Source organism: Ambystoma mexicanum, chromosome 11, assembly GCF_040938575.1.
Source record: "Ambystoma mexicanum isolate Mex_15411 chromosome 11, UKY_AmexF1_1, whole genome shotgun sequence".
NCBI lineage: Eukaryota > Metazoa > Chordata > Amphibia > Caudata > Ambystomatidae > Ambystoma > Ambystoma mexicanum.
In genome coordinates this window covers 664,441,907-664,513,995 of record NC_090934.1, presented here as the reverse complement: position 1 = coordinate 664,513,995, position 72,089 = coordinate 664,441,907, and positions in this window count along the sequence as shown.

Sequence of the window (72,089 nt, the reverse complement as noted above, 5' to 3'; positions counted from 1 at the left end):
CCATGCACATGTGTGCCATGTGTTTCACGCTGAAAGTGTTCTGTATTTTTATGTTTGGGTTAGCAGTATATCTAGGATGTAATTGTATATGGTCCGAATATATAAAAGGGGGGATACCCAAAGGAGGTGTGCCTGGGGAGTGTGTATATATCAGAATGTAGACAAGAACACAATATTGGGAATTCACACTAATGCACCACTAAATGGGAATATGGTGACACAGAAAATGAATATAAACGTATTATCAGATGCAAAATCAAATGTGCCATATGCAAGAATATTAAAGCATTTTAAAAGACAAGCTAAGAAAAAGTATGATTAGTATACGTTTAGATTTTGATATGATGGAGCAGTGAACCATCCAGCAATGAGTAACAGTTTGTATGAAGACATAAGCGCGGTGGGGAAACAGAAAGTAAATGGGAGCTGTTATTTTTGCTCCTTAACCACATGCACCAGGAATCCTCAAGGTATTAATACAGCAAGAGGTTCCACTTTTGGATGCTCAATGTCTTGTCCGTCTAGCACTATGTAAGTTGCATAGTATGTTCCAAGCCCACAACATACGCCTTATGATGATGGACCCAGATGAACAACAGTGTGCCAGAAGCCCATAGTGCTTGCAAAGGTCGAACATGCAGCCAGAAGGAGTGAGGTTCATGGCCAATTGGTGGGAAGAAACTGTGACAAGCTGCACGTCAGGATATAGGCCAAAGAAAAGAAGTAATGCAGAGGGTAAACTAAGCATTCCAATAGTACTGGGGGTAGCACATGGCAAAGCTAACATGGATTGAAGTAAAGGAGAAGCCAGTGAAGGTACAGAAACAAGGATATCAGCTGTGCTTCTACAATGCAGGAAATGTCTCTGTGGGTACTAATGATACGTGGAATGTGACAATAAACATGCCAGACCACAAGAAAGGGACATCAACAGTGATGGCTATGCACTGGGTCTGTGTCCAGCAGGCATTTCTTCATCTCCCACCGTCATGCAGGGGTGTATGTCTGCTGACCACGCTGCACTCTGCTCTTCTCATTCTCCCTGAAGCACATCTAATCATGAGACCAGGGAGCTTGTTTACCCCCACCCAATCGCGAGGGACAATAGCCTCCGTATCACCACAACAGACCCCTGTCTTCCAGGTCTTGCCAGAGAAAAAGGAGAACATACTTTTAAAAAGTAGAAAGAGGCCCATCTATCTGTCAAAAAACTCAGCAGAATTGCTTAAAGAAATACCTGATCAATATAGACTGTACAATAAAGAAGAGAAAAGTTTCACTTCTCTTTTACTGCCCAGAGAACAAACAGCAGCCACTGCTAAATGGCTGCAAATTGTGAGATGGGAGCTGATACATCTGGCGAATGACACAGAAGAAGGCTTCAATACGATGACGGTCGAATTGAGAGCCATCCGGTTGATGATGCTGCAGAACCGGTATGTGCTTGATCTGCTTAAAGCCATGGAAGCGGGCATTTGTAAAGAAATTGGAGAATCTTGCTGCACTTATGTACGGTGCAGTGAATGGGTCTCTTACCCAGATAATAGAGGCTGTGCACACCCTCAGAGAACATATGCAGACAGAAGCGCGGATTCATAAAAGTGAGTAGTTCGATGATCTCTTCTCGTGGGCACCATCATGGGTGGGAGCAGTTTTGAAGATGCTAGTGCCAGTGGTGGTGTTTGTGCAGGTAATCTTATGCACATGCCAGTTGCGACTTCAATGCTGTGTTAAAGCAATCCCTAATAGTGCAGTGATGATGGTTTCAATTGGGCTAAGCATTGCACCTCACAGTACAAAAGATGGGCAGGTACAAAGAGAAGACCCAAATAATACCTGCATGGTGGGGATAGAGCAAAGTATTGATTCTCCTGGAACAGTTACCACAGCCCCACCAAATAATTACAAATATGTGGAACACTGGGTTGACTTAGAAGTTGATGGGGGCTGTATATATCTTACGTGCACCCCAGAGCAATATGTCCAAGCGGAAGACGTTTGCATTCAGTATGTTGAGTATGGGTGCCCAAGAAAGGAACATGGAGGTATGAGGAGGCTGAGAAGATGGCAAGGGAATTTGTTAATATAGAATTAACAAAAGGGGGAAGTCCTAGGCCGCTCTGGGATTCAGGGAGAGGTGATTGTAGGAGGAGATATAGTGGGGAAGTTCAGAGAATTGAGTGGGCCCACCTATAGAAGCTGGATTGTAGTGGAGTTATAGTGGATTTCGATATTCGTATCACATGTGTAATGAAACTCCATTTTAAAAGTTAGATGCCATTTTGAAATTGAGGTCTAGTGCCATGGCTATTATAGTACACCTCCATTCAGTCACAAGGGCTAGAAGGGTCTGCATGCGTTCTTTGCTCGCAGCCCTGGTAGCTTCGTAGAAGGTTAATTTCTTGAATACACACACACAGTTCTTTATTATGTCTTATCATTAGTGCATCCAACCCAGAAAGAATGTGCCCTGCAAGGCCAACAGAGGGGCGGAATGGATCTTTGAAGAGTTATCCTACGAGAAATGGGGGGGTGAGGTTTTAGGCCATCACCGTCCAGATCTATAAGTTATAGCGGTTCAAGACCCAGACACAATTTATATACACTGGCCATAAAACTGTGAAGTGACCCATCGATAAAGAAGAACAGAGAGAAGGGGTGGGCTGCCCCCACCATTAGTTCTTGTGATTTGTACTGCAAGGTGCCAGGGGAGAATGTAACAATTGTATGCCGTGGGTGGGAGAGTTGTGGAGGTGCCGACTTGTCTGGGATTGGAGCGACTGTTGGATTGGGGTTAGAAGCCCATGACAGAAATGTTTGAAGGAGAAAAGATTGAATGTTATGTTTCTGAAAATAACTTTTTGTTTTTCTCCCCTGAACATTTCCCACTTGGCCCCCATTCCCCTGCGTTCCTTGCGGCGGCAAACTTTGCTGTGTGCCGGTGACTTGTGGTGTCCCTGCAACGCCTGTTCCCTTTCATTTTCGTGATCAGGAACTGACGCCGCAGGGTGCTTTCCTTTTTAGTAATTTTTTTCTATTTTTGTTTCAGTTTTTATGGTATCGGCTGTGGAGGACACCCCAACTCACAATATAGTGAACAAGGACACCCCTGTAGCCCATCCCACCAAATGGGGATTTGGTTAAACTTTTTGGGCATTCGGAATTTTTCGAACAGCCGAAATTAGGCCAAATCTCCCATTCACGCTTTTTTGGGAGGGCTTTTTGGACATCTCTGTTGGGGTTCACAAAGTTCTGAGAAAGTTATCACAAAATCTATAGTATCTGCCTCCCTCATGTCCCGGGTACCAGGCACACCGGAGAAGCTAAGAAATCCTGACTTGTATAGCTGAAATTGCCAATTAGAAGATGGACAGCGGATGCTGGGACAATCGCCTGGCATCCTGTAGGGAGTAGGCTGTATGTGTATAGGGTTGCACCAACCAGCCATCTGGATTTGTAGCCTATGTAATGTACATCACTTATGATGCTGCATAATTTTAAAACCTATTACTCATGCTGTTTTTGTCAGAGCGCTCCATTGCAGCAGAGTTCTTTGCTGGAGCGTATTTGTATTATTTGCGAGATTAAACCTTGTTCTCCTTGCAAGAGGTGTGCTGGGCCTTTTTCTCTAGCGGGTTGTATTGTGAGCGTTTGGGGTTTACTCTACAATGCCTTAGGCTTTTTTTTCTCCAATTTTACTAACTTGTCATGCACACTTTCTTTTCTGCTGTTGGGAGAAAAGTGGAGGCATGTTGCGTTGAAATACTATCACAGATTTTCTCTGGGTATTCTTGGAAGGCTGGTCCTAGCTTGTTACCCTGGTTAACAGTTGTGGTGTGATTGTGTTTATTTTGAGGGGGATTGCATAATTATTTATATTTGTATTGCACAGATGATATTCGCTTCAGTAATAAAGACTTTTCTTAATTTCATATTTAACACTAAATGCAATTACCTAAAAAAGCTTGCTTTAACATTGGTTTAATACAATTCATTTCAAAGGCATTACTATATATGATTTTAATGTTATGAATTATATTGAAATCGGAAAGAAGAAGGGCCAAATCAACCCTGCTGGGATACCAAGCTGTGCCTATGGGGCATAAGACCAGTGCTTAATTTGGGGTGTTTGCCAGGGCTCAGATTGATTTAGAAGTAATGATAGCCAGAGCATCCATCAGACCCAATGGGCAGGTGTGAGCTGTAGTTTAACCCCAAATGTGTCGACACTGTGGGGAGCAGCTTTGGGTTGTGGCAGCAATGGTGTAGAACTGCCCGCCCGCAGTGTCACAAGCATGCTCGAACATATTTGGCCATGGCACTTTACAAATTTAGCACTGCTTAAGACTGATTGCACTTGCATTATCTCAGCACACTATCACTGAAATCGATTTTTTGGAGGGTCCCATGGGGAGGAGGGGTTGACGAAAAATATAACAAGCTGATTCGTTTTGTTGCCTACTATGAAGAAATACAAGGTGAATTGACGACACACATCTAAAGATCATAGCAAAGAATCTGATTACAAAACTGATCAACTATACCGGTTTAAGCAGTTTGTCAACATAATCTTTATTTAGGTTATTCACATTATTTTCCATACGAAACTTGGAGGAAAATTCAATATTGTAAGGTGCACTCTGTCAATATCTCTAACGTAGCATGGTAATTCAGGGGCAGAGACAATGGTTTCACACAATAAAGACACATTCTTAGCCCTATGCTACCATTTCTGACCAGGTAAATATAGTTCCACGCTTCTTCACCGTGGAATGGTGTATTTGACAAGCTGCAGTGTTTGCTCTGCCAAGTATTTCATTTACTTTTTATTTTTAGCTCACTCCAGAGAATTTCCTGTGCAGCCTGAAAACAAATCACTAGAGAAGACAAATGTTTAATATTTAAACTTTAGCACATCTATAAGCACTATAGGCATTTCACATGACTGCAATATTAGTGGACATGATAGAATAAGACACTCATTATGGGGAATGCATTATTGAGATGTCTCTTAGTGAGTGCTAACATTCATTGACAGCCTCCAAATAGTGCAATCTGTCTCCATGTCACAAAGCAGCACTTGGGACTAGGAGTTCAATTTGTTCTGCGGAACAACAACATATATTTGCAAAGTAATTTACAATGGCTATTATGCTTAAAGGAGAGGTGCTGGGAGATGTCCCCAAGATACCTTTCCAATACAACTGCTTACAATAATAAACACAGAACGGAAGAAAAACTGTTGTAGAAAAAACGGTGAGAGGACTACGATAGTGAACCCTTTAAGTGCTGGGCTATAATACATGTGTGTGTAAATTAAATGGACATACTTACCCTTAGTATGTAGCATTAAACTGCAGCTATTTGGTGCGACACATCAAAAAACGGTGAGAGGACTACGATAGTGAACCCTTTAAGTGCTGGGCTATAATACATGTGTGTGTAAATTAAATGGACATACTTACCCTTAGTATGTAGCATTAAACTGCAGCTATTTGGTGCGACACATCAATATCTGTGTTTGACACCATTATGACGTATTCTGCTACAGATACCAATGTTTCTTCATTTTTCAATAAAAATGCTATGACTTAATCTAAAATAAAACACATTTCTCAGTTCCCAATTTGCCAATCGATGATGCTGGTGAGGGGCCAGGAAGCTGCAGGTAAAGTGGTGTGTTGATGTAATTAAACCTTTCACACCTAAGAGGTACCAGTGTATCAACATACATGTGCAATTTAAAATACAAAAATATTTAGCAATAGTATTCACATATTATTTCAATCTACAATTAAAACCAATGACAACTATACAAATTATTTTCAATTATCAATATTGTGTTCAATTATTCCTTATATGAATTAATTTCCTAGAAATAGTACTTATTAACGAATTAGCCACCTCACACGTGTACAGTAAAGCAATTATTAGAGGTGTAGTTCCATGTATGCTGGCCCAAATATCTGAGGTTTCTAAGGGTTGGAGGTTATGTGTAAAAGTCTTAGGAATTGGGCACGGTCCTCCCTGTGGCGTGGACGCTGTGTCAATATGTGTCTTAAAGTTTCTATTTTGCACTCATCCCAGCATGATACTTTATTAATAAGAGTACCCACTGGATTAATACAAATATCAGAGGCCATATGATTAAAACCCAGTTAGGGAAACTGGATGCTAGAGTCAATTCTGATGGGACCTAGTGAAAAATTAAGAACAAAGGATTGTGTTGTATTCTGATTTTGTAATTATGAAGTAGTGAAAAACCATGTACATTTAAATCTGAATCGTAACTCTGAGGTTTGCAGTATATCTCTACTACCTCAGCCCCTATAAAACATGAATGGGCATGTATGTTTCCACTATGTATGGCGCCAAATAAATTCGAAATAATCTAGTGCATTTTCCAATCTTGCTTTAGATAATTACTTTGCACCATAGACTGTTCTTGGGGATGCAAAGTGATTAAGCTACCATGCCTGTCCTCTGTTGAAGTGACTTTGCCTCAATGTATGGTTCTTTTCCATTTGCAAACTCATCAGATATTTGAACACTTTTGGAAATGGTATCATATAAAGTTGCTGGGGTGTGAAATTAGTTTGAGATTGATGAAATGCTGCCTTTAAAAAAAGAAAATGCTACATGAGTTTTTACAAATAACCTGGCATTTAGATGCACCTTTTATTGATGGGTATGTGTCCATTAGTGCCCTAGCCAAAATAAATCCTTGAGGAAGGAACTGAGGATGACTCTGAATATTTGCTGCATTTGAACAACTGTTAGTCTGCCTGCAGCCGCCAGGGATCCACAAGAAGCATCCAGCATCTAGGGACTGCCCCAATGACCTTTGACACAGTTACTTTCCGGTTATTTTTAGTATATAAGCACTGTCCTTTGGGCATCCATTTTAAGCATCCAGAGGAAAGGGATGACAGTGCTCAGGGTTGCTACTATATGCTTCTGTGTCATTCTGTGTTCCCTGTTAGCACCTGTTTGCCACAGGTTGTCACAAAAAGCCTTGCATACAGCGCACAAGCAACATTCAGATCAAACTCGAAAACAACACTCTACTAAAACAACTAATTGCATACACCTGCACCTGTGAGTACCCCTAGCTTCCTAATTATTGTATCATATCTCAACACTGTGCTACTCACCTATAATGCATTCACTCCTGATCTTTCTGCTGCTCCTCCTACTCACCTCTCCCGATGCTTTTTCCAGTCACGCTACAAAGTCCTCCTTTGCAATCCTTATAATAAAACTCACAACTTGAAACTCCCACTACTCCATCTGTCTTCCCCCTTCCAACAAACAAAGCCAATGAGCTAACCATACCTCTTCTAACACCTATCCGCCTCACCTTTCTTCCTCTGAGACTCAACTTCTCTACTCTTCCTTACTGCATCAACTGAGCATTGCACCCTGGAATGCTCAGTCTGTATGCAACAAAACTTCCTTTATCACTGACTACTTTCACTCCATCTCTCCTCCCCTGGACCTTCTTGCTATCACTGAAGCCTGGATTTCTCCATCAGTCACTGCCACTCTGACAGCCCTACATAAATCCAAACGATCCTTCATTCACTCTCCTCGACTGACTGACAGAGTCATCGAACTCCTACTCTCTTCCCACTGCTTCACAAATCTCCAATGCTACATCCTCTCCTACCTCTTTTTAATTCACTATCTCTACAATTTCTCTGCCTCACTTGGTTCACATCATCTCCATCTATCGCCGTTCTGGGTCCACTGGACTATTCTTTGATGACCTTCGGCAACTCTTTGATTCTCTTTCCACTAAACATCACCTCATTCTCATATGTGATTTTAACCTTCCCTCTCCACTTCTCAGAAATCTGAACTTCAATCTTTGTTTGTGACCAGACTACCCACTCTATCTATAACCCAGCTACCCACACATGGGGTAACTCTTTGGATCTCTTATTCATCTTCAACTCTCTCTAAGCCACTAATACTACTGTCACACCATCCAAATCTGAAAACCCAATTGTTTCCAAAACCATCTCCTTTCCCCCTCTCATCTTTCCTCGCCACTTGCTTCACCCATTGCTAAAAGGACATTTAAACCTTCTGCCAATCCCCCTTTCTCTCTGAACTACAGTGCTCACTCTGCTCCTTCACACCGATGCCTCTTCCACTAACACTGCCTTCTCCACCTACCTTTCAATCCCTACTATATGACTCATGTTCCTCTCAAATCCCACTGCTAACTTTCACCCCTAAGTTTCAGCATCCTTAGTCATGGGTCACCCCATTCATATGCTCTTTCCGAACAGAAATGCATCGGCTGCTGCGCAAATGAAGGCATACCCACTCATATGAGGACCAGCAACTCTAACTCTCTGCCCTGAACTCTCTCACGTCCACTCTTGATAGAGCAATAAAGGAATTCTACCTAACCTTCATTGACTAAATCCAACCAGAGCAAGCCCGAAGTCTCACTGTGTTGCTGTGGCAAGTGTTGAGTGTCTCAAGGAGCAGAGACTGTTACCTTGACTGCGCCTTTAAGGATCTGTAAACCCGCAACCAGCTGACTATTAAAGGCCACCCCCTGCGCCCTTGTGGCATAAGCCCAGTGGAGCAAGTCTGAGGTCTCACTGTTTTGCTGTGGCGCGTGTCGAGTGACTCAAGGAGCGGAGATTGTTACCTCAACTGCACCTTTAAGGAGCTGTTAACCCGCAATCAGCTGACTATTAAAGGCCACCGCCTGCGCCCTTGTGGCGTAAGCCCGGTGGAGCAGGTCTGAGGTCTCACTGTTTTGCTGTGGCGCGTGTCGAGTGACTCAAGGAGTCAAGGTGCCTTACCTACTTCTGGGCAAACGCTGCAGACGCGGGTCACGAAACACGTATTTTTAACAACAATTTACCTCACGACGATGTCGTCCAAAATGCAAATTATAGTACATCAAAAATGACACAGTGTCCAGCAGTCAAGCGAGGTACTTCATTTATGAAGCAAGTAGTCCTAAAATGGTATCGACCTCTAGTGGTACTCAGGTGACTTATGCAAGCATTAACTCTTTTGACATAGAGTTCTGTGAGGAAGTTTACGGAACATTGCCTTTACCTGAAACACACGAAGTAAACGGCTCTGATCTGGGTGAGGTGCGACCTGACAAGAGAAACTCATTAGAGGTTGTGAACAATGTTCTAAAAAACATTCTCAATTAATAAAGCTCGCTTTACAAAACAGTTTCAAGTGTTAAACACAGAAGGCGAGTTAAATGGAAAAGCGTCCCTAAAGAGAAACAGCAAACAATTTACAGACACAAATGAAGACATTTGGGCGAGCGTGAAATATAAACGCTTGAGACTAATAGAAGGAACATCCAACGGCAGCGAGCTAATACAAGGCTCTCCATGTATACTGCCTAATTCTCAAAAAAGAACCAGCAACAAAGTGAGTTAAGGCTGACACCACAAGGAACCAACGATATTCCAAAGAACAATACAATGTCACAAGAACTTGTATGGTCACATGTGACCACGTGCCCATAAATGAGTTGCAAGCCATCCTAATCTCATCAATGGCGATCTCGCTTGCGCCCTTTACTAAACTATATGAGACCATCAATGAAAATACAAAGGACCTGACCACCATAGTGGCACTAATAAACTCGAAACTCATACACCTAGAAGAGCTTCAGGGCCAGCATAACAACAAACAGGACGAAGTGTCAGAAAAGTTGGTGGCATCACTCAAACTCGCAAGTGAACAAAAGCGTAGTGATAGTCTGGATAAAAAATTGCTTGCGGAAGTAGCTAAAGAGGCACTGGCCCTATTCAGATTAAACCACACAGAGGCACCATTGAACACACAAACACAAAATCGGAGTGAACTGTGTGTGTTAGTAAATTCAACTGCACTGCACAAAACGGGTGTCGAGGATGTCAACAATTGCAACCCAGTTAAACATATTGCTGTTAAATACCAGAAGTCAAACAACACAGTGGCATATTCATGAGTTGCCATATCGACACTCAGTGTAGAGTGTGGAGTAGAAAACTTGAAACCGACTGGAGACCACCAGATACCTATAATCGATGATGGTCTTGCACTTGACGATTTACCAACTGAAAACATTGCTGAGATCTCATTTAATACTGCTTTTCACCAAGCCATAATTCTCATTATTCCGGCACATTTAAATGAACAAGAAGCTGGATCTTCATGAGCTGTAATTCATGTTCGGATAACAGCATTGATGAACCATCGGTGACTGACCCCACAGTCAAAACAACAGGGGTCTCCGCCATTTTCAACGGACTAGCTCACAACCCTCAGGAAACTGGGAAGCCAAAACGGCAAATACAGATCCAACCAAAGAAAACGAAAAACTTGCCAGGGCTCAAAAAAACACACGCAACTGGCAGAAGAAAATTCTTGAGGAACATCAAAGTGGTACATGTGTTGGCAAAGTCTGATGCCACAAACACATGTCCGCACTTGCAGACCATTAAGAACAAGTAAAAAAAAGATGGCTTGCCTGAAAAAATCCATGAGGATGTGGTGTTACACATTAAAGACCACTCAGAAGACATCTCAGAGGAGCTTTTAAACTTTTCCACCTACGAAAACCCAGAATACGTTGATATTGAGAAGACGATATTAGCAACTGAGCCGACCATCGGACCGGATGAGTCCAATTCTTCGGAAATCGATGGTGACATCATGATTAAGGCAACTTGTAAGAATGTAATTCGTCAAGTTCTACCAAAGCCTCAGATGAGCATGCTTCATCCTGTGATAGGTTCGATGAGTATTCCAGCCGAACTTAACAGTGGAAGATCATGTATAATAATCTCAGAACCCGACGATCCGACGTTGACTGAACAGGCCCTTCTAAGTCCTCTGTTTGTCACGTTACTAGAAAAAAGACAATTGATAAGCATAAACACACAAAAGCAAGTCACTGGCATTCTAAAGGTAACACAAATGCCGTCAAACATCGCTCGTGATGGTGTAATGAGTGCTCAGACTAACCGACAAACGGCATCAAAAGGAAAGTCACTCCAAACAACCAAGGAAAGACAAACAGTGAATCCAAATGAACACAACTTTAAGACTACTAAAGGGTCTGAAGCGGCGAGTCGTTTAGAGCGTTACCTGGTGTATAAGATCATGCTAGAGAGGGTCCACTCAGGTGACAAGTTGATTCTTAATCAAACGTGATAAAACTACTACATCATGTCCCTCGCCTATGCGCTATAAACTCAAACGACGTAACAATCGTAGAGTTTCCAGATGAAAGGCACAACAACAAGGTGGTGCTGCATCTGGCATCAAACATAATCACATCAACGATTCTAGAGGCAACAGATGCCTTATTGTCACTGGGCTTCGACACATACAAATTGAAAGAAATAACAGATACAAAATCCGAAAACTCTTCAAACTCCTTTACAATTGTACAATCGGATAAGGATGTGCAGTTGCCCTTTGACTCTAAGAACTCGTCCGACACTTCTGTAGATGTAGCGAGAGAATTAATCTCTCTGAAAAATGATGCACAGATACCTAATCGAACACTAAAGCCTGGGACTCATAATTTATCGTTCGCTGGACTGGAACACAACCTTAATGACCGTCACATGGACAAAATCAGAATAACCATAAAAGGTACCAACAACGTCGATGACAGGGAGGAATCTGCCACAAGAAATTCTGACAACACGGATCAAAAAGATGAATGCCAATGGCTCACAAAGTCTCTGAATAGCAAACGTCAGAGATAATGCCAGAGAGAGGGAAACGCTCATGTATGCACATTTGCTTCATGGAACACTAGGGGCTTTATACATCTGCTCAATTCAAACTGGCTGCAGGATCTACAGATTATTTGTTTACAAGAGACCTGGATGTCCCAGTTACCAGTTGTGTTGGCGTTTGAGCTTGCACTTAATCCAGCCATTAGGACAGAGAAGGGGCGCCCAATGACTGGACTATTAACGCTCAGTAAGCGTTCACCTGGTTAACGCATCATAAACTCCACAAACTATTTGCCTTACATCCAAGTGTCTACGATAGGAAAGATTGATTCATGGATGAACTTCACTGATCACATAACTGTAATACATCTGTATTGGAATCACGCCAAAGCAGGAACTTACTTGTTTGTAGACCAAGTATCAACAATTCTTGACAGTTTATTAGAAACTATAAACTGTGCAAGAATACTAATTTGTGGAGATTTATACTTAGACTACTTTAAGCAATGAAACCTGAAAAAACACTCTTAGCAAATGAATGGCTTGAGGAATTGAACGCTCATAAAATACAGATGCTAAATGGATGCACGATTGGTGACATACCACCTGGCCAACTTGGCCTTGCGACGGCCAGACGTCCACCATTGATTACATCTTTAAATCTGACGCCCTTCACTTGAGAGCCAAATCCTTGAAGGTTACTAAAATGTGTAACAGCAACCACGAAATGTTGAAGATGGAGCTCTTAACTGCTGACATCCAGCTAGGCCCCACATGGTCAACGAAAGTCAACGTACAGGCAGGTAGACTAAGATTGAGGCTGGACAAAACTGAGGTTTCCAACTTTTCAAAACAATTTCGGTTGAGGAGTTTGTCCCTTGAATACGAACCATTGCTTATGTAATTTAAACCTAAAAAGACTGGTCTCAGTCACTTGAACTTTGTACGTACACATTGTTTCAACATGGAAGTACTGAGACAAAAGTGCCTGATTTGAAGTGCGATTCGCAAGAACAAACATTTAATTACACATCTAAGAACACCAAGAAATCACACTGTGAAACAAAATTACAAAAACTGGTTAAGGGGACATAAACACCTAATGTTACAACATGACGCTGAGGAAATGCTGAGGGTCTTGAAAAACAAAAACTGTGGAGAATTTTGGCGCTTCATTAATAACACAGAGGCGCCTCAAACGGCATTGCAGACCTATCTGGTAACTGAGACAGAGTAGACGGCACATTTTGCGGAGCTATATGGCAAAGAGAAAGACATCATAATACCACCTGCCTTAAATGAAACACCTTGGGCATTAACCTTTTCAAAAGACCATATTGCGGAGATAATAGTAAAGGCAAAATGTTCCAGGGCGCCAGGCACTGATGGACAAACTTCACTATTAAACAACAACCAGAACTTTGGGCTGAAGTGTGTCTGGAACTATTCGCAAGTATAACCATACAGCGTAAGACACCAAAGTCATGGAAATCTGCAGTTATTGTACCAATCTTCAAAAAAGGCAACAGAGCATGTCCTAAAAACTACTGCCCAGTAGCTTTACTAGATGTTCTTGGTAAGATAAACGCAACGGTGCTACAAAAGAAATTGGTCGAGTGGTCTATAAAAACTAATTACGTTGACGTAAGACAAGCCGGTTTCGTCAAAAACTTAGGATGCTCATTAAATCTCTTGATCCTTAACCTGATTAAAATGGAGGCCCTACGTACAAATACAAAAGTCTATCTTCCATTTATTGACTTCTTTTATGCCTTTAACATAACCAATCGCAAAATCTTATGGCAATAGCTGCGATCTTGGGGTTGTCTCAAAGGCTTGTTAAACGTGATCAGAGAATTACACACAGAGACCTCGATCAGAATCCGTGTCGACCAGACTGGCACTCTGTCTGCAGAAATCAAAATCTACAAAGGATCACTTGAAGATCAATACCACAAAATCTGAGATTCTGCTGCTAAAGAATATAAGAACTGTAAGAAGCAATGTAGACAAAAAGGCTGGCTGGAAGTTGGGACAAGAATCTCTGCGCACATCGAGCAGTGTAAAATATTTGGGTATTCTGATAAGTGCCAGCCTACATGATGGTCCATGGACACTAGAAACTAAGAGGAAGTGTCGACAACTCGCTAGCCAAGCGTTTGTCCTAAATAAAAGATTTGGAAAGTTCTCCTTGAAGCCGGTGTTACATTTTTACCAACAAAAGGTGTCTCTGATTCTTTTATACAGATCCGAAAATGCACTAGGTTGTTCATATGCGCTCTGGCCAACACTAGAAAACATGCATTGGTCAAAAGTAATGGGTCTTCCAAAAGGTGTGTCAACGGCATGTATAAGATATGAGTTAGCACTAATATCGCTACACGCCAGAATTAGCTGGAACTTGCTCTCTCTATATCGTAAAACTAGAGCTTGCGCAATAATTCTGCAATTCCAAATTTTTCATGACATCACTCCAGACAGAAACAATATTTTTTTGATGTGGGTGAACCGATGTGAAAACTTGCTGGTGGAATTTGACATCAAGTGGGAAATGCTAATTGAAAACCCAAATGCTGCTAAGTTAAAAATCTGGCGGCCGGACTGGGAAGAGACCTGTACGAAGAGAGGTGCAAATAAACTGATGGTCAATACACCGGTCGATGCTAGGCTAGGCGCTTTAATGAACTCCAAAGATACGTACATTTGTTTCCGGATTCCAACGCAAGGAGACTGTTTATGATTTTTCGTCTGAATGCTTTTAAGACCAAAGAGCGTCAAGCAATGCAAGCAATGCAGGCATAAACACATCTTGTAGATTCTGTATATTAGAACACGAGACTCTTAAATATCTGGTGTTGTTTTGTGGCAAATTGCGGCCCTTGAGAACAACCCATTTAAGATCATGGTGTGAAAAGCATCCCTCCTTATGTGCTGACGAATGGTGGCAGAAAATACTTAATGGCACGGACATGAAACTGTTAATCTCTCTAACGTTCTTGTTAGCGCAGATTAAAAGTTTGTTGAAATCACACCCAATACTGTCTAAATGAACTATGTGTTCATAGTGACTCTGCATGAGTTTGAAGGGGGAGGAAGGAGTTTGTCAAGGATTGGTTTGTTTTGTGTTTTGTCACTTTTTAGAGGTTTGGTAAAAACTATTAAAAAAGAAATCCAACCATCCTCGCCGGCTACAGGTCAGCCTAAACTTACTCTTCACTTCTCCCAAATGTATGACTATCAACTACAGTGTCTATCTCAACTTTAGTCACACTAATATTGGCAAAGTGTTATCTATGGTACTGATGAAGGTCAACCCCTCTTGAGCCCCATCAGACCCTCGTGCTCCTCAGCTAGTCATTCCTATGCCCCTTTAGTGGCCTCTCAACTCTCTGAACTCTTCAACCTGTCCGTCGACTCTGCTTGCTTTCCCTCCGTTTCAAATCAACCTCGGTCATCCCTCTCCTAAAAAAGAAAGGGGCTGACCCAAACCTACATGATAACATTCGGCCTACGTCTCTCTTTCCACACTACTCTAAAGTGCTTGAAAGGGTTGTGTTTAACCATCTTAACAATTTCTTAGACATCCACAACATTCGATACCTATTACAAGCACGTTTCTGCTCCTTTCACTTCACAGAAACTGATCTCATGAATGTGTTCAACTTCCTCACCTCTGCTAAGCACTCCAATCTATCCTCTATCCTAATTATTCTTGACCTCTCTGCTGCTTTTGACACTGTCAATCCCTCTGATCTCCTTAAATACTATCTTTCTTTTTAGGATTTGCTATCGAGCCCTTGCCTGGATTGAATCCTACCTTGCACCTCGCCAATTCTCTGTCTTCTGGAGCAACAACTCTCAATGTACCCCTCTAACGGTTGTTGTTCCACAATGCTCTGTCTTGGCTCAGCTCCTCTTTACACACTACACCTCTGCTCTTGGCCCACTAATCTCCTCCTTCGGGTTCTCATATAAACTCTTCTCGGACAAAACCCAAATCTTGTTCTCTTTTCCTGTTCTCTCCTCTGTTCTCTCTATCAACATTTCCAACTTTTTCTCTGCCATTAAATATTGGATGGCTTGACACTCTCTAATGTTAACCTCTTCCAAAACAGTGGTAATCTTCGTCCCTGCCAAAATCTCTCATATTTCTTCCTCTGCATATCCAGTTCCTGTTAGGGAGAATTCTCCAAATGTGCTAATTTCCATTACCTTTTGAAACCCCCAGCAACTTTGCTGGATTTCTGGGTTTTAATTTTTTACCTGGACGAGAGTGAGCCTTTTTTTTTTTTTCCACTCTTTCATGTATTTTGATATGTGTTGTACTTTTGTGTTCTTTTGGTTATCGAGTTTTAAAACAACTTCAGTGGCATTATCTTTTTCTGTGGGTCACAAGCACCTTCAGTGCAGTGGCACAGGGGTGGCTCTCAGATTCCCCAAGGTTTACATACCCACACTGGGACTGACTTCTGTCTCCCAGAGCATATAAAGTTAAATTGGCTTTACTAGTCTCCTTAGATGTACTGACCCAGCACACCCTATTTTACTATAGAGTGCTGGAGGGGTTGCCTAGCTTCCCCTGAGTAAAAACACTCACATAACACTAAAATGTTACCTTTTCCTATTTTGAATGGCTGGTCGCAGTGGTTTAGATCAACTACCGTGATTTTTCCCGACCGCTAACAATAGTAGCTAAAAATCAGGTGTAGCCATGTTTTTCAATATGGCGCCCCAGACCTTTCTGTAAAAACAGACTCTGGTCATCTTTTTTCGCCATTTCTTTTAGAAAAAGTCCTTCATGTGTTTGTCTATGTGCGCCAAACCAAGTTTGGTCTCTTTGTTTGTGCCCTTTGGTGCGCTTCTGTACTGAAGCCATCCTCTGGTGCCAGAGTCTCTGGGGTGGACAGGATGTGAGGGAGGTTCCCGAAACTCCCTTAGCTTAGTCTCCTAGGAGACCTGAATGGATAATGATGCGATTGGCCGACTGGCTGTCCGGCAAGGACAGCCACCCTGCTGTGTGAGTGACAGCCAGGCTGGAATGAATGGGGGAAAACTGTTTAAAAGCAGGTCTCTGGGACTTGGAAAGCAGAGTCGACAACTGGAATGAAAGAACCGAAGAGGAGGGGAAGGAAGAGGACTGCTGCAACTCTTGCAACTCCTGGACAACCGGTGAAGCACTGCTTCAGGTTCAAATTGCCTGAAACTCTGACGACAGAGAAGCCCTTCAAGGTTAACTTCTTCCCTTGAGTTTGGTGGGAACAACCAACTCGCAAGCCACCCGGACACCGTCGTATTCTGGTCGAATTTTCATCAGAGTGCTGTTGAAAACCGGATAGCCAGAGGGAAGGAAACCAAGGGGACTTTAAGGCACTCACACCTTAAACCAACGTCTTGCTACAGCTTTTGGCCTCTTCCCTGAGCAGTGCAGGAACCTCCCAACGTCCTTCTTCTTGTCCCCACGACTGAAGCACAGAAACAGCAAGATCTGCTCGAAACTACCAGGAACAACCGCCTCATCTACAGCTTTCTTAATTTAAAAGGGACTGTGAAAATGCGGTCCGGAAATCTTTTCGGCCATCGAGAAAGTGCGTGAAACTTTCCACAACTACGAAGGCTTGTCCTTCCCTAAACATTCGTCAAAACTTTCGCCTAGGCAAATACTTTAAAAATCTGTGGCAAAGACTTAACCGTTACATACCAGAGCTGTGCTATCCTATACAAAAGACTCTGAACCGTTGACTTTGCCCAGGCCTATTGAGAAGAATTGCTGGTTGTATTTAACTGAAACACTTTGCCCTGCCTATGAATGTATTTGGGATGTCTATTCTTATAACCTTGTCTTTTCCCTCCCTTCTTAAGTATCTGAAGTGCCTTTTTGCTCACACTTAAATTACTTACCGGTTGGATTTGTTGTGGTATATTAGTGTGGGATATTGAGCTGCTTATGCTAGTGTGATGTTGTATAAATGATTGAGTAAATACATGTATATTCTTTTATTAAGAAACCTTGAGTAATTGTGTACTTGAATCACTGTTTGGGTTGGTCCTTTGTGTAACTTGTTCTACTGCTCACTTAAACTCTTGAGAGTCTGGCTGCTCAGCCATCGCTACCACTTTACTGTGTAGTACAGGCTTGTTCCATAGGTGAAATTGTGCTTACACTTGTAGCCCTAATTACGTGTAGTGTTCCCAAAGGGCACTACAGGAGATTTTGCCTAACAGTTCCCACCTGACACTCTCCCTTACTCTACATCTAGAACCTTGATGTCATCTATGATCCTTCTCTACTTTTCATCTCCAGAACTTGGACAACAGTTCGCTTCAACCTCCTAAATATTAGAAACATCAGGCACCCCCTTCCATTCAACACCATCAAGCATATCTTAACCACTCTTGTCTTCTCTAAACTAGACTACTGGGCCAGCATCCTCTTTGGTCTCCCCAACTATGCTCTCTGTTCTCTCGACGAGACCATTAACTTCGTTACCAGGACTCTCTTTGAACTCCCTGACTTCACACCTACTTTGTTGTACTGTCACCAGGCTGGATGACTGACAATGCAAAACAGGGCCAGATTTAAATTTCTTCTCCTGGCTCACAAATCTATCCACAGTAAGAGGCCACTATCCTGCTATATCCAACTCTACACGCCTCCTTGTAATCTCTGCTCTGTCTCCCCTTACTACCCTTGTGGCTCCTTACCCTACCTGTGCTTCCTCTCACTTCTGCTCCTTCTCTCTTCTTGCTCTACTTCCTCTCTCTTCCCCGGATATCAGAGAAACAGTCCACACGGATTTGTTCAATAACAAACTAAACCAAACCTCCTCCCCTACAAGTTACCCTCTTAACCTACCTCTTATATGCCAGCTAGCTAACATGTTTCCCCCTGCCTCTAAAGTGCCTCTGTCCATCACTTTCTCTGCATCCACTCTAGCACTTCACCTATCATGGTCACATCCAGAGCACAGCTGGCCATACCGCCTATCTGCACTTAAAAATGCCCAATGTTCATTGTCCTTACTCTATGTATGTACACGTATGTATGGTCCCCAGTGAGTGTTCCATTTACTCATTTACTCCCCTCCATAACCTGGTCAGAGTGCCGCTCAAACTCACCCCATAGAAGAAGCTCACCACTTCCTGATAAATCTGTTTTCTTATCTATTGCATGTTCTTCTGTGATCAAAAGAGCATTATTCCTCATGTGTTATTTAAATAGAGGATAAATGCATTTTTAATCTCAATTTGTCTAATCTCAACTGTAATGCATTACTATGCTATGCAATGTCATTTATAACGCGCCTGTACACACGTTTTTCTAGGCGCGATAAGACAAGGGAGGGAAGACAGAGGGAGATACTAGGCCTTGTGTCATTCAGATCCTGCCAATGCGGTACCTCAAAGTGCAGGGGGCGAGGGGGAGTGGGAAAGTGCAATCAGGGCAGCCTTGCTCTGAGTAGGTGCAGCCAGGGCAGCAAGCCTCTAGTTAAGTATAGGTAGGCAGAGAACGGGAGGGTTACAGTTACAGCCCCTAAGGGCATGGAAGGCAGTGCAGGGGTGACTGGTCGTGGAGGAGCCTAGTGCCCAGTGAGACTCTGAGGGTAGCAGGCCACAAGTCAGAGCACCAGACAGGTAGGTCAGCAGGGGGGAGAGAGTCAGAAAGCAGAGGCAAAAAGGAAGGTCTTGAGTTGCTTCGGGTACTTCAGGTGGTCTGGCTCAAGTTTGAGAGGGCGCGAGGCCATCCCAGAGGAAGGCACCTGCAGAGGAGAGAGATCTAACCCCCACTCTCTGCCTGGAGGAGCGGCTGACCCTCAAAGAGTTAGAAGTGGCTGAGCGAAGGGCTTGAGACAGAATGTGTTCTATAAGAGAGCATTGGATGTAATGCGGGACCTGGCCTCAGAAAGCTTTGTGGACGATGTAGAGGGTCTTGAACTTGATCCTTGCAGCCACTGGTAGCCAGTGGAGAGATTTCAGAGCTGGAGAGATACAGTCCTTGGGCTTGAGGCCAACGACAAGTCTCGCAGTCCTGTTCTAGATTAGTTGCAGAGGGCAGAGAGTGTAGGAAGGCAGATTGAGAAAGATGCTGTTGCAGTAATCTAGCATAGAGAGAACCAGAGTTCTGGAAACAGTGAGCTTCTGGTGGAAAGGAAGAATACCTCAGAAGAAGTGCAGCTGGTAATGGACCTTTTTGGTAAGGTCTGTGATGTGGGGAGAGAAGGAGAGAGTGGGTCGAGGATGACGCCAAGGTTTTTTGTCTCACAGGAAGGCAAAGGAATAGGGCCCAAGGAGGGTGGCCAGAGTGAGAGAGGGAAAGCGGGAGAAATGGTCCCAATAAGAAGGATCTCAGTTTTACTGGCATTAAGACACAGGTTATTGGAGATGCACCAATCCTGATTCACATATCGGCAGTCGGGAATGAGTGAGAGAGGAGGGGAGCCTGAGAGAGAGCTGAGTGTCATCCGCATAACAATGAAAGTTTGAGAAGGTGGGCCAGAGGGGCAAGAAGACATAGAAGAGAATGGGTAGAGCCCTGGGGAACCCCACATGTGGAGAGAGAAGTGGTGGAGAGAAAGAACCAAATTGGACCTGGGAGGGTCGGTCCAGGAGGAAGGAGAATAACCACTCCATGGCCTGATCTGTGATGCCCAGGTTCTCACAGTCGATTGATCAGTATGGCGTAATTGACCATGTCAAAAGAAGAGGAAAGGTCAAGCAGGGTGAGGACAGAAGGAAGGCTTGAATCGAGATTAGTGAGCCGATTTTCACAGCTGTTCAGGAGAACAGTTTTCATGGCTCTGGCTGAGCTGAAGCCAGACTGATGGTCATGGAGACAACCAACAGATTCAGTGTGGAGAGTAAGTTGGGAGATGGCTAGCTTTTCCAGTAGTTTGCCCATGAAAGGAGTGATAGTTATTGTGCGATTGTTTGCCAGACAAGTAGGATCCGCAGATGGCTTTTTAAGGAGGGGGTGCACAAGGGAGTGCTTGAGGAGAGAGGGGAAAGTTCCAGTGCCAAAATAGTGATTGCAGATATCAGCCAAGGCTGGAGCGAGGGGGTCAATATGATCCATGATGGTTCTGAAGGAGCTGGGGAGAACCCGTTTGGACAACACTTTCATAGATCGGAATTGTCTAGAAACATCCTCGGGTGTAGTCGGAGAGAAAGAGGAGGAGGGAGGGGGAGATGGAGAGGTGGCCAAAGGGGGACTGTGAAAGGTAGAGGGATAGGAAGAGGAGACAGAGGGCAGGATGTCCTGAGTTTAAGTGGTGAAGTGAGAAGCCAGAGCCATACAGAGGGCCTGGAGTGGTGGAGACGGATTGTACAGCTCCTTGAAGAATTTAAACAGTTTGGCCGTGTTGTTAGAGGCTGCAGAGAAACAGGCTTGGAAGGGGGCTCTCTTCTTTGACAGGACAGAACGTCTGTATTGCCTTTGGAGCAGGGGGCAGGCCAGTTTGTCAGAGGATGTGCCCAATGCCCTCCACTTCCTCTCAGCCACCGTGCACTTGCGTTTCCAGGTGTAGAGGCCGGAGTCAAACCAAGAGTTGCACTTGGAGGTAGGCTTCAGATGGATTCTCATGACAGGGCCAAGGATGTCCAGTGTTGGAGCTAGAAAGATGCAGGGTAAAGAGGGTTGTGTCAGCATGTGAGTCAGCTAAAGGTGTAGGAAGAGCAGAGAAAGTAGTGGCAAAGGCATCTACTAACACACGATTCATGGGCCGAATGACTGAGAAGGTAGGTTGCAGTGCTGGGGTGGCCTTAGCCTGGAGGACAGAGAGCGTCAGGTGAGAGAAGAGCAGAAAGTGGTTGGTAAATCCAAGAGAGAGAAGGGGTGAGAGGGGTCGAGAGGAGGATGTCTGAGGAAATGAGAACATCCATTGTGTGCCCGGCAACGTGTGTCAGAGAAGAGGGTAGAATAAAAAAAGAGAGTATTCTAGAGGTTGTGGATTAGCCCAGAGGATGGATTAGAAGCATCCAAGTGGATGTAGAGATCTCCGAGGAGTAGAATATGAGAGGTAGAGGCAAATAGAGAGGAAGAGAGGTCAGCCGACTCTGAGAGGAACAAGGCAACCTGGCCATATGACATGCATATTGTGGCCACACTCACAGAGAGGCCAGGAGAGATAGAGAGCCTGCAGACAAGGCATTCAAAGGAGGAGTAACAGGAGAAGGAAGGAAGTTGATAAGACGCAGGAGACACCTATCAAAGAGGAAGAGATTGGGCTGAGGGGCCTGGATCAAGATGGTGCCATTCAGATAGACAGTAATGATGGTCTTGGAGGAGTGGCAGACCTCCCACCGCATGCCACCTTTAATAGGAGAGGAGGAAAAAGTAGAGAGTACAGAGACCATGTGAGGGGTCCATAGGTTAGTAGAGAGAATGACAAAGAGGATGTCAGTTTGAGTCTTTCAGGAGGAAACACTGATGTAGTTATCACTGATAGGGAGGCCTGTGTTGGAAACCAGGATGTCCCTCTTAAGCTTCTTCCTTCCCAACTTGGTGAGTCGGATAGGGTAGGAGTAGGGGGCATAAGCAACAGAAGGGATGCACAGCCCAGTGCCCCACAGCACAGGATGCGCAGAGGGAAGTTGGGGGGGGACACACCGTAGGAAAAACACAGGAGTAGACAGGAACACTCAACAGTACAGATTACTCTCAGAGGCGATGGGAGAGCCTAATGAGACACAGTTGACAACACCGTAGTGCAAAACAGACACAACTTTCCTAAGAGGAAAAGGCCCTGTTGTTTAAGCAGAGCAGCAATGCAAAACCCCCAGATTCAACTTTCCAAAAAAGAGGGGAAAAAGGCTTAGCTTTCTAAGCACAACAGCAGTGCAAAACCCCCAGATTAAACTTTCCTAAAAATTGGGGAAAAGGCCTTGTTTATTTAAACACAGCAGCATGTAAAATGAGACTTTCGTGGGGCGATGTGAGAGAAGGATACCAATACAATTTACTGGGAGGCCTATGTGTGGTGCAGTAGTAACATAGGGAAGATAAAAGGGGGGTCAGGGTCAGTTTGGTGGGGTGCAGTGGTTGCTGCCCCCTCACCATACCTACCTGGTCACTAACAGCAGGTTGACAGTGGCAGGCTTCCTGCTTCCCTTGCAGACACCACGGGAGCTGTCCTTTGCCGTGAGATCCTTCGCTGAGGGGGCTGCCTGGGGTGGCAGAATGTGAGGGCCATTTTCCCAAGGGGAGCACGGTGGGCAGGAGGGAGGAGGGGAGAGAAACAGGAAGCAGGGGACTGGGTAGAGGGGAGCAGAGACACAAGCACTGGAACGCCAACAGTTTTTACAATTTTGCTGTTTTTGTACACGTTGGGTTTCCATGATTGGTTATGTTTTTGTGACTCAGCCTGAATAGCACATGATTTTAAAGTTGAAGGGAGGCTTGACAGCGATCATGTTACATTGAGTCTCTCTTTAGCGATACCAAGTGTGTTAAGTTCATCAGCCAGAAAACAAGGTAAGCAGAGAGACTTTTAAGGCAATATGTCTGGTTGTCACGAAAGGCTGGAATGGGATCTTTTTCTCAACAAGAATATTCTGGTTGTCATGAGGCAGGTGACTTTGTCCCTAATGGACTTTAATCAGCGTTCCTCACCAACACCTTTTGGTAACGTCACTTGAAAAATTGTTATCTAGTATTGTTCTTAAATTAACAAGGAATAATACACATTATATTGAGAAGCCTACAACATCTTGGCTAAACAAGGCTTTCAAAATGGCTAGGAAAGAGCGGATTATGACTCGTAAATGTGACAAATCTGCAAAGACTTTTACCATTTTTAAACAAAAACAACATTAAGAAAGTTTTGAGAAATGTAAAAGGGAGCTCATTGATCAGGCTTGGGAAGAACAGGTCAAAGCTGTCTATTCCTGTGACAGTTATCAGTTTTGGGAATTGACAGCCAAAGACCTGTTGGGTACCAAGTTTAATGATTTAGAGAATAGCATTTCGGCTGAAGCTTGGATATCGCATTGTTCAAAGTTATACTCAGGGAAATATACCATTTCATTAACTAGTCTGGTAGCCATGAATGGGGACAGAGAGATTAGGGACTCTTTAAAAATTCCTAAGGCTGAACATAAAGCTATGCTAATGGACGAAACTGAGGCTAGATTGAGGTGTCTGAGATAGCAATACTATGAGAAGGGGAACAAGGCAGAAAGATTATTGACTAACATGCTAGGTGCTCAAAAAGCTAATAGACAACTAGTAGATTTCCAGGATGCAGATGGAAAAGTCAAGTATGACCAAAAGCAAATCAGAAATTTGTTTCCAGACTTATAAGCAATATTATAAGCAATGTCTGATGTGGGCAAAATAGTCTTCATATTAGAATGTATGGGATTCATGAGAAAGTGAAAATATTGCTCTTGAATCTTATTCACCATCTCAGTCTAAACATTATTCTATGGGTGATAGCTGGAAGAAAGCGCCTTTTCCATCCACACAGCAGTACAAACCACCTTTAGGGTCTTCCATAGTACTCTGAGTATCAATCATACACAATCTTACATGTGATACTATGCAGGTAAACATCACCACCCAGAAATCATCCAATTCCAACACAATAAGCGATTACTTAAATTTTGTAAAATGCACCTTGTGACAAAGGTAATTACAGAATGAAATAATTGGGAATTGATGGTAATATTTGGAACAACCCCACAATCTCTCCACAAAGCAACTAGTGAATGACTAGAACGTTTGCTGAACCAACATATACATGCCATCAAATGCCATCAACTGTGGATACCAAAATGATTTTTGCACCAAGGCCAACTGATACCTTATAATGAATAATTTCCGATATCTCCTTTAAGAGTTCCATGCCTCAAAAGGCTGAAGTACAAAAAACAGAAACCCATTTTTCTGAACCGATATCAGGGAGCAATACATCACAAGATTTACTCTCAAGCAGCCACCAATGCCTCTTTCACCTGAGTCCAAAACAATTATGTCAAGGTAACAACCAGCTAAGGCATTATGAAAAATGAAGGGACTCACCCCAATGATCCTACTCAGAAAACTATGTAACAATGCAAGTTTTGAAAATGCCATGTAGGGGGCGCTGTTGCGCAGTGGAATGAACTAGATGCATGTTTGTCTCACTCCGCTCCGACTAGATCGTTGCAGGGCAAAAACGGACTCCCACACTATGTGGAGCAAGTGCTTTTTGACACTGTAGGCTTGCTAATCACCGGACAGGAGCGTGTGCTGCCGAGGACAATGGAGGTGGCACTCAGAGTGTGCCAGGCCCTGAAGTTAAATTGCAGCATGAGGCCAAGATGGCTGTGGACTGGCATCATGTTGTATGCACTGCTGACGCTGTATAGACTACGGTGGAAGGATTAATGAACTGCACTTGCAAGCAGGGCGAGGAATGGATGCCATCAGAGAGCCCCCAATGAGACAGTCAAGATTGTGTGTTTGGGAGTCAGCGGCAGCCCTGGATTTGAAGGTGTGTGGGAGCCCAGAGCTCTGCCGGCCAGTGCCAGTGATGGGCAGGAGGTCAGATCACCCTTGTCCCTTTATATTAATTGAGGGCCCACAGAGGAAGGTTGCGGTCACCTTGGGGAGTCCGTCTGCCAACCCGGGGAACCAGGGACGGCTGGCAGCACAGCAGTGCACAATTACTGCATGAAGGTTCCCACTCTCTGGGGATTGAAAGTGGGATTCCAACGATGGCAACACAAGCTCCCACCAGGAATCTAGATCCACCCATCACTAGCAGGGAAAATGTGCCCCCAGAAACAGGGGTGTGAGCGTAAAAGCTGTAAATAAGAGACAAAAGTATAGAAAATAGCAACAGAAAAACTGAAAAAGTCTAACTTGCTGGCCAAAATTGTCTCCTTCATGGTTCTTCCCAATATGACTAAGTAAGGCCCACAGAACGGGAAAGGTACACCACAAGGATTGGGTAAACCGGTACCTTCCATGCCCAAAATCCTTCATGTGATACAGAACTCCAAGATGTCACTGGAACACAAAATTGACACGATCAGGGCAAATGTGGGGTTTCTGAGACATGACCTACATCGTGTATCAGCAAGAATGGGTGTTAGGCAGAATTATATGCAGTACCCTTTGGGAACACTACACACAATTAAGACTACAACTGACAGTACAAATTCACCTTTGGTACAAGCCTGTACTGCACAGTAAAGTGGTAGCGATGGCTGAGCAGCCAGACTTATCTCAAGAGTAAAGTGAGCGGTATCAGTAGTTACACAAAGGACAGCAATTACTATGATTCAAACACTGACTCAAGGTTTCTGAGTAAAAGAATATACATTTATTTACACATCAGTTCTTAAACATTTCACTATTATCAAGCAGTTGAAAAATCATGATCCTAATACACTACACCAGACCCAATAGATTCTGGACAAGTAAGGCTCAAAATGAAGTGTGAGCAAAAATGGCACTCCAGCAATTTAAAAGGGAGGGAAAGACAAAGTTAGACAGAAATTGAGCAGCACCAACAAGTAAGTAAGCATGGCAATCTAGAAAAAGGAACTACAGTGAGGAAATCAAATCAAGAGGCCAGGGCCAAAGTCAATGGAGCAAAGTCTTTGCAGAGGATCACACAGTTCAGGGTAGTTCGCAGTTAAGTCTTTTCCAAGAGTTCAGAACGAAGTTGGTCAGACGAAAAGTTACTTTAAAGAATAGAGAAGGACAAGCCCTCAGATTGGCAAAAGGGTTCAAGTACTTTTACCACGGTCGGACGGACCGAACGACCGGATTTGAACAGTACCTTAAATGGAGAAGAAGGCTGCAGCTGAGGCGGACGTTCCTGGCAGGTCCTGCAGGCTCACGGTTCCCGAAGCAACTGTCGGACTGACATGAAGTAGGAAGACTGGAGGGACCTGCACTGCCCACGGAAGAAACCAGCAGCAGAGCAAAGCAACGAATAAAAGGTGTGCTTCTTAAAACCCAAGCAGGGTCCGTTCCTCCTGGCTATCCAGTTCACTGTAGCTGTGCACAACAAATTCGACCAGAGGAGGGAGGCCTGGCTTGCAGATTGGTGAACTGTTTGTCCCCACCAACTCAAGGGGAGAAGATTCCTTGCAGATCTTCCCTGTCATCGAAGTTTGGAGATTTGGACCTGCAGCAGGGCTTCACCGGGAGGTTCAGTCCTGGTAGAGGTCCTCTTCTTTCAGCTTCTCTTTGGGTCTCTCGATCCAGTAGCGACTCTGCCTTCTCAGCCCCAGAGACCTGCTTTTTATGCAGTTTTCGCCCATTCACACAGCCTGGCTGTCAATCACACAGCAGGGTGGCTGTCCTGCCGGGACATTTACCACAGCCAATCATACCAGAGTGTGACATGGGTCTCCAAGGAGACCCTGTGCAGGGAGTCTCAAACCGCTCCCTCACATCCTGTCCCCCTCAGACATCCAGGCGCCTAAAGAGGGCTTCTGTGCAGAATCCCGCAAAAGGGTGGCGAACAAAGGAACCAAACCTGGTTTGGCATGCAGAGTACGACACGAGAAAGACTTTTACAAAAAGAAATAGTGAATAAACCCAGCCGGAACCTTATAAAAGTAAATATGGTCCAGCGGGTTTAAGTTCGAGGCTACTAAGATAGCCTAAAACAATACCAGGGCTATTTAAAATAACAACGGTAGGAAAAATAGGGTAGTTACCACTGCCACCAGCCAAATCTTAATGAAAAGGGAATGAAACAATGTTTCATGAGAAACAGACAAAAAGGGATAACTATTAACCCTTTCCAGAACTCTATGAAAGATAGTTTGTACTGGGTCTGTGAGTTTAAAAAGACTAATAAAGTCTGTAGACAGTACAGCCCCAGTAAAGTCTCGAGACAGTAGTCAGCCCCAGAAAATGGAGTCAGAGTTGGGAAGTCTGAAAAAGACAACCCTGTGTCACTGCACTGAAGGTGCTGTGTAATACACTTTAAAAAGATGATGCCTATGGAGTAGGTGAAGCTCCACAGTCTATGAACACAATAATGTTAAACACACACAGCAAAACACATGTACCAGGTGAAAACAATAAATCCTAGAAACCAGCAAAGCTGCTGAGGTACTCGGTAGGTAAGGGAAATTAGCCATTCTGGAGAATTCTCCCTAACAATGGGGGAATCTAAAACCAAAATATCGGAAATGGAGGAGCTGCCGCTCTCCATGAAGAAATATATCTCTGAACTCAAGACCAGAGAAAAAATGTCCCCGCATATTAGTCTTTGTCCTCCCCAGGGGCAGTCCAGCACCCAAATGCTAGGCAATTCTCCTCTCTAAGGGTGAATAACCCCGGGTAGAGATTCTACCAAGTCTTTAGCTCACTGTCCCTTTCACAGTGAAGAAATGTCCCTGCATATCAGTCTTTGTCCTGCCCAGGGGCAGTCCAGCACCAAAATGCTAGGCAATTCTCCTCTGAACAAGAGTACCAACAGCAACCCCATACACGTGTTTCAGCCTTTTTGGGCATCATCAGTGAGGTGAAACTGTGCATCGCTAAGAACAGTGAGCAAGGGGTCCACATCTGAATCACCCTGGTAACTTAGGGTGAGACCCAAAGTTAATTTATGCAAAACAAAGGGGGGTCTGGGAATCTCTCCACCAGCACAAACGCAGCCCAATTACCTGTTGTTTGGTGAATAACCCCATTTCCCGCATATCAGTCTTTGTCCTGCCCAGAGGTAGTCCTGCTCTTAGAGAGGCACAGCTTCACCTCACTGATGATGCCCAACTAGGCTGAAACATATGTATGGGGTTGCTGATGTACTCTTGTTCAGAAGAGAATTGCCTAGCATTTCGGTGCTGGACTGCCCCTGGGCAGGACAAAGACTGATATGCGGGGAAATTTCTTCTCTGTGAAAAGAACAGTGAGCTAAAGACTTGGTTGGGACTCTCCCAGGGGCCATTCACCCAAGAACAAGTCAACGGGCTGTGTTCATGCTGGTGGAGAGTTTCCCCGACGCCCCTCTGTTTTGCATACAAATGCACTATACAATCAGCACATGATGTAACACTAAACACTGAGAATATCCCATCTGGATAGATGACATTATGTCAGGAGGGCCAGTATCAGTTCAATGCCAGACTTAACCTCTATTGGTTCATCCTTGTCCTGTTATTGGTAAATAATAGGACTCCTCAAGAGTACTTGACCAGGCTCTCTTTTTCTACTATTTCGTTCAGCCCTCAAACACTGTTGCACTACATATGGGCACAGAAGCATTATGTCTGACAGTAGCAAACATGCTTTAAAACCACAGAACAACCCACTACATGTTTAGCCCTATCGCCACCCTGTGTGACACTCCTGGTGTTGCAACACTGCCATGTAATAGATGTTGGGTGGTTCCCTTTTAAACAAATGTATCCATACATATGACCACCACAAATTATATAGAACTATACCATTACTCAGGACTCTGGTATCTTCCTGTCTAGACTCTTGTAGACTTGTAGTGCCGGATTCGAAATGGGAGGGTCCAGGTGTACAATTGCAGAATGTAGACACATGAACTAGACTGGCCAGCCATCTTCCGAATGAAAATGGGCATCCGGGCATTTATGTGTACCAGTTGTTTACTTACTCACTGATTGAAGTAAAGGGATTCAGTGCTTATATTTTTTCTCCCATCAACTATCCAGACCTGCAGTCCTATTGTTCCAACCACCTTCTGCTATCAATGGGATAGAACGGTCGCACTTCCTCTAGTCTTGTATCATGAGAGACCTCACCTGCCTGCATGGCCTGGTAGTGGGAGAATTTTGCCACTTTTTACAGAATTCTCAACCATATCTGTCGATATTTGCTGCACTTGGTTTGATGTTGAGGGCTCCAACAGGAAGGGGCGGTGCTATACTGACTCAGTTGTCAATATGCAGAACTCACTCCTGATCACTGACCATCTGCTTCTAACGTCCTAAACCACCCATCTGGAAAAACATCCCTGGATGGTTTCGACAAGGTAGTGATTGAGGAAGATTAGGATTCCTGGAAGGTCTTCTGGAGGTAACTGTCTTTTGACATGTATCTCACATTGCAGTGGTCATTTGAGCATTTACCACGATGCATGGATCGCTGTTATGGCCACCATGGATGTAATGAGGTCAGTATACAAAGAGTAACACTACCAGCAATACGTTGGCTATACAAACACCAGAGGCTGTAATGGGTCCCTTGGTGGCTGCAGCTAAATGCTTACATCTTTTTGATATAAATGAGGACAGTCACATTAGTCTGGTGTAGATCACAATGTGCCTCTTCAGTGAAAACTCCTGATCTGTATGAATAAACAATTGACCAACCCTGGAATTACAATAAACATCTGGGAATGATCTGCTGTAGTCACAAAATGGCATAGCCCTGCCTACTAACCTAGGCACCACCACCCTAGCAACTATGGGAAGCATTTAGCATGCTGCTGTGTCATCAAATATATCTGCAAACATAGCCACAGAATGCTCACACAAATTGAAACGCACTGGAAAACCCCACAAAAATTCATTACATTCAAGGCCAGCAGCTTTATTTACATAGCTGTCACCATGCAGCCGCCAGCATACCTGTCAGATAAACATGATATATTCAGCAGTCAGTACATCTCCACAAGTCAGCATCTGTCCAGACTAAAGTATCATGCATGCAAACAAGAAAGAACCAAGATAGAACATAAGGCATCCCCTCACCCTCATAAAAGTCTGAAAAGAAATGAAGACTCTCCTCTTCAAGAGTGACCTTTAAACACACTGTAAGAACCTGCTCAGAATAGCGTTCTGCCTGAAGATCACCCTCTCCACCAAACCCTCAGGTCCAGCACTGCACACCCATTCAGCAATATTGCATGTTCCTCACTAATGTAAATAATAACTGCCCTGGATGGTATGCCAGTAATACACACAATGTAAGGACCTTTCCCTCATGTAACCATATAATGTATTTATTGTTGATGTTAAGTGCTCTTTTGCTTCTGGCAGCTATGTCTGTCCTCAATAAATACAATGTATATTGGGAATTAACTGGAACTGTGAAATTCCAGGAGCCAATAAAGCCACCAAGTGACGTGACCTCTGCAGATGGCCGATCCACATGCAATCCTCCAGTCTTTCCTGTGGTGTTTCCTCAAGGGTGCAACTTCTGCCCGGGTCAGGAACCACAGATCATGTTGTCCAGGAGAGAGAATTAGGTGAGACAGAGTTCAGGTTTTAGACACAGTCCCAGGGTGCAGAAACCTCCAGAAAATATGCCACAGAAACAGTTTGATATCCAGTTATCATTTATTTGCCAAACCAATCATGTCCTGTTTGCAGTTACATGTGTAAAGTGGGACTTGGGAAGAGTGTGCTCCCTCAGCTCAAGGATTCCAGTGATGGAAAAATTAACGTCCGTGTGAAGGAGAAAGCATGTATGCTGGATTGGGTTGTCACCAGAACACTGCTACCTGATGCATTACTTTTGGATAGGCGACTTAAAATCTTAGGCTGTGGGAATCAGGGTATGGTTCAGTTCCATTCACTGAAACACAAACCACACATGAGAATAAGTGGAAACAAAGGCCAGACACACAGGGAAGAGGTGGAAACATTAGGGAAGGACTGATCACAAACTGGGGAAAAAGATCCACCAACAAAAGCACCCATTGGGACAGTTTCCACTAGAGCACACCATAAAAATGATGAACAAGCATTCTGATTTTGAGGTGTTAGGACAGTGTTCCGGAGTGTGAGGTTGTGGATGCTTTGGGAGTAGGAGGTGGAAGAGTAGAGACAGAGATAGACAGAAATAGAGTGCCAGAATATACATTGGTCAAGCCAATAAAGCCAGCTTGTAGGAAATCTAATGAACAGGAGGTAGCTAAGCCAAGTGAAACACATTAAAGAACTTGCCAGGTTGAGGTGTAAAGCTAGATTAAAGCAACTTCTAAGAACTTGTACCCAAAGGCTGACAGCAGTCAGAACTTGAAAGAAGAAGTTAGAGAACAGCCTGCTGGGCGTCTAGCCCATATATTAGCGGCTGCCACAAGACCACCAGCCCAAGTATAAAACCATACAACCTTTGGGGAGGGAATGCTACCAAGAAGCACCCAGGTAGAGGGGAGCATTTGTACATAGACGTTGCCATGTGGGAAGAGAAATCCCACAGAAATGAATGACTAAGGCATGTGGGGAAGCTGCAAGTCTTACCTTGGTAAAACAATTGTGTGTGTGAGCAATATGAAGAATACTTTCCTGGGCATGGAGTCCAGGCTTTTTGATATAGCTTAAGGAATGGACATTGGACTTAAGATGCTAGTTCTTACTAGAGTGTATATATAACATTGTGGTTCGGGGATTTGTACTGCTAATGATATAAATTTGGCAAGTATGCCATTTTGTTATGCTAGATCCCATTTTGTTTATATCAAATGTACAATGAATTTATATCTGAATAAAACATCTTTTACATCATCCATTGATGTTAGGAATGCTCTATCCCTCGTACCCATGAATATATACACAAAATAAATACATTTAAAAAAGATCAAGCCAGCTGAGACACATCAGATTACACTCTTGTTATCTGATCCTCAAGCAATCTTTGTCAAAGACATGAGACATGAAAGTATATTAACCACACACAATCAAGCAGCTGATAAATATACAGGTGTACAGAGATGTTGGGTTAGGATAGGCTGTTAGAGGTAAATAAAAGGTTAACATAATTATTCAAGACAGTTGAGTGCCTCGGCACAAGGACCAAAAAATAAATCATTAGATAAGAGGGGGTCAGTGGTTATGCAGGAGGAGGAAGGGAGGAGCACATTTCTAAATTAAAAAATATCTCAGGTTGTCAAGATTGCCCATTAATCCTATTACAAAGTGATTTATAGAAGAAGAAATAGGTCCCTGCTTTGGTCAATGATGAAAAGTGCAGCCGTTCCATTTCCCTGGTTTGGAAATGAATTTGGGTTTCAAAGAATGTTTTGAGCATGGATGAGCCAGGGGGTTGTGAACTCAATGTAGAGACTGAGATTGAAAAAGAAGGTACGGTCAGCTAGAGTTTGACCAATGGACCGAGAGAATTGTTCCAACTTGCGGCAAGGTTATGGAACTCAAAAGAAGAGCTTGGAAAAAGTCACTAAACAGCAACTGAAATAAACCATGGAAGCTGAACAGAGTAGGGAGATTCTTTCTGTCTAGGCCACAATGAGAGAGGAGTCGTACAAACTCAGAAATGGGACATCTGAGGCTTTGAGGACTGTCTGAGAGGTGATAAAGTGGATACCATGCTTAATACATTTGCAGAGGAGGTGTTGAGGACTAGGGGAGATTAGAAGAGTTGGAGGAGGTTACCATAAGTAACATGCAAGAAATTGAGATGAGTCTGGTACAAATTAGGGAGCTGGTTATTAGAGGGGGAGGACCTCAGAAACAGCAATAGATGTTACTTTAAGTTTTATGGATTTCAATAAGATGCAAAATTGAATGACCTTTGGCTTTCATTTTCTCTTTCATAACCTTTCCCTTGCCATCCCACCTGGCTACACCATGTCCTCAAAGACAGACAAGACTCTAGGGGTGGAAGAATAGCTATCATCTCAAGGAAGACCCTCCCTATCTAAGAAATCTGCACCTCTTCCTTACCATCTGGCGAACTTCTCACAGCCAAACTCTTCCTTCTCCCACACCTCCTCTATTACTATGCACCTGGGCCTATCGCACTCCTGTCCCACTGTCATTCTTTGAACAAGACCTCATCCACATTCTCTCCACGTCCTAAACACTTCTGTATAGACGACTTATAAATACCATATCCATCAACATGAAGCCCACCTCCAAAACTCTTCTGCCTGGTGATTTGAATCTAGGCCTTAATGACAAGGACAAACTTAATGCAGCATCACTAGCCAGCTCCCTCAAGTCCCCTAGGTTCACAAAATGCATGCTGCATACCACTCATGCTAAAGGCCATATTCTAGACTGGATTGCAGACTTTAACTGCAATTTTACCGTTACTTCCAACTGACCTTTCCCCTGGACCAACCACAATATCATCCATTACACCATACCTACTATCACAGAGCACTATGCCTCCCCCGCCTCTACCCCCCATGTTAGCACAGAGCTCCTGCAACCTTTCTAGATATAACATCCTGCTGTTACTGATTGATCTGCAATCCACTCACTCCCCACTTTGCAACCCTGACTTCCTGGTTGTCCTTTACAATAAGACTATCACTCAGGCAGTTGATACTGTCGCTCGCCATACACCACGAAAATCCCTCATGCGCCTCACACCGCAATGCGTGGTACACCTCAGACATCCAAACCCGCCAGGCAAAGAAACGCAAAGCTGAATCCAAATGGAATAAACTCCCTTACGACCTAAACAAAGTGGGCTTCACTACTGCATCAAAGGAGTACAAACTAGCCATTTTACTGGCCAAAAGCACCATCTACAACACCTGAATCTGCAATGCCAAATCTCACAAACTTAAACTCTTCACTATTCTACGCAAACTGGAATCACCCACCAACGTCACCAAGGATGTTACCTGGTGCTCTAACATCCAGAATGCTCTCTTGGATAAAATGAGCACTCTCCAAATTAAAATGTATCTGAAAAAAGACACCCTTTGTGGAATACCACAAGGTCCAAAATCTCTACCATGTACATGCCACATAACTTCACCTGCTTCCGCTTTAACAATGTCTCAGAAACTGAATTCTCTCAGATAATAAAATGCCTCACACCTTCCCGCTGCCAACAGGAAGCATGCCCGGCTCCCACTATCAAGCACTGTGCTAAAGCTCTCAGACCATTCATCACCAACCTCATCAACTCTGGCTTTGCCGCTGGCTCAGTGCCCGCCAGTCTGAAAGGAGCCTGGGTTCTACCTCTGCTTAAAAACAAAAAATCACACTGGTCCACTCCATCCACACCAACTACTGACCAATTACCACGGTCCATTTCCTCCTAAAAATCCTGGACAGGGTAGCTTACCTCTGGACCAAGCCTTATCTGGAAGCCAACAACATACTAGGAGTGCACCAATTTGGATTCCACCTCAGCGATGGCACGGAATCCACACTCTTGGATCTCAAAAAACAACTCAACGAGTTCAAAGATGCAGGCAAACCAGCACTCCTACTACTAATGTACCTAACTGCAGCCTTCGATCTCGTAGACCATCAAATCCTGTGCCAGCACCTTGCTTCTGCGGTTAACATCTTGCCTAAAGCTATCACCTGGGTAACCTCCTTCTTATCCAACAGGACCATGAGTGTCTTCGCTGATAATCCCTCGCCCCCCTCTTCGCCAATCACCTACAATGTGCCCCAAGCTCCTGCATCCCTCCCACACTCTATAACATATGCACCAAACCCCAATTTGACCTCCTCGATAACCAGGGCATATCCTACACAAACTATGCAGACAATACACAGATTCTCCTTCCTCTAACTGGCAACTACCCCACCGACTCTTCGTTGCTCTGAAAACAGTTTACCAAACCATCCAAGCCTGGATGACAGATCACAGTCTCTGCCTTAATGATGAGAAGACCGAAATTCTCCCAAGGGGCTCTCAAGTCCTCCTTAACAAGCTGGACCAGGGCTAAAGGGCCTTCATCATAGATGGCATCACTATCCCTGTCTCGAGCTCTGTGAAGACCCTGGTTGTACATATAGATGCTACCCTGTCACTCACTAGGAATGCCAATTCCACAGCTTCCTCAGTTGTCAACACCACAAAGCGAATCAGCGCCATTCCTCTCCATAAACAGCTGCTTTACCATCGCCTCTGCACTTAATGTGTCCATACTTGACTCTTGCACTTTCCCTCACAACATCCCTAGATGTGAGCATATTTCGGCAGCCAGAAAGAAAATTCACTGGCTCCCTATTTGTGAACGCATTACTTTCAAAACATTGGCAATCACCCAGAGATGCCTTGCCAACTCTGTCCCCATATACCTCTCCTAAAAACTCCAAATAAATCTGCTAGACCAACATGCTCCACCTACTCGCACCAAGTAATCACACCTAGATTCAAGCATACAAGAGCCAGTGGGACGAGCCTCCCTATAATACCCTCCAAGAACTGGAACGCTCTACCACCAGCTCTCAGAACAGATCCTACTGGACCTTTCGAAAACACCTCAAGACACTGTTATTCTCCCAGGGCTCCTCAGAGGGCTGATCTGCGATTCCTAACCTTTCTTTTTTCTATTTTTTCTTTATCTTTTGGTTGAACTCTTTTCTACCGACTTGTTTTTACTAATCTGTAACAAGCACCTTAATGCATGTGGGTTCAGTGTGCTTTAGAAATGTAAAAATAAATAAATACATGATCTGGATAAGGAACGCATTCGTGGATTGGAAAGTGTGGAATATTTGTAGCAAGTCATTCAGAGGTAGGGATGGACAAACCTTCCACTGATAAAACCTGAATCATGCACACTTTCGGTGATTTGTCAAAGACGAACCTCGGGTATAATTTTTGAAAGGTTTTATGATGGTTTGACTACATAGTTTCAAGGGGAACATGTTGGTAAAGCTCCCATTCAGTCTCAGGCAGCTTTCACAAAGGCAGGAGGTCATTGCTGGAGGAATGCTTAGGATATGTAGGGAAGCGTTGGAAGATTAGTGACAGGAAGAGAATAGGAAGAGAGGAAGAGGTAGAGAGTAATAGGGACCTAGACAGAGAGTGAGATGTTGTGTTGGTTTCGCATACAAATGCTGCGTGACACTTTTACTGAATTGGAGGCGTAAACAACAAAAGTGCCATCTCTAGTTATTTGGGGAGGTGAGTGACATGCCAGTGACTGAACATCTCTTCAATTAAGTGAATGATACAAGTGATATAGGGTGACACTTGGCAGGAGCAACAGGAGAAGTGCTGAGTCTCTGGGGACAAACTTGTGGGAGAGTCACACTTGCCTATGTTTTTTGGGAGGGGGCAGCAGGGACTTCGGGAGGCAGATAACACACCAGTCAGTAGCTGCTTCATGATGTTAGTGGAAAAGACAAGTGCCATCCACTGAAATCAAGGAAGAGGAGCAGCAGGAGCCAGGAATCCCTGAGAAATGTGTCACAGGGTCACACTCACCTTGTTTGTTCTGGGTGGGAGCAGCAGAGATTCAGGCAGTTGGTTGGCATGGCAGTCATTATATGTTTCCTGACACGAGTGGATGAGACACATTTCATAACATGACACCTGGGAGGTGGATCTGGGGGAGCATGGACTCCCTGTGGAAAGCTTGTGGGAGAGTCAGACTTGCTTGATTTTGCTGGAAAAGAGAAGCAGAGATTCAGGGATGTGGGCGACATGCCAGTTGATATCTGTCTTTTGTTGATAGTGGATGAGGCACATACTATCGATTCGGTGATACCTGGTAGGAGGAGGAGTGAGATGCGCCAGGAATCCCGGGGGGCCAGATTGTTGGAAAATCAGACTTGGTTCATTTTGCTGGAAGGGAGTAGAAGATATTTGAGGAGGTGGTGTTTAGGCAGTATTTAGCTGCTCATGGTCTTTTCACTACTGCAGAAGCACCTATTTTGTGCACCGGGGATCTCTTGACCAACTCATTTGTGGAGAATGACTAACTCCAATGCCTTATGGGACAAGTTGATCAACAATGGGATGTTCCCAGACAATGTTTTTTCTCGTACCAGAATTGGATGATGAGGTACAGACAGGCTACGTGAGCAGTTTAATGCCATCACCAATTACTGCAAGATGCATAACAGGGCTCTACATTGCCCATTGATGACACCATCTTAGTGTCAGCTACTCTCTAACGACTTTCCTGTGCTTTAACCTTTTGCAGTGCCCACCATCCAAATTAGCACTCACAACGCTGTCTTAGTGAGGTTGTCACTGTGGTCTACCTTATTCATCTCAACCTGACCAACATGACAAATGCCAATACCTTGTCAGGTGATGCCTATGTGGCTCAGCTAGTGGGGACATGCTTTCAACCTTGTGTGGTGATCCATGGGTAGTTGGATTTAAAGATAACATTGAGTACCTGCTGGCTTCCTTTGTGGACTGATGTTTCAAAGTCCATTTTGATGCTTTTCAACCAAATGTCTCAAGGGATGAGCTCTCTCAGCAAACAGCCAAAGGAAGAAACACTGTGCAAATGTGCAGGGATGCGTTTCTACAAAATACATTGGTGCAAGAACACAGGCAGTAGCAATATTTTGCAACCTACATTTTAGCAAGTGAACTGGGCATGCCACTCTCATGAATGATGGAGGCATTAATGAGAAATGCATCGCTGACACCTGTTGAAAGCTTTGAGGGCAGTGCAGGCAAAGAGTACTATGGAATGTAGAATCTGTGGTGCACCATTTTCATTGACTCAGTATCTTGAAGACATACCTGCGATCTAAAACAGCATCAGGTCGTCAACCGTGCAGATGATTGATGCCTGTTTATTGGACCATTTACCAGTGGGAAGGGATAATGAACCACAGTACTCTACGTTGAATAATTGACATTTATAAAGAAATGAACAGTCACTTTCTTTGGGATGACTTTGAGATATCTACCTATAGCTAATACAACAAATTGGGAGATGATGACAATGATATGTCCCCAGTATATGCCAGACAATGAAAAGTGTGATTGGGAAACCAATAGATGCTGTAGTGACTGTGACAAAGAAGCCCTAATAATGTGCTGCCTTATACATTCCATTGCATTGACTATACTGCAAGTAATACTTTTGAATCCAGATGATACACTTGTCAAAGGTTTCATGTCCTACAGGCCATAACCACCCCTTAGGGATCTCCAGTATTTTTAAATTACACAGCCACCCACTAAGGTTCACAGTGCAAATCTGGCAACTAAGGTTCTTTGGTTTTCTATCAGGATACATCCAAAATGTCCTCAGGTAAGTTTCCCAGTGTGCAGCCACCCTTCAAAGTTTTTCGGCTCTTTTATAGGCTGCACCACCCACTAAAGGTCTCAAGTTTGTTCCACATAGCATTTCATATGGTTCAACAGCTCTCCCATATACTTCTGCCATTCTTGCAGGTGGAGGAGTCTCCCTTAGAGGCCAAATCCTCCCCTATGACTGATGTATACCTCTTCCCTCTAGAACACTGAACGGTAGTATTCCTCCATATGCCGTCTCAGGATGTCTGCCACTACTATGTGGTCCAGCTCTCCACTGCTATCAGAGTCCCAGCAATAAATGCAGTATGTACCCCATGCCACATGATCTTGTCAAGGGGGTTCTGCCCAAGTATGCATGTGGCCGGTGATGCTTCAAAACCCTTAATTGATTCCACAGTTGCAACTGGCACTATTGCGGATTGAGCAGGAAGGACAGGTAGGTGCAAGGGTTTGTCCATGGCATGCCTGTTGTTATGTCAATGCAGAACGCTGTGTTGAGAGGCAGATTAATATGTCATCCATAGCTATTGCCCTCCCCGACCCAATATCGCACAAGTAAAAATCATTACTTAGTAAGGCAGCCATACTGCCCATATCCTAGATAGGTACACAAGAATATGAATATGATCTAAACTAACGATGGCGAGAAAAAACAAACTCACAAGGAAACACCACATGCGCATTCAATAGACACAAAGCAAACTTGCATACAACACAAATAAGGGCTACACTAGGTCAAACATGCATTTATACATGAAGAATATTAACATTGCATTAATAAAATATGAAGAATACTAACATAAGCAATCTATAATAATAATAATAATAATAATAATAATAATAATCATAATAATAAGCAGCATTTATGTAGCACTACGAACCCTCAGGCATCTGAGCGCTGCATATTATTATCCACGGTGTGTGGTGCATATAAGCTGAATGCAACATGAACGGCATGCGTATATAGCTCACTAACATAGAAATGCAATAGAAATGGGCAGCCATCTTTTGCAAAATGTAAGCCCTGGTACACTTCTAAGTAAGCGAAAGGCCTCAAGGCTTCACAATAACTCAAAATGCTGAAATTACAGAAATACAGATCCCTGCAGAGCTCACACAGTAGCTGTGCTGAGCAAGCCAAGGTTACTGAGAAATGAGGGAGTATACGAACATTACAGAAAAGGCACAAAATAATAATTCCCAGAACACAAGAAGAATTCTCCCTCCCTATCTATTTAAAGGTTTCAGAGAAGAACATCCAGCCATTGGAATCCAGGTGCAGAATTATTATAAGCCCAAAGACTTTATATGGAATGGATCAAGAGAGTCCCCAGTGGTAGTGAAATCAATAACACTCACAATAGCATTCACTAAAATCCCAATAAATGCACAGTGAAATAATTCCAAAAGTGGTCTCTTCACACGTGGCCCATAATTGAATAACACTGCCTATTCATTAGCAACGGACACAGATAGGACACCTGCCTCACTCCTCAGGTATATTCCCAAACACGAGGCGCCGTACAAGGCCAACTACAGAGGAATCACCTTGACTCATGATGTAGAAATAAGGGATGGTATCTTTTTAATTGAAAGGAAAGCAGTTTGTGAACCTCTGTCTGCCTACTCCTGTTTGGCTCATGTCTTGACAACCTTTCAATTGTCCAAGGTTTGAGTGCCAACCAATCAAAACCTCTGATGTAGTCTGCCCAGTACTTGTTGACCCGAGCAATATGATTGTAGAGAGATGATGTGTATTCACTATTATCAATTAAGAGGTGGTCTCAGGAGGAGCCACCAGTTTGTGATAATCAAATTAGATGTTTAACCCGTATACAATGTATATGTAGTCAATCCCCTTAACCAATCCCTTCACCCCATAGATGGTGGTAACTAAGATTGTAATGTGATGTCATTCATGATGATTGTTTGCCTTAAAAAATAATGTTTTGTCTGGAAGCTCTGAGAGCGACAACCATGTTGCTTGCATGTTGTGTCTGCTTTATTTTGGATGTTAATAAAGCTGGAGTTTGCTTTTCACTTATTCTACTTACAACTAGTTTGTGCTGTTTTTCTGGCTCCTGATCCTCCCCATAAGGTTGGGGTATTCCAGTCCATCATTGCACCCAGCCCTGGTATGTGCTAGAATGGTGCTCCTCACCACCACTAAAGACGGTGTTGATTGTGGCAGAATGGTTGCTAGACTTTGATTACACATGTGCCTGCTCACCCTCCTGTCCTATCATAATACTAAAATGGGCCTCATTATGAGATTGCCAGTCCGGATACAATGGTACCGGTAAGATTGCCGGTACTGTTGTATCCGAACTGGTAAACTCTGAGTTGTGCTCGCCGGTGCCCTTCATTCCGCCAGGTCTGACCTGGTGGAATGAAAGGTACCTACGAGCACAGCATGCCTGTTGCACAGGCACCGTTATGAACGGTGCCGGTGCTACAGGCATCCCCATTCCCATTGAGCCCTATGGGGCTCAAATGGGAATGGGGATCACCTAATTCCGGCACCCGTGAAAGGGCAATTACCAGGTCTGGCGGGGTTGGAATACCCCAGTAATTGCCCATTCGCTGGTGCTTTTTTTGCAAGTTTGGAGATAGCTTGCCTGTATTACAGGCAGGTCTACCTCCAAACGTGTAATGAGGCCCATTGTCTCTAGGGTGTGGGCACACTTGCACTTCTCTTGTGACCCCTCGTGGTCCACTTGCCACCACGCCTCACCGTACAGAAGACATCAGGCTTGATTCCCCAGACAGTTTTCCCTGTTGGAAGGGCAAACAAAGACTCAAACAATGTACCTTCACTACAACATACCCTCAACCAGCACCTCAGAAAAGCATAGACCTCACTAACGGAGCATGCCAGAGAAAGAGATGGGAAAGGAAGCAGGAAGTATGGGTTTTTCAGGTGATGTCAGTGGAGGTGGCCCAAGAGATCTGGTGGAGGATGGATGGAAGAGTGGCATAATAAAAGCAGGGTACAGGTGAGGTATTTGTGAGAGGAACCGGTACCTGCTGTGTTAACTATTATATAGGAAAGGGGAGAGGGATGCATAGAAGGTAAAGGAGAGGGAATTGTAGTGATTGCATGGGAGATAGGAGTATAGGACTGGATTAGTACTAGTTAGAGTGAGTGGGAGTGGGTGTTTGGAGAGAGTATGGCTTGTAATGAGGGGTCTAGGAGTAGGGTGCAAGGAGATGGATGCAGGAGAGAAGGGGGAGGGTATAAGAAAAGTGCTAGTGGGTAGATTGGGAGGGTGATCAGGGTACCATAGCTATGAGTAAAAGGTGAATAGGGGGTTGTAGAGAGAGGTGAGGGGAGAGTATTAGTAGCGTGAAGAGGGATGAATAGTAGAAGTATAGTTAGGAGAGAGTAGTAGTGAGGAGGTGGAGTAGTAATACTGGGACGGAAAGTAGGAAGGAGTAAAAGGGAGTGGTACGATCAGAGAGAAGTAACATCTGAGGGTGGAAGTAGGTGGTAGAAGATGAGAGAGAGAAATATTGAAGAGACAGAGGAGAGACATAGGATGGACAGAAAGTGGCTGTAGGCAGACAAAGGAGAGTAGTGGGAGGAGGTGAGTTTTAAAAATATAGAGTGGACTCGAGGGAACAATGGCACATATATACACCACCCTACAGCACTAACATAATTTGCAATGTTGGGCCAAGCTAGAAATTCCCTGAGGGAGATTATATAGGCAAGGTGTTTGATTTTAGGTGCTCACAATGAGCTGAAGGAAGACCTTAGACAGCAGGGGTTACTGAAGGCTAGTGACTTACCTGGGTCAGGTATGCCAGGGTTAGGGAGAAGGTGCCAATGGAGATGAAAGAAAGAGAGGGACACCTTTTCAAACCTCTCCACTCCTTTCCGGCCCAGTGCTCTCCATTGAACACACCCATTTGTCTAACAATTGAACCAACTGGCCTTCATGTTACTGAACACACTGACATTGCCGATGGGAACAAAATTGTTGGTGCAATCAACATATACCATCATCCAGTGTTACAGGCACAACAAAAGACAAATGCCTACTTGCCCTGATCAGGCAGTCACAACAGTAGCCCCATCTTGTGGGACTCCATGCACCACTGGCCCAACCATATTGAAGGAGCGGTGCAGGTGGAACTCGGGGCACAAGGCCCCTGTTGCCCCTGCACCATAAAGGAAGTGAATATTCCAACACCCTATTATAGGATCAAACTGTGTTCATGCCTATTCATGATATTTCAAAGTAGCCGATGAGCCCCCTTACCTGTAGTGCTCTGTCCACCCGTGCCACAGCAGCTATCCCATGTGCAGTCAACTGTCAGCCAACACAGGACAGCCACCTCAACAACACAGTGTGCATGTACGAGATAAAAAATGCATGGCATGCAATTGAAAGGATGGACACCCATCACACATTGCATGGCGCCGTTGCTCATAGGAATGCCCATGGTGTGTAATGGCTGAATATTCAGAATCTGCAGACCCATGCATGGTACAAATGCCTTATGTTGTCATCCCACCCCATGCAGGTGACTCAGGATAGCCGTAGCTCACCTGGCTGATGACCCCTGTACGTGACCCTAACACCACATGAGCACGCATACAACCATGCCCACAGCCGGACACACATCTGCATTGAACATGCTTTTGGTCTTTTGAAGGCACTATTCAGGTGCCTGGATTACACTGGAGGGGCTGTCATGTATGACCCGGACAAAGTAGGCAAAATCCCCTTGGCGTGTGAAATGCTGCACAACATCTGCCTCAGAAAAAATCTGCCCCTACCCCCTGATGCAGACAGGCAACACCCAGGGTCTCATGATGACGAGGACCATGTGTCCAGAGCCTGGCCGGATACACACAGGGATGGGGTGAGGGGGGGAGGCTGGCCCGACAGCCACTGTTTGACAATTATTTGTAGCACAGTACTTGGACACATTAAACAACCTGCACATTTTGAATAAAAAGCACTTGTACACAAACATGATTGTCCTTGCATTTTGTCAGATTTCAACAGGCTTGAATGTATGTAAAACTAAGCCCCCACAACACCAACTCCCCTGCACAAAGTCCCCCCTTCGCCCCAACACCAACTCCCCTGCACAAAGTCCAGCCCACCCAACACCAACTCCCCTGCACACAGTCCCCCCTGCCCCTACCCAACACCAACTCCCCTGCACATGCCTCTCCTCCCCCACCCAACCATGTGTCCATGTGATGGAACCTCAGACCGACAGTGCACAGTCCAATCACTGGGTACGTTGCCACTTCCCATGTGCACCATGTTAGGGAGAATTCTCAAAAATGTGCTAATTCCCTTCACCTTAGAGACCTCCAACAACTTTGCTGGATTTTGAGGACTTGATTTTTTTGCCTGGAAAGAGTGTCAGCCTTTTTCCCCACTATTTCATGTATTTTGGCATATGTTTTACTCTGGTGTTCTTTGATAATGAAGTTTTAAGATAACTCCATAGGCATCTTTTCATGTGTGTTACACAGCACCCTCAGTGCAGTGACACAGGGATGTCTTTTTGGATTCCCCACAGGTTTAAATACCTTATATGGGATAAACTACAGTTTCTCCAGAGAATGTAAGGTTACATTGACTTTACTAGTCTTTTTAAATTCCTAGACCCAGCACACACTATCTTCCTATAGAGTGCTGGAGGGGTTACCTAGTATCCCCTGTGTCTAAAATACCCATGTACCCTGCAACTCCTGGACCGTTGGTTTGCCCGGTGAAGCCCTGCTGCAGGTCTGAATTGCCAAGTTCTCCTCAAAAGAAAAGCCCCTGCAAGGACGATTTCTTCCTTTGAGTTGGTGGGACCAATCAACTCGTAAGCTCCCTGGATACCATTCTCGGAGCTGGTTAGGATTAACCAGGGGGAAGGACACCAGCTTGTGTGCTTGATGAACAGTTATTCGAACTGAAGTGACTCCATTTTGTCAGCGTTTTAGAATGATCCCATGCAGTGCAGGAGTCCCCCGACGTCCTCCATGGCTGAGGCTCAGGAACAGTGAGATCTACAGGAACTGCCAGGAACCAACGTCTTCAGCTGCATCTTTAGCTTCATACTAAAGAACTGTGCGAACCTGATTGAGAGAACGCTTCTCTTGCAGTGAAAGTTTGTGGCACTTTCCCAACTTGCAGGCCTAATCAGCTTGTGACCCAACATATGATTCTTTTTTGTACAAACTACTTCTGAGAACTTTGGGAAAGACTTTACCGTTTACTTCAAGAACTGCTCTTTCCTATCCAAGACACTAGTCCATTGATTTTGGCCTAGACCTATTGAACTGAATCGAGTCCTCTAGTGAACTATAACTATTTGCACTGCCTAAGAACATATTTGTGATCTATTCTGCTAACTTGGGCCTTTTTACTCCAATTGGAAGCAACTGAAATTCCATTTTGCTCCCATTTCAGGGGAGCCTAATTTGTTCAGAAACGTATTGGTTTGCTATTGAAGTGTGCTTGTGTATAATATTAAGTTGCCTCCTTCTGGTAAATGTTTTCTAAATGATTGTATCTTAAATTAATAGGTGTTTTGCCAAGAAACCTTGAGAATAAGTATTTACCACTGTGATTGTAAGACCTCTGTGTAACCTCTTGTACTGCTCGCATTCCCTCTTGAGATACGCCTGGCTGCTCAGCTCGCTACCACAAAACTGTGTAGTACAGACTTATACCAAAGGTTGGTTTTGCTTACACCTGTAGTCCTAAATGTATGTGGTGGTCCCAGAGGGTACTGCATGCAATTCTGACTAACACACCAGAATATGGAGAGCGCTGTAGCAGCCTGCGCTTTGACCTCCATTGTGAGGTTCCCTGTTGGGACTCCTCGGCAGGGGAGGTGGAGTTAGATGGGATGGAAGCAGGGATTTGTATCTGCTGCCGGAGGAGGTTGTTGTTTTCCCTCATTTGTTCAGCAAATGCAGAGAGGCCCTCACATAACTCCCTTACCCTCTGCCCAAAGCCCATGAGGGATGCTGTACATGCCTCCAACACCATCCTTGTGCATGCATTGTCCCTGGCCATGCACTTTTTACCACCCCTCAAGGCATGGCTGATGGCCTTCACGTGCCTGTTGTGTCCCCTGGCAAGTTGCACCATCAAAGCAGCCACGGGACCAGTAGGGGTTGTTGGGGTGGGGCTTCAATTCCCGGGGGGCTGGCCTGCCTGGGGGGGCTGTAGCGCCTGGTGGGGCTGTTCTGCATGGTGGAACTGCCTAATGACGAGGCATATGATGGTGTGTCTTCATCAGCCACCGTTGTGTAGGCACGTCACTTCTGCCCTCACCCAACACCAACTCTCCTGCACACAGTACTCCCCTCCCCCACCCAACCATGTGTCCATGTGATGGCCCCTCAGGCCAACAGTGCACAGTCCAATCACTGGGTACGTCGCTGCTTCCCATGTGCACCAGAATATGGAGAGCGCTGTTGCAGCCTGCACTGTTACCTCCTTGGTGTGGTTCCCTGTTCGGACTCCTCGGTGGGGGTGCTGGAGGTAGATGGGATGGAGGCACGGATTTGTATCTGCTGCCTGAGGAGGTTGTTGGTTTCCCTAATTTGTTCAGCAAATGCAGAGATGGCTTCGTATAGCTCCCTTACCCGCTGCCCAAACCCCATGAGGGATGCTGTACATGCCTCCACCACCATCCTTGCGTGGGCATAGTCCCTGGCCATGGTCTTTGTAGCACCCCTTATGGCATGTCTGATGGCCTTCATATGCCTGTTGTGTCCCCCGGCAAAGCCCTCAATCCTCAGCTGACGTGCCTCTATGACATCAAGTCGTGCCATCACAACATCCACGGGACCAGTAGGGGTTGTTGGGGTGGGGCTGCAATGCCTGGGGGGATATCCTTCCAGGTGGAGCTGTCCTGTCTGGAGGGGATGTAATGCCTGGGGGGCTGTAGCACCTGGTGGGGCTGTCATGCAAGTTGGGGCTGCCTGATGACAAGGCATACAATGGTGTGTCCTTGTCAGTAACTGTGGTGTAGGCGTGACAACGGCGTGCCGGGATTGTGGCCTTGGGTGGTGCACTTCCTCATGGTCATGGCTCTCTGGTGGTGTGCTCTTTTCCTGCACTTGCATGTGTTTAGGTGTGGGGTCCACAGCTTCCTGCTGGTCGTTGCTGCTTTCCCCTCCCTCACCCTCGTTTGTTGGTATTGGGGCCGCTTCAAAAGCCTCCTCCTGGTCGGGCCTGGTGGATTGTGCCCTCAGGGTTGGCATGCCTTTGGAGGGTTGGGCCGTTGCTGTTGCCGTGGCCCTGCAGTATTTGGTCCTTGATGGTGGCATGGCACTGCTGCAGTGTGGAGTGCTGGGGTGGGTCTTCTGCCTTGTGGTGCCCTGTCGGCCTCTTCGTGTGGTGCTGGTGGAGGCATGGGTGGGTGCTCGATGGGATGTCCCACTAGCCTATCCTCCCAAGATGCCTCAGGTGATGCCTGGTTGGTTGTAGGGGATATAGGGGATGCAATCAGGTCACATTTGCTCACATGTTTTGGCATGCATTGCAGTACTTACGGGGGGTTGCACAGGGCAGTTGGACTCATGCGCAGGCCTGATCTGCTTGTATTTCACAGTAGGTTGGTATACGGTTGGTATACATGAGGCATGGTGCTGGAGGGGGGACACACTTGGAAATGTGGCTTCCATGTGGTGGCATGGCAGGGGTTGATTGTTGGCATGGGCATTTATCTGGTAAGCATCATATTTACAAAGCCAGCTGGCAATGGTACACTGCTATGCCCACACCATGGCTGTGTGTTGCATGGCACTTGGATCTGTCCCTTGGCTGCCCTCCCCACACCTCTGGCTCACAGGGGTGGCATAGGTGCACTGGCACATGCGTGGTGCTGTGGGTACCTGTGGTGGCTCCCACAAACTGCACCCAGTCAAAATGCCCGGCTCTTGGATGTACACAATGGGGGATGGTGTGGTGGGCTGTTCACATTACATTTGGCATTGGGGGTTCACACACTTTCGGGCTTATGGGTGGTAGTGCCTGCCTTCACTCCTCCGACTCCCTCTATTCCTGGCATGTTGATGATGCTGATGCACCGCACCTCCCATGGTATGAGCTCCGGTGGTGGTGACGGTGGTGTTCCTCCTCCGTTTGCCATGCTGTCAGTCTGGTGCTGTGCTAGGATGCCCCTGACCCAAACCCCCAGGTTGTTGTAGCGCTTTCTGCAGTATTCTCCATCCCTGGGGACACGACCAACAGCAGACACCTTCTTACTGATGTCGGCCGAGATGTTGTTGCGCTGCTTTGAGCTTGTTTTGTTTTTATTGGGCCCTTTATTGCTCCTCATAATGGGCTATCACCTCCTCCTCAAATTTTGCTCAGACACGCTAAATTTGGGTTTACGAATCCACCGGTGGGATGACTTGCCCCTTGCCTGCTCCTGTGACATGTGTCTGTTCAGCTGCTCTGGATAGCTACCAAGGGCTCTGATTTTTAATGGATTGTGATTTCCAAAATGGCCACCGCAGTTATTCCTGTTCCCACGGCAACGCATTTCCTGTGTGCTATTACCGCGTGGTGTTAACGCATGGTACAGGCGGTGCTAACATTGATTATGCTGGGATTTCGGGCATTAGCGTTATTTGTGTGGAGCAGTATTAGCGTTAATGTTGGGAATGTGTGTGCGTGCCTGCCGTCTCGTGATACAGCGGTTTCTGCACAACTAATCCCGATGTTAACGATAATAACGCTCAACATTAATAACGCCCAGATACCGTCCAACTCGTGATAAGGCCCACTGTGTTTGTAAGACTGCTTACAGCACAACCTGTGCTTGTGCAGCTTTGGTAGGCTCAGCATGTGTTTGGAAAGTTCTTATGTACGCTTGGGTTGGCTATACTATTTTGTATGATGTGACAACAACTTGGATATTAACATGTGTTGGATTCCGTTATTGGGAAATATTCACACCATGATTAGAGACTACTTGAAATGGGATGTATGAAACACATTAGTGCATATTTCAGGGAAAGGAAGACTGCAGAGACTGTACAGACATTGGTATGACGTCCTTTCATCCTGGGATTTTTTTTCACATTTTTTTACTGCAAATATTTTTACTTAATTTTTGGGGGGGTTTAGACAGTTATATATATGGGGTGTGGGTGTTTGTGAATAAATAAACAATTAAATGTACTGTGTGGCTTGGGGGGGCGGACCCCGCAAAAATAATAATAAAAACATTTGATGTTTTTTTCTTCATTAAAGAAATCACTGTAAAAAACCCAGCGAAGAAAAGATCCCGCAATGAAATGACATGGAACCCTGACATCCTGGATATTGATACATATTATGAAGTTATGATTTGCACATGTTTGGTCTGATGTCACTAGATTGTGACAGGAATTGTGACTAATTAAGTGAAGGTATATTTGTATTATCTCGTCTTTTGGTATGAGGAACTATTATAATGATAGTGATAACTATGCTACTAGTATTATGCTACTGTCTTTTATATAAAATGTTGCGTATTACCAATAAACATTGAAAATGTTATATATATATATATATGTATATATATATATATACGACGGTTAATGTGTAGCTTGTCTCTGCCCCATCATTATATAATTTTATGTGTAATATTTCTATTTTGCAGGTAAACGATAGTGTGAATATATTGCGTTTGTTTTGATGAACTAACTCCCTCCCATTCTATAAACTATTGCATTGAGATTTCATTGGTGGGGCTGGGTGAATGGGTTTAAGTCGTGCCAATTGTTGTGTTGCATAAAAAAACACACAACACTAGAATACAAAAAGTGCATAACAGTACATCCCAAGTGCCTAAAACAGAAAAGGGAAGCATGCTATTAATAATGCTATTATATTTATTAATAATAATGATAATAATAACCTGTTTTTATATAGTGCTACAAACCCGCAGGTATCTGAGCGCTGCAATAAAATGTGTTATTTGTTTGCTATTAGGGGAAAAAGTGTGTTATATATTGGAGAAGGGTGACATCCCAAAGGTGAACGTACTTGTCAAGAGGTCTGCAAACCATATGTGATAATCAACCAGGTTTATAAGATTTCTTGAACAGGGACATGTTCAATATTTTACAGACGTGTAGGTGGTTATCTACCTCTCCCAATGCAACAGGTAAACGGTTCCAAAGGCAGAATCCTGCAGCTCCAAGGCTTTTGTCTCCAAGTCTCTTTTTTCCCGAAATCAGCCACAAGTAGTGTTTTGGAGCTTCATGATCTCAGTTGTCTTGCTGTGAGGTATTATTGACTTTCTGCCTGAGATGCAGTGGACCCTTTAGCTATTATGCTCTATGAATAAGGCAGACAATTATAAAGTTGATGCACACTCTGGCAGGGAGTCAGTGAAGGGCTATACAAGTAGTTGTAATGTCGTCTGAGTTTGAAGCCCAGTATGAGTCTCTCAGTTCAATTCTTGGACACTTGTAATTGATGTATAGGATTATTTGGGAGGCCATGTGGGAGACTATTACTATTACAATAATCAAGGTGAGAAAACAGCCTCCTCACCAAAGTAACCTGGGATTCCTGAGCTATGTTGTGGAGAAGCAGAATCCATCTCAGAAAATGCAGTTGTATATTTGAATTCTTAGTGAATTGATGAATCTGACACCAACAGCAATAGGGGTGAGAGAGACATATAGATGGAGACCAAGGGAAGGGAAGTCAGTGGGAATGAAATTGCCAATATAGATAATTTCACTCCAATAGACAGTCGGGCAGAGGTTAGTGACTATTTGATAATTCCTGAATCCAACGAAAGCATTCAGAAATATGATGATGGGTAGGTAGGTAACGATTATTAAGAATTGAAGAGGATTTGAGAAACATCTGCATAGGTTTGAACAATGGTTGTATGGCGGGTGATAGTGTCTGCAAGTAGTCTCAGGTAAGCATTACAAAATCAACAAGGATAGTATGGAGAATGACAGATTGTGACAAAAAAGGCTGTACCTGACCTTGGTCAGAAAATTTAAACAAGATGAGACACAGGTAGATTGCCTCCTTCCTTTATCAAATGTCTGAGCCGCCATTCCTTTCTAGTCCAACAATCCTCACTTCATCAAAGCTCTGTCCTTTCTCTATGGATCTCTAACGCCTACCTCAAGCCATAGACTACATTACCCCTTACTCCAATTCCTTCTAGAGCTACCCAGATCATATTCAATGTTGGTAATCCTACGCACAATGCATCATTTATTTCTATGTGCTTATCCAGTATCAATGACTGGATAATTGTCATTCATTGTGCCTGAACTCTTCTAAAACTGAGATATTTATAAGGTACATGTGGTAGTTCAGAAGGAGGAGACAGACCAATGTGTGCCATTTTCAAATGGTTTATTTCCAAAACAATAAAGAAAATGGCCTAACTTTCCCTATCCTAAAGGTTTCCCTAACTAACACAATTAAACTAGGGTGCTCTTAGTCAGGATTAAAGTCCAAATGATATGTCTGTCATCCATCTGAAACTAGTCTAACTGACCCTGCCACTAATACTACAAATAAAAGAACCAAGAGAATGACTCCCTTCTCCTGGTTCACTTTTTTGTCAAAGCTTTCTTCAATATGATATTTCTTATATTCTCTATTGCTATTTCTCACAACAAACTTTTCAACAATTTTAAGGGTCTTTCCCAGTCCCTTGTGTCCCATTCCCCTGGATTCTTTAGACTCCTTTCAGGTTTTTCTCTGGTGATTATCAGAGGCTCTGATTGTTAATTTCATTTCACAATCCTTCTCTTGTTATTATTCACACACAGGGTTTTGGTACAACCCTCTCTTCTTTGGTTTGTTTTCTCCACACTGAGATATCTAGGTAAAGTCTATGTTTGACTCTTGTTCATCTTGCTATCTTGCCATTCACTGGGACGAATATGATGAGTCTCTGAATGAGTTTCCCCTCCTCTGTTATTCTCGCCTTTCACTCGGACGAGTTTGATGAGTAACTAAATGTGCCTTTCTTTTCTTGTGGTTTCTTCATTCACTGGGATGAGCATGATGAACTCTTGAATGATTCTCCCCCTTCTGACTGTGTTGCTTCTCACTGTGATGAGGGTGCTCTCTCCAATCACTATATTCGGTTTGCTCATAGAGTATAATATAGTCATCCCTTTTTGCATCTGCACCTCGTTCCCCAGGTCTTCCGCTCTCATTGTTATCCGCACTGAAAGAGGTGTTCATCACCAGATCGATGATCTCCCTTTCTTCTTTGTGTTTGCTGCAAATTCATCTACAGCTTTTCTCTGGCCACTCTTCAGACAAGCTTCAGTGTCCGATGGTGGCATTGGCGAGGAAAGCGATTTTTAACTGTTTCCCTTCCAGGCCACCACCTTTTCGGCTTTGGGTCTCTACTAGGGTTTTCGTTCCTTGGACAGACTTCCTCAAGTCCGTCTTTAGCGTCTCGTTTCTCCGGCATGTCAATGTTAGGGCTCTGCTCTGGCCCTGCTCATGCATCCTTCTTGGGACTTTGACAGGCTTCCTCCAGTCTGTCGGATATCCCACGGACTGCTGGTGCTTCTCCTTGCCAGCTGTTCCGTTGCGTGAGAAACAGCAACTTCCCATTCTACCAGCCTCCTTCATCCAGCCGGTTTGAATCTCCTGGGTCTCACTTCCATGTTCTCCTGACCCTCCTCTTTATATGATGCAGTGCTGTGGCTTCTCAGGAAAGTCCTTCCATTGTGTTTGGGCCTCATTCATCATAACTCTTCTTGCCTTCTATGTTTACATGATTGAAAGACAAGTATGTTTTTTTCCTATTAGGTTCTTACTCTTCACAGTACAAAACTGGTACTTTTCCTCTGTCCTTATATCACAATAACATTTGTAAGAGGAATTTAGTGGCCAGTCAATTAATGATGTGGCATTGGGTTTTGGAGGATAATGAGAAGGGAGTTCCTCACTTGTTAAGGGAGTCCTTATACCCAAGAGGGGAGTCTTGCCCTGTTAGGTCCTGCTTACTGCCATCTCTAGAGGGAATGTTGCATAGTGGGCTCACCTCCCAAGCCTGACAGGAAGGGGCTCCCCCCTTGGGGGAAGTGATTGAATCCCTTAATTCATCTCATATCCCACATTCCCCCTGCCATGTCGTGCAATGTGCCTCCAGATATGGGTGTAGCCCCCTCACATGTCTTGTGTCATCTTCCAAAAACAGGGGTATTTACTTTGAAGTTACCTCTCTTGAGCATGTCACATAGTGTAGTGGCTACAAGGGTCTGTAGTCCTCTCCCTCATTGACTATTGTATTAACATGTATTTAGGCCTCCCAAATGCTTACTGCATCAGTTGTGTGTGGTCCAAAATAAGGATGTCAAACTGATGTTGGGCTTAAACGCAAGTGACTATGTTACTCTTGCCTTACAGTCCTTTAATTGAAACCCTGTGGAGAGGTAAGTTATTTGTAAATCTCCAAGGGGATTATTTGGGGGCTGGCCCAATCTGCATTCTACAGAAAATTGTCAAGTCTCTAGGGCTTTACGATCTAAGAGCACTCTTTTTCTTTTCCTTAAGAGAAAAAGTAAATATGGAGGTAGGGTGTTGAATACCACCAGAGACTCCCATCAGAATAACCTCCACATTGCATTGTCACTGGACATCCATCCCTTCTTTAGAAAAAGAAAACAGACACTTCTCTTTAAGCACTCCTCTGGCTCTGAACAGTCGTTGTGCTAAGAACTGAGATGTGAAACATTAATTGACCTTTGTCTGAAGTTGGTCCTGCCCTGTTGATCTCAATACTGGCCATCTTCCTGATCTGTAACCGCTGTGCATGCCTTGCTCTTGCACTTACTGTCCTATACTATGGATTTTTTCAAGGTACTGTGTTTGCTTCCACTTGGTGTATTGCACTTCCCCATCCCTCCTTCTTCTGCACTTAACTGTTCCTGACTCCTCCAAGACTTTGAGCTCACAGATAACCTCCACTCCTTCCCCAAATGAACAATACATAAATAAATAAACAAACATATAGCATTGAGGAGAGAAGTGGAGTAGAGTCTTGGGTCTTGCAGCAGACACTTATTTCCCTATGGATTGCATTGCCGCTGACTCAGTCTGGGATCGCCATGTCTGGCCTGTCTAAATCAGTGTGCCCGGAGCTCTCTAGCAAGCCTTACATTCTCCTTTGAAAATCCTCCTGCCCTGGCAGCAGCGAGCATTGAGGAGTGGAGTGGAGTGGAGTAGAGTGTCTTGGGTCTTGTGTCGAGTGGTGAATGCTGAGAGCCAAGACCAGTGATTAACGTAATAAGTGTTTATTTTGACTATACCTGCACGTTATGACGCGCTCAGCAACCCATGAATATGGGTTGTGCAGTGTCTTCCCGCCCTTCAAAAAGATTAAGAAGTCCGGAAGACATTATCAGCCTGGAAAAAAGACAGAACTGAAAAGGTTGTTGGTACACAACCAACTATCATAGATTTTCTCCACATGTTACCTTCGGCATATGAGTAAAAAATAATATTGCTGTAACATCTTCTCCTCATTCTTGTGCGGTTATGAATTTCTCACCAACTGTAGACAATATTAACTCTTAACTGAACATGTGCATCAGGCTTCAACAGGATTCCTAGGGTACCTTGGGGAAGATAGCATTATAATTTGATGGATGTAAAAAACTTGTTGGCACTAATCTTTCAGCTTCTCCTGATTTGGCAAGATTGGCTTCTTCTTCTGGTTCCCCCGAATCACCGACAAGTGAGAGGGAAAGTGAAAGTCACCCGAAGAGTGTCTCTGCTCTCATAGGATCTTCTGTGAATGAGGAATTACTATTAACCTCTACGCTAAACATGATTGCATCTAGCGTGGAGGCCTTGAAGGCATGTCCCTGTACGCTCACACCACAAAAAATCCAACCTGTTAGGGAAAAAAGGCCCAAGGCACTGCGTGTATGGACAATGTTTTATTCACACAAAAGTAGTGCATCAGCTAAGAACTCTGCTTCCACAGAACATTCTGCCAAAATCTGCATGGGCAGAACCATATGAACGTACAATCGTCATTAGATACAGTGGAAACCCACAAGTCTGGTTGGCGAGACCCTATACATAGGTGGCCCACTCCGTAAGGGGTGCTAGGCCATTGGTCCCACTTTTTCTGACCATCTCTGTCCACGTGCGTGCAGCTGGGTTCGTCATCGGCAGACAAACAAAACCTAATAAGCAATTAGTTACTTCTAAAAACAATGGTACTCTATCACTATAACGCTGCACCTTGCAGACTGTCAGACACAGACATGAGCCCAGGGGGAGAGCTGAGGTCATACTAACCAGCATGCTTCGCTCATTTCCAGAAGCACAAGCAACCTTCCAAGGTCTCGTTTTAGGCTATAATTTCATCCCTCCCTGTCACTTCACAGCACAAATCATGTGACCCAAATGTGAAGGCAAGATAGCCTTGCTTTCTGATCTCTTTGATCGATCAGGAGTTTTATGGTCAGTGGTCTGGGCCTGGCTGGCACTGTGGCACTGTGGTATGTGGGGTCTTGTGATCAAAGTGTAGAGGGCTGTAATTCTGTTGCAAATGGGGTGTTGGGGTTAAGGGGCCCTGCTATCTGTACGTGGGATGGTAGCTAGATGCGCTCTGCCCCATTCTTGTGGCCTTGCAGAGCACATTATTCATGGGGATCAAATGTCTGCAGCCTCAAAGACAATGAAAGGCTTGCAACTGAAGCTCACTCATGGTGTGAATCATGTATGTGCCAATAATACAAATCTAATGCTAACACGTGTGTTTTCGCCACGCTTGGGCCTATGTTCCAAAATGGCTGCCAATAACTAAAAGGGCATTTACACTGGCCTCCACTATGTAGTTCCTAATGCATATCCCACGCTTGTGCACTCTTCTGCGTGCATGCTCCTCCCCATGCCATCTCAAAGTGCAGTTTATTGTTTTTCTCTTTCAGAATCACCAAGTGGTGTGGGAAGACCATTGTTCCTTCCCAACATTCCCCCTTTTGTTAATTCTACATTAAAAAACTCCCCCACATTGTTGCCCCTACTTATCCCCCAATAATTGTTCTCTTCTTGACCTGTGCCCTGTCTAACCGTTCAGCATCCAAAAATGGTGGCAATCCCTCCTTGGGAACCCATACCCTACAAACTCTGCGCAAACTTGCTCCAGATCGGGCATACTCCGCAGGTTTGCTGATACCCTAATTGAGACCATCATTCTAGCACTATTAGGTACTGCTTTGGCACAGCACCTGAGGCCCACCTGGCAGGTGCAGAAGATGACCAACATGAACACGATCACAGGTACCAACAACTTCACTATTGCTCCCAGCTAGGCAGGGGTCCAGGAGAAAATGTTCTCAAACCAGTCCTCACTCTGGAATCCAGCTTCTTTTTTCATGCGCACTCCCAGGGTGTGTACAGCTCCTATTATTTCCATGAGGGAGCCATTTTCTGCATCATCAGTAGGTAAGAATGTGCAACAGGAATCTCTGATCTTTTTGCACACAAATTCTTCCTTTGCCGTGAGGAGGTCAAGAACATAGCGTTAGGAGCTGCTTGGACCCCAGGCAGCAGCAGTGATGCAAAAAACATTTCTGCACCACTGAATACCCTGTGCTCATCAGGTATAGCGCTGAGAAGTTTGGATGATTCGTGAGATAGATAGATCTTTTCTTTCAACGCAACTCTTCTTTTCTTTCACTTTCAAGAAAGATGTGGAACCCCAGAGCCTGCAATGGGTTTATGGCAGGCACATCGTAGGTGGGAACTGCCATTGGCCAGTCTGCCGCCCCCCTCGGAGATGCTCTTCTGGTATAACAAGCAGTTCTGAGTGCAAGGTAGCGAGTGAACAGTATCCCCTTCATGGTAGTAGGAGGTGCAAGTACACCTGCTGACCACACACCCAGTATTAATCCATAACTGCACCTGTGCCGTTCTTGAGGTCTGGGATGAGCAAAGTCTTATTACAATGCTCATGGCCCCTACGAACACAGTTCCTTCATTGTAAAAGCAAAGTTCATATGTTTCTTCTCTGTGTATTTTCACTTATTTTTCCACTGCATCTATTCACGTTAGTTTTGCAATATGGTCAATCCAGAATGGTGCACATGCTGTGTTCACCCGGACCAGGACCTTGTCTTCAAACCCTATCAAGCCACCCGCCATACAACTCAGCGTTGTTTCTTGCCATTTGTTTGCCAGGTATTTAAGTCCTTGTAACACCAAATACAGTATTGGCAAACACTGGATGCCTTCAGGATTGTTGTTGCATTGCAGTCTGTCTGGATCCAATATGCGAGCCTCACAGTATGTGCCTGGAACATGCCTTGTATCCTGCATAGCACTAGATGTACAAGGCATTGAGCCTCTAGAATGGGTATTTCCTGCAGCACTAAGACCTTAGGTGCCCCTGATGCATGCAGTATCAACAAACACACATAACAACTTCCAATCACTTTATCTCTTCCCACTCTGCTCATGTCTGTGTACCAACTATTTGACAACACTGGGTGGCATAGATCTTCTATAGCATCTAAGCCAAGCACATGATAGTCATCATATTCTATCTTTTACGCTTGTCTTTTTGTGCACCTAGAATCTTGTATATGTCCATTAATAGGTTTCCAACCACTAGTGCCATTGGAAAACCTTGTATCATATAAAAACACTGGGAAATAATAAGGACCTTGCTATGAATTCTAAAAATCCTAAACCCATGGGTGTGTCTGCAACAGAGGTGGAACTGTTGATGCTGGCATGTCAAGTTATGTTCCTGGTGCTGGTGTTTTGTATTGGGGAAGGTAAAGACAGAGTTTCATTTGTAAGAAAAGATATATTGGCCTCATAGACATTGCCCACTTTTATATGTGACCCCCACATAAAATAAGCCCCTAAATAAATTCCTAACCCAAACATAGAAATTGCAATCAACGCTGCAATATAATACATGCTACACAAGTATAAATATGATAATCTAGACATGCTACCATAACTAAAATTGTTCTCAATATTCTCAATGTTTGAAAGTGCTAGCTCCATCTGTTGCTGCATCTGAAATGCAATTATGGTATACAAAACAGAGAGAGAGAGAGAGAAACAGAGAGAAAAAGAATGAGGAACAGAAAGCGAGATAGAAAGAGAGAGAGAGAGCAAGTAAGAGATAGTAAGAGTTTGAGAGGGTGTAAGAGAACACACTCTGTGTAAAGTGCAAAGTGTTGTGGTTAGCAGTGTAATTGCAGAGGTACTGGTACGAGGTGGTGGAAAAATTAGGTAGTTAATCTGTTCCAGATTAGTCACTGGTCGTCGAAATATGCTATCACAGTCACTGCAGGGTGCTTGGGGCTGCTCTCCGGACGTCCAAAAAATGAATCCATTAGCGGAGCTCCTTCACTTTGACTGCAAGGGGAGTGGAAATGATGACCTAGTAGGGCCCGTTATAACTGGGAATGCTCTACCTGCTGGCAAAATTCCACACGTAGATCAGTTCTACTGGAAGTAATTGTTGAGTGAGTGAAGAATCAGGTGGTGCAGCAGCTGCAGGGCCCATTGTTTTCCTCTGATCTGGGTGGTGCGATCTGCCGAGAAACAAATTTAATATCCCATGTTAGGTTTGTCAAGTAGTCATTAAATTACTCTCCTAACACAGATGCTGCTTTATGTGCATCAGATGCACTTCTAATAGGAGACAGTGGTGTGTGTATGCGACGACCAGTGGCTACCTCATGAGGTGATAAATGGTGGTCCTTACAGTGCTGTGTATGAGTTCCTTTTTAACATGGTGCACAGGTTGGATAGCTTGCTCTTCAATAGGCCAGTGATCCCCTCCACAACTCCATCGGCCTTGGGGTGGTAAATGGTGCACAGCAGATGCTTAATGCCAAGTAATAATGTAATCTCCATAAACAATTTGTTAAAAAAAAAGTGTGTGCCATTGTCTGATCTTAATACATTTCACACAACTAAATACCTTGCATACAATACCGACAACAACAATCAAATATCTGGAGCCGTTGCATCTCTCGCCCATAACCGCGTAGTCTATATGCAACTTATCGAACAGTCCAGTATGGTGGGGCAGATTTCCTCTGATCATTTTCAGTGTCATTCCTGTGCTGTAACTTTGACATGTGACACAGGGGATAACCATATTTGCTAATTGCTCCTGGAGATTTGGAACTAACCAGTCGTCCTGTATGTCCACAACGATGTGCTGCTTAGAGACATGGGATGGGTGATAAAGCTGGTCAAATTCTATTCATAGCTTGTGTGGCATAACTCCTTTCCCTGTAACCTCCTGTTTCCATATTAAATCAGTTGAACACTGTTTACACCCTCTTTTTACCCACAGTTGCTTTTCCTCCTCTGGTGCTTGTCCCTGTAACTCAATAACATGTGCTGTTGGCAGTGCATTATAGGGGTGAGTGGGCTGCACATTGTTGTGTGCTAACACAGGGTATTCTGCTGGTTGAGGTACTGGAAGGTATGCAGTCATTTTGGCTGCTGCATCTGCAGTGGTGTTTCTGAGGGAGATTTTAGGCCTCATTATGAGAATCGGGGAAAAAACCCAGTCATTACCGGCATGGTGGTATTAGCACGTCCGTGCACCCTCGACGCCGCTAATAGCGGCTGATTACGAGAGCGTGAGCATGCACGAACCCCCATGCCGGTAATGGCTGCACCACCATGCTGCTAAAGGCCCCCTAAACCCCCGATAGCGCCATCACGGGACCCGCCAATACCGCCTCCGCCCAGGAGCAACCCCTTAATAACGAACCCGGCAATACCATCATGTAAATACCGGGTTCATAATACCTGACCCGGAAGTAACATCATTGCGCCGGAACAGGAAATGCACCAGCGGCCATCTTAAAAAACACAATCCATTGCAATCCTCTTAACACAGCAGTGTGACAGTGTGGAGAGCAGGCCCAATCAACCCATCATGTCAAAGGTAACTCTGAAGTCCACCCCCCGCTTGCGCAAGAAGCGCTTCTCCGATGAGGAGCTCAACATGCTGGTGGATACGCTGGCAGCCCACGTGGATGAGGTGTTTGACAATAACTTGAAACTTGAAGCCCAACTGCAAAAAAAACAAATATGGGAGGAGGTGGCACGGAAGGTGACAGCGGTTGGCACCACCCCCTGCATGGTGAAAGACTGCAAAAAACGCTGGGACGATCTACGTCTCCGGGTGCGAAACATACTATCAGCAAACCGAAGGGAGGCCATGGTTACAGGCGGCGGGGACCACTCACACACCAAATTGATGCGATGGGAGGAGACGTGCAGCACCATGATCAACATGAAATCAATTGAGGGCAATGGAGAAATGGAGACAGGTGTGCCGTCATCGGGAGATGGAGGTGAGTGTCCCCACAAACCCCAGAGAACCAAAGCCTGACGTAGCACAACTGATGTGAAAGTGAACCAAGCCAATGCATGGGCCATCATACACACATATACAGATCCATGTCCAGATGGTGGCCCGAACCCTGGCACAATGAAATGCATGCTACGGGCCAATCCCATAACCAACAGACACCCAACACACAGGGATCAATCACATGTCACACATCACGCAAACCGCAATACAACGGTATGCTACCTAGTACACATCAGTACAGAATGGAGAGCCCACAGCGTATGCAAATATGCCACCTCCCATTGAAAGTACCCTGTGTGTCACACCTACAAGAATCCCATGCATGAAACATGAAATACAGAACAGCACCAAATCATGCATCTTGTATGAAACAGCATCACTGATGCCCTCCATCTCTTGTTCCCCCAAAGGCACAGACGCAGAAAGTGAAGGCCCGGACCCTGCCCCAAGGGCCTCGACATCCTCAATGGGATACAGGGCCAGACAAGAAGGCACTGGGCCTTCCGCCTCCAGGGCATCACCAACGCCCAGAGTGCAACCCAGGGCAGCAGTACAGCCCAGGCCAGCAGAGGAGGATACTACACCAGCCGATGACACTGCCAGTACAGAGTCGGCAACACTTGCAGAGGCAGAGGGTGATGCCCGCTGCCACCAGTTCCATAGGGGGGGTAGCAGCCATTGCCCCCTCAGCGACGTGGAGGGCCATGCTGAGGAATTCGCCGACATGGACAACAACATCCATGCAGTATGTACGCATACACCCAGTCCCCAGCCCACCCCCCTGCACTCCACCCAGGGCACACCAGTATGCCCCATGCTAGAACATGCCATATTACTGGGCATCACATCACATCAGAGGGCATTCCAGCATTGGGCCACCCTGCCACTGCACGTTCCACCTCCACAGCCCCCACAGACATGGAGGCCCGCCTCATGAGAGTCGAGGCCCGGCAGGACAGACTGATTGGGCTGGTCCGCCAGTATGTGGTGGAGGGGGAACTGACCCGCTGTGAAATTCGGGAGGCAAATGCGGCTTCCATCATTGCCATGAATGCCAACACCATAGTGATGAGAGACAGCTAAACTGCGGTTACACAGGTCCTTGGCAGGATTGTAGAGAACATGCAGCAGCAACCAACTGCGCCGGCTGTCACACACCCATCAACCTCCACCCCATCCACCACACCTGCCAGCTCGACTCCCTCAAGTCCTGTGCGGATGACCAGGCGCAGCACATGCCAAACAGACATGCTGCCCCCAGACACGAAGAGAAGCCAGAAGTAGCAGGACCACCCTGCAAGTGCTAACTGCAACCTTGCAACACTCACAAATGGCACATCGTGTGTGGGATGACAATGGGAGAGGGGGGAGGAGGTGTTGGGGGTGTTTTGGCTGTTTGGAGGTATGGGGTGTTGAGGGTGTTGGGGGTTGGGGGGTTGAGGGAGATTGTGTGTGAGGTGGAGGTTTCTATCACTATATTGTTAAATTTCCAATACACCCGTTGTGTTAAAAATCACATCATGAATGGACATTGTTCATTTTGTGTGTGTTTATTCAATTCATGACAACGCTCAGTGCCCGACTCCCATTCTCACCCAGGTGGAGTATGTCCCCCCAATCTCACCCAGGTGGAGTATGCACCCCCTCAATCTCACCCAGGTGGAGTATGCGTCCGCCCCAATCTCACTCAGGTGGAGGATGCGTCCCTCCCGGTCTCACCCCCCCACTGCACTGCCATGGGCCTGTCAAGCAACTTACCAAGCAGCCAGGCACATCATCCAGCATATCGCTCCATGTAGTGGGGTAGCGTGGAGTTCAGCAACACCATGGCATCATGTGTGGATCCGGGATATCGGGCACAACAATGTGTGATGATCTTGCTGGAGTCACATGCCATCTGCTCATTGATAGAGTGGTATTGCTTATGATGGCGGTACACCACCTCTATGGCATGAGGGACCACCAATTCTACATGGGTGCAGTCGAAGGCAACCAACGCAATTGGGCATGCTTGCCAGTGCGTAGAAGCCAACTTTACTGTCAGCAAGCTCCTGGGCAGTCTGTGGTAGATATGTGGGTGCTTGCGTGCTTCAGGAGGGCATCCAGCACTTGGGTCAGCATGCTTGAAAAGAGAGGTTGTGATATGCCATGCAGCTGCCCCACTGTGTGCTGGTAGGTGCCTGTGGCCAGGAAGTGGAGCACAGACACTACCTTCAGTAGAGGGGGGATGGCAGTGTGGATTTCTATCAGGCTGACAATGTCATTGTGTATCATGTCCACTATGTTGGTGATGGTGTCCCGGTCCAACTGCTACAGGGTGTGGATCTGCTCAGGGGTTAGATTGAATGGACTGGCTCTGATGCAAGGGATTTGTGGCTGCCTACGTGGTACCACTGGCTGTATTGGTGGGACTTGCTGGGCCTGTCTAACCCTCCTTCTCCTCCTGCGTCTCCTCTGTGCTGCCTGTTGCTGTTGTTGTAGTTGTAGTTGTCGTTGCTGGTGTAGCAGTGCAGGCATGTCCTCCAGCCCCAGGATTGCAACAGCTAGTGGGATCATTTTGGTGTAGGAAGGGGTGTGGTGTGTGGGTGTGCTCCTTTTGTACTGGGACAGGCTCCATTGACTCCACCTGTGGTGATTGTGTGCACCTGTGGCAGTTGGCTACACTGCAGGTTGCTATTTACGAGTGGTCCGCCATGCCTGTATTGCCGCCATCGTACAGGCCCTATTTACTGCCTTCGGGATGCTGGTAAGTGCATGCCCGCGTAACTTGTAATGTCCCCCTGTTAGCGCCATCCTGGTATTTCCGGCGCGAAGGGGCGCGTGTACACGCGGATGCCAGGAAGAAGGGGCTCGGTATGGTCGGTGGCAGTATTGCTGGGTTTTTGGCTCATAATGGCCCGGACCCGTTAGTGATGCCGGTAATACCATTCCGCCTTCCTTTTTTCCTTACCTCCATGCTCGTAATGAGGCCCTTTGTTTGTATTATTGGTGTGTGTGACACATTTCTTGCAAATGCGGCTGTGGATGGCTGTGAGAGCATGAAAATGAGCCTATCTAATAATGTGGCATGTTGAACCAGGGACCACTCAGCCCTCCTGAGCCCCCTCCTCTTCCACCATGCAAGACAGGCGTACACGGTTGTAGTGACGTATCCCGAATCTGAACAGATGGTACGTGGCATCCCTGTGACATTTGCAGCGCTACTTTGAGCTATGAGCTCTGCCACCTGAGCCAAAAAGTGCATTTGCAGTCTCTTTTGCACTAATGTTTCGTGCTCCCCGTTAACCAGGTGCACTACTGCCACCCCAGTGTGTCTCAAGGCCATGCCTTTTGCACTTCATTGTGATGCTTTTTGAAAATCATATCTAGGTGGGTGTGCATTACATCTTGCATGCATTTTGTGCACTGCATTGTGATCCTTTTTATAATTAAATCCTGAACCATACCTATTGCTTTGCATGTGTATTTGTCTCTTCTTCAACTACTGGGCTGCCTTGGAGTAAGGGCCAGGACTGTGAGTGTGGCTCCCCTTTCTTTCTTTCCTTCTCTCATCTATCCTTTGTCACTGAGATGGCACTCACCAGCTCTCCTATCTTTTCTAACTACTACACAATCACCTATCATGAAGCCTGGATGAAAAAAGCACAGAAAAGTCATTCTGGGTGCAAATCCTGGCCTTCCCATCACAGACACCTATGTCAGGGCATCTTCCAGAGAGATCGTCACTGATATACTCTTCTCTGTCCCCTCTCCAGACCTATGGACTTCTCATCTCATCTCTGCTCTCTCCCCTTTCACATCCATTCCCATTCATGGTGGTACCAATTGGGAAGTCCTCTTGGTGAGCTTATTCTCATCACGCCGCATCATTAATGCCTACCACCCTGACACTATCCTGGTTCAGGGGCTTCAAGCCAACCTCCTTCTCTTTGACCAAATCCTGCTGTGCCTCATTAACTTTCTTCCTTCTCCTGCCTCTACCCTTACCACTCTATCTGTCCCCCCTCTCTGACTGGAGTACCACACCCTGTACTCCACCTCAGAAAACCTTCAAAGACAGAGACTGTCTACACCTGGCAACACTTAACGCCCACTCAGCCAACAAACGCTGCTGACATCTGCCTCCTTCTTGAATACACTGACCTTGAAATTGTTGCTCTTAATGAGACATGGCTCAATGCCAGCTCAGCCACTGCTTTTAGCTCCCCCCCACGTGTCGGCTTCAAGATCATTTCCAAGCTGTGACCTCCCCATGCTGGCAGTGGGGTTACCTTAATCGTCCCTGAGTGGGTTCCTCCTTCCATTTCACCCATCCAGCTCTACTCTTCATTTGAGAACCTGGTATGCAAGTTGGACATCTATCCCTCCTCCACCCTCACCATTGCTACCATTTACTGGCCTCCAGGTGCTACCTCCCTGTTCCTCTCTGATCGGGCTGATTTCTGTTCCTTTTTACTTTCAAACTCCTCCAACTTGCTCCTTTTGGGTGATTTCAAAATCCAATTGGACTCCCCTGGCACAGCATTCACTCTTTTCAATGACCTATGCGTCTCTCCATCCCTCTCCATTCTGCCTTCTGGTCCAACCCACTCTGCTGGACACACTCTGAACACCCACATCCCCTCATACCTCCCTCTCTCATCTCCTTTGGTCATCCCGCTCTCTTGGTCAGTCCACTCTCTTCTCTCCTCCCACCTGGGTCCCTCTTTGGCCCTTGGACCACACCCCCAAAAGGCCCTGCCAACCTCGTTCTCAAACATCCGCCTGATGACACGTTTGTCAGCTGCCGCCTTCACTCCCACCTTCATACCCTCTTACCCCCTAACTCAGACTCTACCACTGACACTGCTCTCAGCAACTTCCACCTGTCCATCACCAACACTATTGACATTCTTGCACTAGTCATGAGGATCTGCCTGAAACCTGCCTCTAAGCGCAACACCTGGTACAACTCCAAACTTGCAGCCCTGAAAAGAAAGTGCAGAGTGGTGGAACAAAACTGCCAAACTTCAGTCTCACCCTCTGACAAACTGGCCTGCCACCTGCTCCAATGGCAATACAGACTCTCCAACCATGCCAAGAAAAGGGTCCACATTTTGGCACGAGTATCTGGTGCATCCAACAACACTGCTGAACTTTTCAAAATCTGCAGGGAACTAGCCAACCCCTTCGCAGTCTCCTCCTCCCCTCTTCCTTCCCATGCTCTCTGCAAGGCACTGGCCACTCACTTTGCCACCAAAACTCAGGACAACCTAAACAGCCGTATTACTCACCCTCCCAACTCATTCCACACCCCATGTCCTCCCTTGGCAGCTCACCCTCCTCCTTCTCCTTCTCCTTCTCCTCCTTCACCCTTGTGTAAGGGAGGCATGGTATCACAAGTATGACACTGACAGAAAAGGTACAATCTGTAAAACCTTTATTCAATTTGCGGGGTTTGGAAACACTCCTACTTTGCCCTATAACTAATATGGGAGTAGTCTCTACCATCAAATAAGAAAGAAAGCACAGGCCTAGTCAGTCTCTGTCAATTCGAAATGGCCTATACTAACAAATCCATATATAAAAAGGGAAAACCCCCTTCTTTTCTACATTGTGTACTAGAGGGTAAATCAAATCAAAATATAGAGAACAACAAAGTAAACCCCACCAGAAAAAGCCACGCTTCTCCAAGAAACGACAAAAAATATATCAATTTGTATTCATAATCATAAAAAAATCACCTAAAAAGTCAAAACAGTAATATTAGCGCAATTGTAAACACAGCATTTACCGCGGTCGCCCGATCCTGCATGTTCGAGTGGGACATTTGAAGGGGCAGAGAGAAACGTTTAGTCCCGATGTGAACAAGGATTAATTCATGTCAATATCATCTTCCTGGGTTTCCTGGGAAAAAGAGTTGTAATGCCCGTTTGAAACTCAGTGTTCCCTTTGATGGAAGCCGATAAGGAAGCCAGGAGGCTGCAGTAATAATTTTACGATTACCCTCCCTAATTGAGTTTGAGACGTGGTGGGACTGTCAAATTCTTTGATTCCAGTAGATGTGAAGGAGGTAACAACAGAACCTTGAGCATACCCACCTGTGAAAGACAGTGGGCCTCATTCCGAGGTTAGAGGTAATCATGGCGCTATTAGCGCCATGACTACCTCCAATACCGGTACCAAGTCCGCCCTCGTTCAATGGGGACTTACTGGTCTATTCGACCTTTGCGGGACCGGTAAATCCCCATTGAAAAAGCCATTCCCCATTCCCATTTGAGCCCCCACACGGCTCAATGGGAAGGGGGAAGGCGCTAATAACGGTATCGCAAATTGCGGTACTGTTATTAGCTCTGATGTCCCTTAACGGGTCCCATCCTTAACGCCTGGTAAAACCAGGCGTTTAGGAAGGGACCCGCTAAGGGAACTCGGAATAGGGCGCAAAGGGATTAGCGGCACCAGTGTCCTTACCGGTGCCCGGTATCCCTTTGCGCCAAACTCGGAATGAGGCCGAGTATCAAGATCACATTTTTTAAGTGTTCTTAAAAATCATGTTAAGGTCGAAGTGACGAATCAAGTTTTGTTCCTCCTGAAGAAAGTTCTGTATTGATTTTGTAGAACTGAAACATGTCGAGGCAATAGACTAGTAACGACTTGTACTAGTTGTGTGTGTTTTTCCTAAATTGTTGGAACCCGCAGAGGGATTATTGTCTCACCTGTATATGTTATGTTTAACTGAAAGGTGGACTTTACCAAAGTCATTTTGACATCGGGGTTGTATTATTGCAAATGAAGATTGTAAAGTCAGTTATTGTCATGTGCTCCTTTTTAAAAATGTTTTGACTTTTTAGGTGATTTTTTACGATTATGAATAAAAATTGATATATTTTTTGTAGTTTCTTGGAGAAGCGTGACTTTTTCTGGTGGGGTTTACTTTGTTGTTCTCTATATTTCTATACTAGCAAAACCTAATGCCTGCTGTAGCTCTTGTACAAAACGTGTGCAAAGGGAAATATGTAGGCAAAGGAAAATAAGTGTTAGATTCTAAAGAATAAAAGTGGCTGATTCAGCTCTCCACCCCACGGTGGACAGCATGGAGTAAGGTGTCCCCACACTCTGGCTCAGGTTCACAAAAACAAATCAGTTCAAAATGTGGATCGAGGCCCGCCTGGCCTTCCACGCTAAAGTCACTTAGCATTCCAAAAGTTCTTTTACAGTTCAACAAAAGAGTTCACAGTTTAACCAAAAGTTCACGCAGGTCTCCCTCGATCAGACTCAGACCTCTCGAAGTAAAAGTTCACCTAGGTCTCCTTCTGTCAAACTCGGACCTCTAAAAGTATAAATAAAATGTTTACGTAGAACTCCCTCTGTCGGGCTCAGACCTCTCAATCAAAGCATTTGAACAAGGTTCCCTTCCCCAAGCTTTATTCACATTGGTTAGGGGTTCCCTACCCCTAGCATATCATACTTTGAGTCAACCCGGACCTTTTCCCGATGTCGAAGACTTTTGAATGTGCAAGGCTTTTACTTTAGACATCCGCAGGACCACTTTGACTTTCCTTTTAACTCGCACTCTTGTGTTATTTGCCCCAGTGTTTCTTGGTCTATGTAGTTCAATATCATAAGCACAAGAGTTCAATATTCATTTTCCACTTCCCCTTTTGCCGGGGTCAATCTTGATCATCATGCTTTTTAAAGTTCATTCCCTTCATGGCTTTATAACAAAAACATTTCAACTTTTTGCATAGACTTTTGGGTTGGGATCTTCCTTTTGACAGACCACTCTCATACTCTGTATCACAGGCTTCATAGTTATCAGTAATTTTAAAGTTCGCCACAGGTCTGCCTCTCTTCACATCTCATCCACACGTGCAGCCTTTAATTGTAAGATATATTGTTGGCACTTCAATCTTTCCTTAACACACACCGGTCTTTCATCTCGCTTGCCAACTCACCGGCTGTGTGCATTTCTTTCTTATCTTTGCCATTTTAATTCATGAGTCAAGGTTAATACCACAGGCTTGGTCTTGCCTCCCCAACTCTGTCGTTGATCCGGTATGGTTGCGGGTGCTTTTGAAACAGAATGCAGTCTTCTTGTCTGGGATTTGGCCTTCTCCACATATCTCTTATGGTTCTTTGGAGGCAACAACCTGCTACAGGGAACTCCTGGGATCCTTTACCCTCCGTAGGTTTTCCTTCGCCCCAGAAGTACTGCTGCTTTTCGTGTTCTACCTTGCTCAGAGTACATTTCTATGTCTATGTTCTGCCTTGTATTTGTGTGGGGAGAGCTAATGGGTGTCAGATATATGTAGTTAAAGTCAAGTGCCTGACTTTGCCTGACCCAATTAGTGGGACATGCCCAATAAGATGTGTAAGGGTTAGTCTCTTTACTCTAGTTGCCCTCTTCCTCGGCCCAGTGTTTGTGTAGAAAGGGGGGGAGGGGTGGGACATCAGAGAATCCTATGAAATAAGAGTGGTCAAGGGTACAGCAAAGGGGGAAATACTGTGTCTCACCAACGGTCGCCTCACCCCACTCCCAGAAGACCCCTCACCCAGGTGATCCCTCACACTGGTCCATGCCCACGGTCTGGATCCAAAGGCAGTGGTCCTGCCCTGGCCACCTGAGAGAGAGATCCCGGGGACCAGTAGGTGGGACACCCTTTGGTTTCTCACTCTTGTCACACCTGAAAAAGTCACCAGAGTTGTCCGCTCCATGAAGGTCTCTTCCAAACAGGTTTCCCCTTGCTCATCCAGAACCATCAAGGACAACATTTGCTCTCTTGCCCCCGCACTCACTGACTTCTGCAACCACAAATTTGCCACTGGTTCTTTCCCTTCCTCCCTTAAGCACTCCCTTGTATGCCCCCTCCTTTAAAACAGTGTCAGCAAATCCTACATGACCTACACTACCGCCTTATTTCCATAACCCCCTTCCTGGGGAAACTACTGGAGAAGTTGGCCTTGCCCCAACTCAACTCTCACTCTGAACTTGTTGGTGATCTCCACGACAATCAGTCTGGATTCTGAGCATCCAGAGGCATTGAAACTGCTCTTCTGAACACCTGTGAGGAACCAGCTGTCCTCATCCTACTTGATTTCTCCTCTGACTTTGACATGGTCAATCACTCCATCCTCATACAATGGCTCCATGACACCCTTGGTATCTCTGAATGGGCACTGAACTGACTGACCTGACTGACCTCCTTCCTAAGTCATCCTGGGCTCCTTCTCCTCTCCTATTTCCTTCTCTGCCTGTGGTGTCCCCAGGGCTCTACCCTCTCCCCTTGGCTTTTTAAAATCCTTCTCCTCCAACTTCCAGTGTTATGCAGACGATGCACAACTCTTTTTTAAAATTCCTGTTGACCATTTTGCACCTTCCATCATCCCTGACTGCCTATCTGCCATCCATGCCTGGTGCACTTCTAATGATCTCTGCTTCAATGCCAGCAAAATTGAGATCCTTCCCATTGGAACCGCTGCTCCCGCCTTCTTCCCTTCACTCTGGCCGTCCTCCATGGGCTTTCCCCTGCTCTGTCTTCTGAAGCCAGAAACCTCTGAGACATCTTTGACTCCTCTCTCTCCTTCCTCCCTCACACTCAGGATATTTCCAAGAAGTCCCACTTTCCGCCTTTCCTTCTCAAATGAATTATACCTTTTCTCACCTCTCCCAAAAGCTCAATGTTACCTGAGCCCTGGTTCTCTGTAGGCAATAGCCTCCACCCATATCTACCTTGTACCACTCTGCAACCCATCCATCTAATCCAGAATAGGGCAGCAAGACTTATCCTTGGCCTGAATCACAGGGACCATAGCTCTACTGACCTAAAAACTCGACACTGGCTCCCGGTTTCTTCACCGATTAAATTCAAATCCCACTGTATTATCCACAGGGCTGTCTATGCCGGGGACCACACTTTCTGCAACTCTCTTTTATTAAATATTCTCCCTCTAGACCTCTGCGCTCCTATGACACCAACTTTTTGTGTGCAAAGCATTTAGCCAAACAGAGGGCAGGAGGTGGATCACTTTCCTCAGCTGTCTCCCTTCAATCCTCGTTAGTATAGTGGTCAGTATCCTCGCCTGTTACGCGGGAGACCGGGGTTCAATTCCCCGACGGGGAGCCAGACGGCCCTTCTGTTAATCAGCTCAACAATATTGCTACACTAAAGTTACAGAATCGCCTCATATATCTCCTCATCCTGGACAGCTGTCTGTGAAACATACTCAGTGGCATCACTAGAAAAGGGATCAAGAGGTAAAGAGGTGCAAGGTGAAGGCCGAGGGGGCAAAGCAGGTCTTCCTTTGTCTATTTCAGTAATCTCAATTTGCATTAGTTCCTGTATAGGGACATCCTGCATCATCAGTGCAACTCCTCTGGCACCATGGAATGGTCGTGGGGCACACAATTGGGCTAGATATTGGCAGCATGCAGGTAAGCAATTAACAAAAAGGCAGCATCCCAGGATTATTAGTATCCCTGTAAGCAGTACCATTCCTATCTTCCAACCCCATAGGCTAAAGAAACCCCAAATGGAATGTAAAATGTCCCATGATCCATTTTCTACGTGAACCTGGGTGCCAATCCCACGGAGCCTTTTTATGGACTCACGCACAGAGGTGGAAGCATCGTATACGTAGGAACAGCAGCTAAACCCTATAATTTTGCACGTTCCACCTCTCTCAGCCAAAATCATGTCTAGCACCATCCTGTTCTGAAGGGCCACTAGCCTAATAGCTTGCATTTCAATAGTTATGTTTTCTAAAGCATCTGCTGTCTCAGAGATTGTGGCCTCCAAGAGTCTAGCTAACCTCCTAATATCACCGGAGTTAATAGCGGGGCCAAACCAGGGAATAAAAGCTTTCATAAAGTCACCGGCTATGTCTGCTGCAGTATCTCCTTGGTTCACCACACCCCTTCTGGAGCGTGGTAGAGGCTTAATGACAGGTTGTGGAACATCTTTGTTGCGTTTAACAGATATGGCAGGTAATACAAATCCTAGATGGCAACGTCCTGACCAGCCCTTGGGAAGCCATGTGTGCGCATTACTACCACAGATAAAGTAAATAGAATCCCCCACATACAAAGGGGCATCCATAGAAGGATGTAGGTCAGGCATGTGGTAGGTCATGTTACAATCTAGGCTATATCCCATATCATAGGCCCCAGAAGCTTCTATACAGATACTACCTTGGACATCTAGGTTTCTTAATTTAAGGAATGCAATCGGGTTTGTGGTGGGGGAGTTCACACTAAATTTATCAGGAGAATATAGTTAATTATCAGGAAAGGGTGAAAAATAAGATGAAAAAGGAAAAGTAGCATTGGGCATAGTTACCAGATCACATCGGCCCCTTTTAAGGACATCCTTATCAAAATCATAGTAAGCGCTTTTGTGATTCAGAGCAGTACCACGCTTAGTGCTAAACCCTAAAGACAATTGTCTGAGGGCAAGCACTGTCTCAATACGTGAGAATACTAAATAAAGCGCATAGCAGGAAGGTAGAAAAGGTAAAGGTATCTGTAGCAGGGGCATTCCTTCCCCCACATAGGCAGGTAGCTGCAAGCAGATCCAGCAATCAGAATCCTTCACAATATCATGAGTGTGATGAAGCAGGGAGATGAAAGCATTCTCTCTTATTTGTTCCTTATGATATAATTCTTCTGGTGAAGGGACAGATATAGGTATGGGCTTAGCAGAATAAGGTGTTTTGAGCAATTTGTCTAGGAAAAAAAAATAAACTGAATAGGAAAACACTCAGCAGTAGTAGAAATGACAGAACCTTGCGTTTGGAGCGATACCAATGTCTGGATTCAGGAGTAGGTGTGTCATAGATACTGTTTGGCATTATGAGAGACTTTCTTAAAGGAAATACTCTAACAGGCTGAGGCAAGACAAGGGTTATAGGAGTTTCAGGAGTGTTCATATGTCTCACCCCAAAGACAGTTTGTTAAAGATGCCGGTATTCACCGCCCTGGACAATCCGCAGAGAAGGCAGCAAAGTCAATTCAAGAAAAGAAGCAAGCGTCAATCAGCACAGTTACTTTAGTTTTCGTGGCCTGAGGTTATATAGTGGTCCCTCTGTCACTCCTGTGATGTCTTTGGGAGGCACGATACCTGGGGAAACATTGCACAGAGGTAGTCTTTGGGAATTATCAGTCC